Source organism: the organism of the source record quoted next, unplaced genomic scaffold (genome assembly GCF_019419815.1).
Source record: "Pyrus x bretschneideri cultivar Hongxiangsu unplaced genomic scaffold, Pyrus_bretschneideri_v1 Contig31, whole genome shotgun sequence".
NCBI classification, from domain to species: Eukaryota; Viridiplantae; Streptophyta; class Magnoliopsida; order Rosales; family Rosaceae; genus Pyrus; species Pyrus x bretschneideri.
In genome coordinates, this window is record NW_025999624.1 from 2119837 (window position 1) to 2180784 (window position 60948).

At 36.1% G+C, this 60948-nt stretch overlaps 3 protein-coding genes across 4 annotated transcripts; all 3 read right to left on the minus strand.

Moving 5' to 3' along the window:
• Window positions 1-2816: 2816 nt before the first annotated feature.
• Window positions 2817-8313, minus strand: LOC125480067 (alpha carbonic anhydrase 7-like). Its single transcript, XM_048590339.1, has 6 exons — window positions 7438-8313; window positions 7122-7339; window positions 6047-6268; window positions 3603-3767; window positions 3376-3429; window positions 2817-3254 (listed from the first exon to the last, which is right to left on the minus strand). The coding sequence occupies exons 1-6, from the start codon at window positions 7532-7534 to the stop codon at window positions 3162-3164; spliced, it is 849 nt and encodes a 282-aa protein (XP_048446296.1). The 5' UTR covers window positions 7535-8313; the 3' UTR covers window positions 2817-3161.
• Window positions 8314-34245: 25932 nt separating this feature from the next.
• On the minus strand, window positions 34246-37508 carry LOC103958213 (calcium-dependent protein kinase 17). The gene is made up of 8 exons (XM_009370459.3): window positions 36757-37508; window positions 36289-36432; window positions 36025-36177; window positions 35796-35908; window positions 35465-35632; window positions 35163-35290; window positions 34915-35014; window positions 34246-34799 (listed from the first exon to the last, which is right to left on the minus strand). The coding sequence occupies exons 1-8, from the start codon at window positions 37457-37459 to the stop codon at window positions 34704-34706; spliced, it is 1605 nt and encodes a 534-aa protein (XP_009368734.1). The 5' UTR covers window positions 37460-37508; the 3' UTR covers window positions 34246-34703.
• A 14052-nt stretch (window positions 37509-51560) lies between these two features.
• LOC103958194 (protein CLT1, chloroplastic) lies at window positions 51561-60619 on the minus strand. Of its 2 annotated transcripts, none has more exons than XM_048590232.1 (10): window positions 60042-60619; window positions 56755-56900; window positions 56188-56225; window positions 55444-55559; window positions 54299-54398; window positions 54174-54209; window positions 53785-53835; window positions 53528-53651; window positions 52712-52837; window positions 51561-52176 (listed from the first exon to the last, which is right to left on the minus strand). In XM_048590232.1, exons 1-10 carry the CDS (start codon window positions 60494-60496, stop codon window positions 52004-52006), a joined length of 1365 nt encoding a protein of 454 aa, XP_048446189.1. In that variant the 5' UTR covers window positions 60497-60619; the 3' UTR covers window positions 51561-52003. The 2 variants fall into 2 exon arrangements, with proteins under 2 accessions (XP_048446189.1, XP_048446190.1); XM_048590233.1 differs by having other exon boundaries at window positions 56755-56877; window positions 60042-60359.
• Window positions 60620-60948: the final 329 nt, after the last annotated feature.

Sequence of the window (60948 nt, forward strand, 5' to 3'; positions counted from 1 at the left end):
CCTTCCATTTTCTTCCACACGTTTCATTTTTTATTTATTTTTAGTTGTCCACTAGATTCTTCTATTGGTACTCAATTCTGCGATTAGATGCGGCTCTCATTCCATTTCATTTAAAGAGAAGGCATGCAAGTTCAAGAAAACCCAACTTTCCTTTTCCTTCTGCCATTGTTTTGATTACTTTGTTCTCCATTCTGTTTGCAGGGGTTTTGCTTACTTTCAAATTTCAATTAGTTTTAATTTGGTCTATTTGATGGACCGACTAACCGTGTTGTAACGAATTTGTAAGTTGATGTATGGCATAGCAATTTTCAAAAGACAAGGTATGAGTTTGTTCTGTGACCTAAATTGTGGTGGTTTTGTGCAACTTACCTTTTTTTTTAAGGAAAACTAATGAAAATGGCTTGGAAACTTTGAGTTTTAATGATAAGGACAAAATAAAAGTAAAGTGAATAATACAGGTTTGATTTTTTAGTGTAAAAATGTGGTTTTTCGTTAAAATGAACAGTACCGTGGGCTTTTCGTTAAAACTCTTTTTTTTTTTTTTTTTTAAGCTGAAGTTCATTATAATACTGTAGCATGCATGTGGTTCTATTAAATCTTATTTCTCCGTTTTTCCTTACGATTTTTCATTCAATAAAACCCAAAACACACTCACACAAAGGGGATAAAATCCTAGGCTTCTTAGGGGTTTCTAATGTCACTTTAAATTCCATTTAAATAAGACAAACAAGAACCCAAGAATACTAATCCTAGAATTGGCTGAACACCCCTTCAACCATGGCTCTAAATTTACTTCAAAATGCTCATTTGAAGTACATCTACAACTCTTGAGATTACAAATTTTGACAAAATCTCACGTGAGAAATTAATAAAGCTTGCATTTTTAATTTGTTTGTGTGTGATTATTCATTAGTTGGTTTGATTGAGTGGTTATATATAAATTTTTTAGCGATGACGTGCTAATGGCATTCCGGAGCTGATTATCTGACAAATTTTGTAGCAAAATAATTCCAATGGTGCTGCTTGGTGGATTTTGCATATTGTTACGGCTTCTTGCGACCTCATCATCTGTATTCTCTGTGCTTCTGTTTTGTGCTGACGGGTAGAGCTGCCATGCTAGGTGCGATAATGGTTACGTGAAGTTCCCAAGGCTCCATGTAAAGGTAGAGTTGGTGTCAAGTTTAATGCATGTTTTCTATTTCACATAAATGATAGAAGTCCTAATTACTCAATCCTCTCATCCATGTTTATTGTTTTACATTCAATTATTTGCTGATGCCTGTAGGTGTATATAGGTTATATTGATTGTTAAGATAGAAATTTTATCACTTTTTGTTGAATTTTTTAGGTCGATAGACTGAGGGTCCCCACTCCAACAACACACCTCCCCCGGACGTGGGATCCAATTAGTAGGTCACACGTGTGGGAGTCAAGTCGGGGCTCACCCAACACGCCGGGCCAACGGGGATCCACCCAATCACGTGGCAACATTGGTCTACGTGGAGCCAAATTGGGACTCACCCATCACACGAGATCAAAGGGGACCCACCCAATCACGTGGCAATACGAGCCCGTCCCTTAGCTCTAATACCATGTTAAATTTTTCTGGTCAACAAGCCAAGGGCCCCCACTCCAACAACACTTTTCAAAATCCAATATGTCCATCTCCAAGACTAGGATTTTTATTTACTTGAAATGAATAGATTCTAGGCGTTTTATTATAGTGCCAACGCTATCTCAGTATAACAGAAGTAGAACAAAAGTGTTTTTAGTCGATTACTTGCGCCCCAAGTTACTTGGGCTTCTTGTTATCAAAGGATTGTCGTGGATGGGTTAAGTCCACATTAAGTTCTTTTTCTTGCCTTGTAAACAAGGACTTTTAGTTCATAGTCTTGTATGTTCAAATGAAGGGAGTCCAGGCACCTTTAAGGCATTTACGTGGTTCTTGATTGATTTTATTGATAACATATCCATTAAACTAACCAGATCTAGATGCACATGGAGCTCTTAAGATAGGAAAATTGATGGAAATAACTTGAATACATATTGGAGAATGCATTAAGTGGTAGATCTACAAATTTAGAAAACAAACAAAGAGCGTCGGGCAAGATTTCACCTTGTCTGTCAAGGTTAAACCTCTTGGTCACTTCTCTTTGAATTAATAGGGGTTTATATGCTAAAAAGGGATGGTTGGTAAACAAGTTTACACAAGGGAATCGATACTACACTACTAAGGGAGATAGCAGAGCTTTAAACTGGGCAAAAGATAGCTTGTCACTAAAAATGACTGAATATGGGTTGATTTCAGCTTTTGAATGCAAATCTGGCTTGAGAGTAGAGTTTGTATGTTTGTTTGATTGGTTGAGTGTCCTTGTCTCTAGGGCCTCTTCCTCCTTTTATAGGCAAATTAGCCCGACTGCTGTGGCTTTGCTCTTACCCGAAAGCATCTGAAGGGTAGTGAGTCATCAACTTTTTACTTGGAATGCCACTAGAAAGTGTTCTTTGGCTGGTAGTAGGTTAGTCTTTGTCACTTGTTACTTCAGTGGTAAGCACGTGGCTTGTATCTTGGCTAAGAAGGCTTCACTTTACCTTTGGGCTTGGTGTTGAGCTTCGGGCAAGTCCCTTTTAGTTGGCATTCTTGGCTTTCCTTCATCTAGATTCAGTGTTCAAATATTAACCCAAACACTAAGCTTCCTTTTTAATTTGACCATCAATTCAGTGTGTGACCCTTTACCAATTTCATTTTATAATTTCCCAACAGATAAGAACAGATGTAAGTGTTTCCACATCTCTACTCTTTTTCGGACAGCCCTACCTAACACAAAAATATGATACCTTTGTATACATGACCATTAGGTAATAACCTTACATATATGACCATCTTTATTGTAAATCCGAACATATATGACTATAATCAATATAACATATTCCAATTGAAGACGCCGTCACCATTTTACCACCACCATATGGTCCTAAATTTCTAAGAAGACATGAATCAATATCACCATGATAAAAAAAAAAAAAAAAAAAATATATATATACAAATGGCGCGGATTCAGATCGATACAATACATAAACACTCTGTCCCGAACCCGACCTATTAAGGTCAAATTCCCGAAAATACCCAAATTCGCAGGGAAAATTATCATCCCAAGATATGATCAATACTTAATTGTGCTCCTTGCGCTTTTGTCATAGACCTTGATATCTCGAAGGTTGTGTGGTTGCACTGGCCTTGCGTTCGCCTCCGCATACTGCATCAATCAATTTAAAAACATGAAACAAGATTTTGGTTATTTTCAATGGTTTTTTTTTTTTTTTTTTTATTTTTTTATTTTTTTTGGGGTTTGGGGGTGGGTTTGAACAACTACTTACATCATGCACAGCCAATCGAAATAGATTTACTTGATCCCTTGAGACTGTATGTATCTGTGAAGAAATTAATCAAATATGGTAAAGGGTTACATACTTTCATTTTAGTGAGAAAATAAAGGTATTAGCGTATTAATTGATTATTAAGGAGTATTTTGATAACTATTTTGTTTGCAATTTTTTGTTTGAAAACTGAAAATGAAATTGTTATCAAACTGCTCCTAAATTACCTTTTTATTGATGGTCCAAATAACGCCTTCAGTGCAAGGAGGAACAGTGAGTGAACCCATGTATCTGTAATAGGATTTCCCACGAATTTTGATTTCTCTAGGATCAATAATGCCCATGCTTCTCTCTTCCATTTGATCAATCATCGATTCTACATCCTTCATCAACTGTAATTAATTCACAGCTTGCAACATGTTAGGGTCATATGGTATTTTCATAAGGCTTTTTAGCCAAAATGGTTTTTGATATTTGCATAACACCTCACGTTAATTTTTGAGATTTGAAATCGATTGCATTGGTCTTTGAGTTTGTTTACATTCAATCATTTTAATCTTTCTATGAAAAACTCCATAAATAAGAATAAAATGACAAAAATATCCTCAATTTTGATCAACATTTTGACCTATTGTTTATTAAATTGAGGGTGATCTCATCATTTTTATCCTTATTTAACATAATTTTTCACCTGGTGCACAATCTCAGGGACCACTTCAATGGATTTCAAATCTCATGGACCAAAATGAAAAGTTATACAAATCTCAAAGATTATTTTGACTAAAATGTCTTTCGATAATATTAGTTGTTGTGGAGCCAGGATTTGATTGAAAGATCATTATGGTGTGCTACCTTTTTTATTTTTTATTTTTTTATTTTTTTTTGTCGTCCTTATGGTGTCTTTGCGGTAGTTTCCTAAGTTACATAATTTAATAAAATTCATGAATTGAGTTATTTCTTTTGTTAGTTGGATGTGGGTACTTCATATATAGTCAAGAAATTATATTCCACTATTACGTTTGACATGTCTTATGTACGCTCTTATTGTTCAGAGATGCAACATTTTTACATACATTTTGGCGCACATTTTTGTGAGATCTACTCTGTAATATACAAGTATACATATTACATACATTTTGGTGCACATTTTTGTGAGATCTATTCCGTAATATACATGTATACATATTATATATATATGTTTAGGATTCGAGGACATACGTTTATAACGCACATTTCAACACACATTTTGTAGGGTTCACTCCATAATGTATTTCAACGATGCAAACTCTTCTATCTTTTATGTCTTCCCTTAAGTAACATCTCTACCAATAATCATCCAAATTTGAAGCCATATAACCGTTGGATTAAATTTAGTGTTTCTTTGTAGAATTGAATCTATTCATTTTTTTACCACAAATGAATGTCTTAACGGTTTGCGATTTGTCTAATTTTATATAACGGTGATCTATGAAAGATGAATTGAAATATAAACGGTTTGGATCCTTGAAAAAAATTACAGAATGGAAGCCACAAAAACGTGTGTCCTAAGATATATATATATATATATATATATATATATATTGGGTGGATCCAGAGATACACATTTTGAAGCCTATTTTCTAGGGCTCACTTTATAATGTATTTCAATTATCTGAAAACTGTCTATATTTTCGTATTTTATTCATAGATCATCCTTACAAAAAATTAGACAAATCTAAAACTATTAAGACATTCATTTGTAGTGACGAAAATAGATGAATACGGTGCTACAAAGAAACACTAAATTTAATCGATTTGTTATATGGTTTAGGATTTGGATGATTTTTGGTAGATATGATTTTTGAAGTAAGACATAAAAGATAGATGGTTGAATCGTTGAAATACATTACGGAGTGGGTTGCACAAAACATGTTTGTCGAAATGCATGTATAATTTCCAACAATGCATGTGTGTTTAAAGCGTATGTACTGGAACCTAAACCCATCTTTATATATATATATATTACGTGGGCGGATCTGTGATATTACTTTTTTTACATAATTTTTGACACATGTTTTGTGAGACTCACTCTATAATATATTTTAACGATTCGAACAATTTATCTTTTAGAACATCATTCATATATATATATTAATATATATTACGTGGACGGATCTGTGATATTACTTTTTTTACACAATTTTTGACACACGTTTTTGTGAGACCCACTCCATAATGTATTTTAACGATTCGAACAATTTATCTTTTAGAACATCATTCATAGATAATCTTTGTAAAAAATTAGACAAACTCGAAATCATTAAAACATTCATTTGTAGTGAAGAAAAAAGATACAGTTCTACAAGAAATCCTAAACCGTATTCAACAATCATATGGTTTTAGATTTGGGTGATTTTTGGGAGACATAATCTTTGAAGTAAGACATTAAGATAAACAATTAGATCGTTGAAATACATCGTAAAATGGACCTCACAAAAACATGCATAAAAAGGTGTGTCAAAAGCTTATATCCTCGGATCCTAAACCCATATATATATATATATATATTATATTAACCATGGTTAAGCCAAAGATCTAATTGTTAACCATGATTAAGCCAAAGAACACATTGATACTCACCTCTTTAACATGGTGAGCAAATTAGGACACTTGAGTTTAGTTGAGGACGTACCGTAGAAAGGAAAGAATCTGCACGACCGAACTTGTAGAGAACTGCAGTGACAGCGATCTTGTTTGCTACGTTGGGATCGGGGCTTAGATGAACCAAGTGGAGCTCCATGTCATATACTCTGCCGTTGATGGAATGCTCCGCTGGGGCATGCCAGTGACATTGTTTTAGCGGATACTCAGTACCATTTATCTTAATTGTTCCAGCGTCGTCCACCCATTCAACCTGCAAATACACAGATAATAATTAAGTTGATAATCTTTTCTTTGTAATTCTTCTAGTTTCAACTGTTCGTTTTCTAGAAGAGAGAAAATGAAAAGTTATTTTAATTTATAAGTTTTGTTCTTTTCATTGTCCTTCATTTCTCCACCACCCTCCCTCCACCACTTATATATGTATGTATGCACATAATTAGAGATGGCAATATATTCGTTAAACCTGATAACCGTTCGAATGGGAAGAATTTAGGAATGAAAATTCATTTATGTTTTGGATATGGTTTTAGGGTTGCCAATCCGTATCCGGCCCCGAATCTGCCCCAATATAATATATATGTATGTATATTCGTCAAGTATTGAAATTATTTGATAATTTGTTTTGTTTTTCTCCTGTAGTGGCTGTTGTATTTGCTTTTGTCATTGCTTTCATTTTTTTATGGGATCAATTTGTCTTAATTTTCGTGGTTATGAGAATGGCTATGACATTTGTGTTCCCAAACTAAACTGTTGTCATCCCTATACGTATGTAAGATGAATATAAATCTATGAACAATGAACTGAAGTTGATGAAGCTTATTAGCAATATACACAATATCAGAATAATAATGTTATTTAGACATATAAAAATGATACATTTGTTGACAATGAAAAGGTTTGTTTTGCTCAGTCACTAGTACTAGAGTTTTAGTGATATTTTTTCTGTACTTGTAAGAAGAAACTTGTTTTTTTATTCATGTGGATGGTGATTTTGATACCAAATTATTATAGGCAGTCCATTGAATAATCTATCTCAAATCTCATATTTTATTGTTAAATATTGTTGTGTATCAAAACTAAATAAATAAATAAAATAACATTACCGAAATATCATGGCCTCTGTTCTTGATAGTTGCATTACGAGGTCTGTAGTTGGTCTTGAGCTTCCCTAAGTTTGGGAATAATGTAACCCTGTGATTTGATAAATCTATTGGAGATTGCATGCTCCCGCTGTTACACGCCGCCCATTCCTCCTTAATCTCCCCCCAATGCTTTGGCCCCTTTCCACCCTCTTGAAGATAATCAAACTCTCTTTCATCCTCTGCAATACATATGCAGTAAATGCATATGATGATTTTTTTTTCTTTAAAAACAAAGGAAAAATAAATAAAAACATGTTGTGGGATTGTGCTTACTTACCGACTTCTTGAGCTGTGAGTGATCTGGAATACGCGAGTAGAACTAAAAAGAAAAGAAAACAAGAAATTGAGATGGGTTTGCTTCGACGGGGCTCCATGTTTATCGCAAGCAGATCGGAGATTATTAGCAGCTGTTGGCACTACCTAGCTCGCAAGTGTAAGAATATATGGCGAGAGTAGGTTTATATATAAACATGGATGAGTTCCGTACCGTACGTAGTTGATAGAAACAGAAATTTAAATTGTACACAATTTTATCAATAAAAAAAACCAAGGAGAAGGCATACGTATCAGAAATTAGTGGTTGATTGTTTCGGAAATTAGTGCCTTACTACGATCAAATTCTTTCTTATTTAAGGTAATTATCGCTTGTAATAAAAAAAAAAAAACGTATTAAGACAAACTGTTATTTACTTAAAGAGTAGATAACCTAACATGCAACTGGATAAAGTTCTACTAAATAATCTGATTCCGGAAAATTGTGAATTGAAAAGTTAACATTTAATTGTGAACCATAACTAATTATAAAAATACCAAAATGAAGTTACAGCCAACCAAGAAAATACACACAACCAAAGTTGGCATCGTTTTCTCTTATTGATGCTAACATTAACTCATAAGTTGACATTTGTTATAAACATATGTAAACTATAATCCTGTTGGATTTGATTATAAAGAAGAAGCTCTTAAGGTCCAATTATTCTGTTCAACTATTGTTTGTAGAAATAAGTAAATGGTTAGTTGAGGAGGTGGGACAAAAATCCTTTGTCGTTTATCAAAATGTCTTCGTCAAGGTACCGTGGCATCATAGTTGTTTGGACTTTTATCTACCGTACACATGGTTCACCACAAATAAAAAATAAAACTAAAAAAACATAGCGTGCATATGCAGAGCATCGTACTTGCAACACATAGATTATAACGTTGACTTCAAAAGCCATTCACACAGCCCGACACACGATTCGTAAAAGCTGACGAAATACTAGAGCAATATTAAAGAGATTAAATTTTTTAAATTAAATTTATAAATAAAATAATATGATTGTAGTTTAGATTTTCAATTAAATATTGATTAACGTGTTTATTTTTTTATTAGTAATACATTATTTGAATTGCAATTTAATTTAAAAAATTTGATCTTCATAATATTTCCTTCACCTGTTTTGCCATTACTCAGGAACTAGCAGCCTAATGGTAACTACTAATACTGTAAATGGTAATTGTCTTAGTGGCTTCCTAAAAGTGCAACAGATCAGCCACTTGCTGACTTGCTATGTAACTAAGAACAGAGGATCCTATAAATAGAGAGATTTTTCAATGTGATCAGAACACGAGATGATACACTACATGTTACTGTACAAATGGTAAGATATATATGTTAAAAAGTTAATAACTTAAATATTAAAATTTTCCACTACTTATATAAAAACAAGAGGTGGTACCCACTCGTATTTCGGTCACAATGAAAAATTTCTCCTGTAAATGAGGGATGGCGTTTCCATAATGAATGCTTAATGTTTTGGCCAAACATGTAGACATAGGTTAGATTTTTAGTGCGGGAATGAAATTGATGGTTCGGTATATATTGTGGCCTATATATAATTGAGGGGTGCGGCATAGAGAGAAAGAGAGTAGAGAATAGGCTTGAGGAATTGTGTATTAATTCCTCAGTCCTTGTACCTTTATTTATAGTAATAAGGAGGAGAGAGACTTGCTCTTCAGGTAATACAAAGTCTATTAGGAAAGATATTCTAAATCCCAAGGGATTCCTAATCTATCTCTACTTAGGATTTACACAATCACAATATTGATATGAACATATGTCACAACACTCTCCCTTCGTAGTGTGCAAATACTTAAGTAGATGGCGCATCAGGTCTTCAAGCAAATGTAGAAGCAGTTGATGAAGTTGTCTTATCTAGTCGGCACAATTAGCGAATGCGAGTCTCAAAACAAACGGAAGAATGCATGGGTGGTAAAACTCACAAAATCTCAGTATGGCAAAACCCAAGGTGGGACAAAAGGCCATAGTCAAGGGAGAAATCGTGAGAAGTTGCATTAAGTCAAAACTATATGTCTTTAGGATGCAAGTAGAATGTACATAAGGGTATGACCAACCCAGGATGGGTGCCTCGACAAAACCTAGTCAGGTAGCAAAAACCCAGTAGGAAAAATGCTCCTAATCATAGGGAAAAATAGTACATTAAGGTCAAGTAAGTATACTTCTGGATACTCCTCCTGAGTTTGACAAAACTTCCAAATGAAACTACAAGCATCTCAAGTGAGAAAGTTACGCATACCAATTCCTCGAATAAGCTTCTGGAAGGTAGACTTCGACAGTAACGTTATGTAGAGGTCGGCAAGGTTGTTTGGGATTGGACTGCTTGACTTTAATCTTTTGATGCTCATGCTGATGTATACACAATATGCTTGGTGTTGACTTGTTCGATGTATCATGATATGGTCGATACATACGGTGTTGTCTCCATGGATCTTATTGGGACTTAACGATGGATGAAAGTCGCAAGGATTTTGAATATGCTCCACAAGGGTTCTCGACCATATCTCTCACGTGATGAGATACAGCGAGTCTTGTAACGATTTAAAGGTTTCGCAACGAATGGTCTATCTAGTTAACCTCTAAGATATTGCGGTGTTCTTTAATGGTAAAGACATAACCATTCGGGAATGTACCTTGTGTAGTCAGATAGTTAGTCTGATTCAACGAATCCCATAAGGTAGGCATCATTCCAAAGATCAAGGGGATGTGATCTATTCTGAGATGCATAGGGATAGATAAGCCCAAATCTATAGTAACAAAAAAACGTCTTTAACACCAAATTTGGTGGTGGCGTGTAGGCGCAATGTTGCTTTATGCCAAAAGATTATCAGCACATAAGATGTTCAATCTATTTCATTTTTGAGTTAAGTACAACAAACGCCAATGGTACTTAGATATGGTTGCCTCATGTTCGAATATGGAACCTTGTGCTCCATACCTTTTGTAAAGGTCTCATTTGCATCTAGTATACAGATGATCAAGGTATACTCAGACGTAACACCTTGTGGGTGTAGTTTAATTGGTGGACTAGAATACCATTAGAACTAGCTTGAAACTTCAGGTCGAGGTAATGTCGAGTTCCCATGATCATTCTTCTTAAAGTCTAACTTTAGGTGTGAGTCAATTTTCTCAACTTTAGCAATTTCAAATTTTGTACACGCAGGGGCATATATCCCTAACTGATCAAATATTCACTTAGACGGGTATACTACATCCGCCCAGATAGTTTTGCATCCGCAAAGTGAAGGCCTCATCAAAACCGAGAAGGTGTTTTTGTGGTCTAGAACTATTGGAATCAGTACATGTAAGTCATTTGGAAACTCCATGTAAGTTTCGTATTAGGATCCCATCTACAACCATGTTTATAATGCTGCAATCAATCACCTGACATATGAGAGAAGCCTTGCACCATAAGGCATCATTCACACTATTTCATTCATCTCATTCTCATAGATTGATTCTTCTAGTTGATCAATCAATTCTACGTTGACATTAATCAATGAAATGCGGTTCGTTATCGTTGCTTTTCATTTATGTCGGTAGTTACCATATAAATGAAACATCATCTATGATAATCTCATTCCAATTCTATATCTCATCCAAACTAGTATACTAGACCAAGAACTTCAAGCCTCGGGAGTAATCTGGATTTAATCTCATGAGATGAAAAAGATTGAGACAGTGATCGAAGGGCGGATTTGCTCATGCATGTTCCTCCAATTTTTGGGTAAGTTAATCCTCAAATTTACTGATCTGCCACACTTCTAGCGTAGGACAGATTGATTGGCGAGCTGCCAATGTACATGGGTCGGCCACAGTAGTGGCGTTCCTGCTTTCGGGACAAAAGTCCATCGTACATTTGGTACATTTATCTTTGCAAGCATATTTGCAGCTGGTATATGTGATCTCGTCACTTTTTACTAGATCAGAGAAAGTGTCTAGTTATACTCTGACGATTTAGATTGGGATCGAGATAAGACATAGTGGGGACGTCCACAATAATTTGTGTCGTTCTTTTAGGAACGTTGACGTTCTTATCTTCCCCTAACGGCGGGAAAACTATCTCATAAAAGTGACAATCCGTAAAACAAGCGATAAAGAGATCGCTTGTCAAAAGGTTCTAAGTAACGAATGTTAGAAGGAGAATCATAATTGACATAGAAATCCATCCTTCCATGAGGACCCTTTTTTTTTTTTTTTTTGTATGTAAGGGTGACGCAAAATGGTACATAGACCGCACGACTAAAGACGCGCAAATGCAATATGTCAGGTTTGTATCTAGTAACCAACTGACACGTGCTTTATAAAGTTGGGTCGTGACGGGCCTCAGGCGGACCAACATGGTTGCTTGCAATATTGTATGGCCCCAAATAAAGATCGAGAATTTGGTATGTATGACTAATTGATCCCGCAATCATTTGAAGGTGTTTAATGACTACTTCTGCTAGGTCGTTTGGGGTATGAACATGGGGTACTGGATGTTTAACTTCAAAACCAAACCGACATGCAATATCCATCGAAAGTTTTCGATGTAAATTCTCCAACTTATCTAATTAAATAGGTTTGATCAAATAATCAGGGTGGTAACTCTTGAGTTGTTAATCTGAGCCACCAGTGTGGATAATGTAGCTTATGGACAACAGCCACACGTGTGACTGATAGGAGCATATTTATGCGACTTTGTTAGCTTGTTTCTTTTCATTTAGTAAGTTAGTTTCTATTTATTAGAGTGTTTTAAGCTATTTTCGTGTGTTTGTAGGTCCAAATGGCAAAAGTGGCAAGAAAAGGCAATTTGGAGCATTTTAGAGCAGTTTTGGACTTGGAATGGATAGCATATGCATGGAGTGAGGTGGATGGATGTTTTTGAAGATAAAAAGAGGCTAGGAATGTGCTTAAGAGTTGAAGAAATTAATTCAAGACACAGATGATAAGAAATCACCTAAAAAGAAGGAACATTATCCAAAACCTTATCCAGTTCTATTTTATCTCAACCTTATCCAATCTTATCTTATCTGACATTATCCAAACTTATCTTATCCTATCCTACCTTATTTCCAGCTACATAGGGGAATTATTTTCACATTAGAACACCTAATATTAGAATTCTAGAAGCCTAAAAAGGTGCCGCATAAGCCTTATCCGTTCTCCTGAAAACTTGCCATCCTTTTTCCCCTTAGGAATGTGCTGCACCACCCTCTCCTTATTCTCCTTGGTTTCTGTCATGTAATTAGCCTTGTCCTTGTGGGATTGGAGTGTGTAATCCTTCTCCAACACAACCTTGCCGTGCTCCTTTAGCCCTATAAATACCCACATCTGCCAGATAATTGAGAGAGAGAGCTTAAGAGAGAATTTCAGAGAAAAATACAAAGAGTGCCGTAACAAGGAAGGAAGGAATAAGTAGAAGAGCTTGGTGCCGTGACCTGCAATCCAAAGCCTTTGGGATTGCTAGAGCGTTTCTAGGTGTATTCTATCCTTAGTTTTAGTCCAATGTTTGTTTTAATTTGGTTTTCAATTATGATGAACATGTGGAACTAATTTCGTTTTAGTTAAAGGTGAATTCAAAGCCATGAATATATGTGTGATATGAATTGATTTCCTCCAATTATTGTTTCGTAAAACATGAATGTGATTTACTTATCTGTTTGATTGATAACTTATTCTTGTATGTTGATTAAGGAGGCCTACTTAGTTTGCATGCATGAATCTGATGGTAAAATATAAGGGAATTTCACCTAATCGTTATGAACTTATATTTATAAGTAGTGGAAGTCACTAGCCATGATTGTGTTAAGTAAATCCATGGTAGGAGTATCATGCAGTTCATAGTTACGAATGCCTTGTCAATGCTTATGATTTTCATAGAACTTAATGATCTTTGGTATGTATCTCTATCATGCAGTTCATATAGGGGACTTGATAAGAATAATTTAGTTGCGTCGCTGAGTCCAATTCAATTAATTTAGGAAAATCTGAGAGTTAATTTGTGCAGTTCACGATTAATTTAGGGCGTTGTCATTCATGGTTTATTGGAATAATAACTGGAAATCGATTTGTATGCATATGTGTCATGTGTGGAGAAGGACCCTCTAGCTAGACTTTCACCCTTTTAATTCACCCAATTTCGTACCAAACTTAGTTTGTTTTTGCAATTACTTAGTTTTAGTTTAAATTCGTCAAAACAACCCCCATTTAGTGTTTTGAGTCTATTTAGTTAGATTTTCGTCCAAATCACTCCTTAGTGCTTGTTTTGGGTTATTTAAGTCAGTTTTGTGTTATTTGAGTTAGTTTAGCTTGTTTTGAGTTGTTCAAGTTAAGTTTTTTGTTTTTGAGTCTAATTTAGTGATTTAGAGTTTAATTTGTGTAGATTAGCAGCCTTTCTAATCCCCGGCCTAGAACGATCCCTACTTTCACATATTACAACTATCAAAAAGAGGTTTTAATTTGTGTGTTAGTTTATATCACATCAAATTTTGGCGCCGTTGCCGGGGATTAGCAAAATTGCTAATCTTCCCTTTTGTTTCTGTTTTTGTTTTGTTTGTGTTTCTGATTTTGTTTTCTTTTGTTTTCTTTGTTTTAGGTACTAATTTATGACTCGACGTTCTCAACCTGTTCGTGCACATATATTAGAGTTTGACCACGATTTTGAACGAACTTTGAGAAGGAAGAGGAAGCAACCAGAACCTAATTCACCTAGTTCTAGCTCTGAATCTGAATTTGAAGAAGAAGAAGAGGAAGAACAAGACATGGTTGTGGACAATCGAACAATCAAGGAACTTTCAGCCTCGGGATTAGACAATGCCGTGCCCTTATGCATTCAATATCCTAGGGCGGCTCAAGGCAAGACCAATGAGTTCGAATTGAAGTCTAGCTTGCAGCATCACATTCCCAAATAACATGGGCTGTCCATGGAAGATCCAAACAAGCATTTTAAGGAATTTGAAGTAGTATGCTTGAGCATGACACAATCAACGTGGATGGGAATATTTTGAAGATGAAAGCCTTTCCATTCTCTCTTATGGACAAGGCTAAAGATTGGCTATATAAACTAGCACCTGGAACCATCATTTCTTGGGAAAGCATGAAGAGAGCATTCTTAGAGAAATTCTTCCCAACTTCAAGGGTCATTCTTTTGAGGAAAAGGATTAGTGGAATTCAACAAAGCCAAGGAGAATCCTTTCCAGCGTATTATGAGCGTTTCAAGACTCTAGTTGCTTCATGCCCTCAACATCAAATGAAGGAAGAACTTTTGATTCAATATTTCTACGAAAGACTTCTTCCAATTAAGAGACAAATGCTTGACGCTTCAGCGGAAGGTGCCTTGGTTGACAAAACACCAATTGCAGTGAAGATCTTAATAGTGAACCGAGTCTTGAATGCACAACAATACGAAGGAGTTGGACTAGAGAGACCCCCCATAGCAGCACCAAGTTAATAAGGTAAGTTTAATGGCCGAAATTCAATCTCAATTGGCTAATCTCACTGTTCTCGTGTCACAAGTTGTTGAAGGATCCAAAATGCAAGGAACAAGTACTTGTAGCGTGTGCTCTATGCAAAGACACCTTACTAATCAATGCCCTTAATTGATAGAGAATGGAGGATGGGAAAGTGCCAATGCCATGGGCTATCAAAGCCAAAATCAACCAAGGCATGATCCATATGCCAACACTTACAATTCAGGCTGGAGAGATCATCCAAACATGAAGTGGAGGGAGCCCCAACAAACTCAATAACAAGGAGGATTTTTACAGCCAACCCCTGGAATATTTCAAAGGCCATTCGTACCAATGCAATCTCAACCACATTCGGCCCAACCAAATTCAGGTATGTCTTTGGATAATCTGACCCACCAGTGTGGAGAATGCAGCTTGTGGTTATCAACGACACGTGTGTCCAACCTGTAGAAGCATCAACCAATACCATAAAGTATCTAAATGGTTCGCAGAGTGGTTGAATCAGTCCACAAATGTCCCATTATAATCCTTTGTAGAAAAGATGGAAGGTGCTAAGGTATAATACGCGTCCAGGTATGATGACTTTACTTCTGGTTAGAGGATGCCCAAAATGGTGCATCACGGATCATCCTAGATATCCCAAACGTACATCCATAATGAAAATTGCTTCGAAATCACGAGCTTCTAGCCGGCCACATAATGGGCCTAAATAGGTGTAATCCACTCGTTAAGTGTTCCATCTTTTCTAGAATATGCTTCTGGTTATATTTGTATGAAGTGTAATATGGTAATATGCCAAGGAATTTTACTCCATTTTCCACATTGGTTTCAATATGGAATAATGCTCTCGAATATCCTTAAAGCTCAAAAGGCGTTCTTTCGGAATGAGTGAGTATAAGGTTTCCCTTTATGGTAAAATTAGTAACATTGGACAATATAAGGCAGTGCCATGCCCCCACAATCAGGTTAGATAAGCCTGAAAGGTTGTCAGGGGATGATTAGGTATGAAGTTACCAAAGAACTAGTCAACTAACTTCCCCACAAAACATACCTAAGCATGAGTTAATTGTATTAGTCACAGATGGTAATTTTCGTTAATTAACTTTTATTCGAGAATAATCGTGACATCCAAACACCAATCTTAAATCCAAGAATAAAATAAATTATTCACAAAGTAAACCAAATATACAAAAGGGTTCGCCCAATACGGTCTTCCATGTCAAATTTCGCTCGCCAAATGTGTTAGGTGGAGCAAAATTGGTCCCACAGATTGACTACGGGAATGGTACTCCTCAACAACATTGGTAGAGGCACATACAAGTGTATAACCAATGATTTATTTCATCAAAACTGAATTAGATTATGCAGGGTTAAGGTTTGGAAATACTATCCCTTATTTTTTAAGTTTTAGGTGCCAATGATCATGTTTCAGGTGTGATACCACCTCTTGGCAAGCCAAGATTCTACCATAGGTTGTAAAACAAACTCGAAATTAGATTGTATGAGATATAAACAGACCCAGACTTGGGTTCGGTAGGCTCCAATAGAAACTGAAGGGGTCTGTTGTGTAGCCTTTGCTGAAGCAGAGCAATAACATTTGGTGCACCTCTGCCGAAACAGAGCATACCCTTTGGTGCACCTCTACCAAAGCAAAGTATGCATGGCGGTGTATCCCTGCCGAAGCAGGGCACCACCATTCGGTAGACTCCAGACGAAATTGGGTTTATACTATTCGGTAACTCCCAGCCGAATTGCTGGGGTACCATTATTTCACAAGTGTGGTAGTAATTAGATTCGAGAATTTAGTAAACTTCCACTCTTTATACTATTACATCAGGAGCAATTTAGATGCAAAAGGATAAGAAAGATTTTCTTCCAGTCAAAATTCGATCAGATATAAACTTCATAATTGCACTTATTCATGGACGTAAAAAGGATTCAATCATGTTTTTCTTTAGGCAAGAATTCATCTTTGTATAATTGGAAACAGTCCATAGTGAGCCAAAGAGCCATAGAGTCCTTAGCAGTGAGTTACGTCCACTTGATATGCTTCAGGCATAAGTCTTCGAATCAAGATCATGGTGAAGGCTTATTTAGCTTTTCCACATTGTAACTGGTTACAATGATTTCGCAACTAGTCATAGTCAAGCAGGGTGTCACGTCTTGTATCCACATAAAGTAGTTTCTTATTCGAAACTTCCAAATCAATGAAATGAAACTTGTTATGGTTCGACAATACGCTGAATGGCAGAAACAAGAATGTGATTGGTGTTTTAGGAAATAAAATTTCCATAAACATCAAAGTTAGAACATTAATGTTCTAAGCCATGCTTGGTTTAAGTGGATTTAAGCATGGAGACCATCGAGTCTCAACATGAGTGTTGCGCGTTAAGAAACTTTAGTTTTTATGGCATTTTTCTCAAACTTCGGGTTCAGAAGTATGAACTTCAGGTTCATAAAACTTGCAAACAAATGCAATATATACAAGACAAAAATATATAAAGCAAGAGAAAACAAATATATTATAATGCGTAGCTTAGGGACCCTTTGTGTGAAAGTTTAAGGAAACGGCCCTAAAAATGGTATGGAGCTTTAGGTCCAAGAATTATTATTTTAATTAGCTTGGCTACGGGCTAGCAAAAAAAAATTGGATTAATAAAATCCAGGCCCAAATATGGGCTAAGAAAGAAAAAGTGAAAACCAAATCCCGATTTATAGGGTTTAGGGTTTCATACGGGCTAAGTAAATAAGCCCAAAAAAAAAACACACACACACTTTTTTTTTCACATGAATTCGACTGCAGGTCTAACTAAAAAAAAAAAAAAAAGGCTGAAAACCCAAAAAGAATTGGAGAATGAGCCCAAGCTCAGAATGGGCTGCTAGGCTGGCTGCTGATGCAACAGGTCTAAAACCCAAATGGGTCGAGAGGTTCTAGGCCTAAATTGGTGCTATTTGTTGGGTGTGGGCCGAGAGTAGTGCAGGTCCAAGGCCTCTAGGGGATGTAATTTGAGCCCATCTGCGATGACACACCCCAACCCAAAATGTCCACCTGAACTCTGAATTGAGTTGTGCTGGTCGACACCTGGAGGGTGACGAAGCCATAAAGTGTAGCGATGTGGAAAATGTGAATAAATTCAAACCTAAAAGTGCCTAAATATAAGAGTGCACTGGTGAGCGAGAATGAACCCATTTCACACGTGATGTCAGAGCATAAGTAAAGTACAGTAAGGTAGGATGAGAATCGTACCATCGAAGGTAACCATCTATACCAAGATTTACCAAGAATCTTCGTCGACAAAAAGCTCAACCACTAAAACCTGGAGGGGCGAAAAATAAGAGTGAGTGGGCCTAAAAATAAAGATTTGTAAAAACCTTTTAGAAAACATAATAACCTCTCGCCGTAAAACAAGTATAGTTTCCAAAATATACATACTACATATAGTATGAAAATACTTACCAGAGTTAGCAGTATCTCAAGAATGCCATACGTCACAAACTTTCATAAATAAACGCATGACGTCCGTAAGTGCAGTTCATGCAGTGGTATTCTATCATGAACAGGACTGGGTGTAAGAATAATATATGCTCTAGTACTACAATCACGTGAAGAATGGCGCTATACGTAGCACATACGAGTCCTAATTGCCTATACCAATCTAGGATAGGACTGGCACCTACAATGGATCCAAAGTGAGCGTACGGTGCGATGTGCACATATACGTGAAAGCCTGGCCATGTAGTCATGCCACAGTGACTCGATAACTCTAGTCAACAACACATTATTCATGAACATAAATATAATTAAGGCATCCTCTTATAATAAGCTTACATAAGCATCCCGTAGGATTATTTTATACTTTCCCAACCATGAGGCATTTCTTATGAACTTTAATTTAATTATGGCAATCACATAAAGAATTCATTACTAGATGTATCTATGGAGACTAAATAAATATATGTATATATCAAAGAAAAGACCTACTCACATTTCATGTTGTCCAGTCGAACCCGCCTCGTAGTATGGAGAGTCCTTGCGATGCGTTTCACCCAGAAACGAAACCATTTATGTAAATACGCAACGTACAGAGAACTATTTTAAAATGATCGAATTTCAAAAAACGGAGGGCAAATTTGGATCCGGCACAGTCGAAAAACCTAATGAAGGACTTGAGGTTCCTCCACGCGTTGCCACAAGTGGCTGCAAAGGCAGCCACATGCCGTACTCGTCGACCACCCTCATAAGTCTACGCGTTCCCACGTGCCTGCGAGTACAAATGTACTAAGCATAGGTTTGGCCTGATTTCTGGGCCATCTTTTAGAGTTAATATCTAGATCAAATCACCACCAAAATCGATGATACAACAACCAATTTGAAGCTAGAAATGTAGGGAATCAGTTTATACCTATTGAGGGACCAATCGTGGTTGGTGTTGGCCAGGAATTTGGTTTGAAAGTGGTCGGATCACCATAGTTTCCATTTCCAAGAAATATAGAAAAATCTTCTCCCTCGTCTAATTCGCACTAACCTTTCCCCAAATCATATTCAAAGGTTAAAAAAATGGTACCAGATCACGTTTAAAAGGAAAATCAGAAAGACTTCAAGACTTACCATGGTGGTGCAATGCTTCTGTGCACATAGAGTGGAGAGAGTGTTCGTGTGGAAAGACGACAAGGTGAATGACAAGATGGTATGGTCTGGCTTGCTAGAATGGCCATCGTCGTGAGTGGTTAACGGTGGTGTTGGCCACTGCAACTTCTCAGTGTTTCATTGAGAGAGAAAAGAGTTGTTAAGAAGAAAGGTCAAGAAAGAAATGAGAGGGAATATGAGAGAACAGACGAGAGAGTGACAGAGTGATATGGTTACCCGAGGACATGCCGGAGTACGCAGCAAACGACGATGGGGCTCTTTGCCTTACGTTGCATAGAGAGAGTTTGAAGATGAGAGATGATGGGTGAGAGAATACGAAATAGAGGTTCGAGAGAAAGATGAGGGGTGAGAGAGAGAGAGAGAGAATCACGGCAGTCGACAGTGGTTCATGATTAATCCTGATGGTCGTGCTTGCCGTTCCGACCAGAGTAGTGCAGTGTGACTTCTGTGTTTGTACAAAGAGAGATGAAAATTAGTTGAGAGGAAGAGAGAGTATGAAGAGAGAGAGAGAGACGTGACCAATGAATGAATAGCCTAGAAAATGGGGGACACAGAAGAGAGGGAATAGTATAGGGTGTGGGCCCCACGGGCGAAAATGAATTATTAAAATATTTAAATTATCAAATCGGAAAATAATAATATAATAATTTAATAATTTAAAAAAAAGTATAAAATATAAAATAGTAATTTTTCACAAAACTATTTTTCAAATTCATAGTTCTGTAAAATCTTCATCATAACTCTAATTTTGACTCCGCTTACGCCTACGCATTCGTATTATTGCGTACTACACAAATACGCCAAAAGAACAAGTCATACGTCTCTCTAAAAAATGGTCAATGAAAGTTAAAATCCTTGCTTGTAGGGGCATTTTCATCAATTCACACTTTTAAAATTTCTAAAATCATAGAATTAGGAATAGGTTGTCACATGCGATAGGTGAAAGGTTTCATATGGAAACATTAGAGGCCGACGGCGTCATAGGGGCGAGCATGAATCACAAGTGTCGAGGTTTAGGCCGTCGTCTGGAATTTTGAAAAGTGAGACAGTGGAAAATGGCTAGGGAGGCTCCAGGAATCTCAATGGGTATCTAAAGAAATTCGATGAAGTGTTTCGACCGGAAAATTGATCTCCATCATTGAGATCGATGGTGGTGGACAAATTCTGGCATCACCACTCTCCTATAATCACTGAGATTTGGTGATGAGTGCGGCTACGGGCACAGTCCTCGATTCTGTTGAGGTGCAAAAGGCTAGAGGAAGAAGACGTCTAAAATGATGTCGTTCTGTGCTGGGGCCATAAGCTATATGGCTCAACTGGGCTTGGCTCAGCCGTGGGCTGCAAGCCATGGTTTAGACACAGGCCAACGCGAGCTTAGTGCTCAAGCACTAGGCTCTCATAGATCAGGCCCAAATCTGAAACATATATATATATATATCCGTGTTTTCAGGCCCTAGTCGAGTTCTAGGGTTTTATTCTTTCTTTTTGCTTTCTTTATTCACACATATTTAATTCACATAATAAGACTGTTATGAATATAATGCATAAACAATTTATGTAGAATCTAAAATTTGTAAATCATAAAGTTGGGTCATGCATTATGGTAAAGGTTCATGCAATCAAGGCTGAAAAATTATTGAGATAAACACCGTTGTTTTAGAAAAACCTGGATTGCGTGATGAATATTATGAACGGGTTTATAGAAATTCTTTCTTCAATTTCGGCTTTCATCTTCAAGCTGGATTGCGTGATGAATATTGTGAATAGGTTCATAGAAATTCTTTCTTCAATTTCGGCTTTCATCTTCAAACTTGTATCACGTTCAACATAAGAAAAGAAAATAAATTGAATCAATAAAAGTATACAAATTCAATAAAATCAAAATTTAATCAATTAAAAATAATTGAAACGTAATACTCCCCTGATTGAACATGAATAAAGTCTTTTTAGCACAGTGTGAAGAGCGTGCAGATAACATGTTGTGGCCTATATTTAAATGAGGGGTGTCGCCTAGAGAGAAAGATAGTGGAGAATAGGCTTGAGGAATTATGTATTAATTCCCCAGTCCTTGTGCCTTTATTTATAGTAATAAGGAGGAGAGAAACTTGCTCTCCAAGTAATACAAAGTCTACTAGGAAAGATCTTCTAAATTCCAAAGGATTATTAATCTATCTCTACGTAGGATTTACATAATCACAATATTGATAAGAACATATGTCACAACAATATATATATATATATATATATATTATTTTATACATTAAACTCAAATCTTAGACTTCATATTTATATGATTTGGGCATAACTTTTTCCGTTTGCTTAGATCATGTACATTGGCTCATTGAAGATTCATTGTTATCTTGTTATCTTGGAGGAGCTGATTTTCCTCGAGATCATATTTGCATTTCTACATTTCTAAAGTGACAAGGATAACCTATAGCCTTCATTACTTAGAAGCCAAATCTACAAGGGAGAGAATCTTTGTTAGGTACTTAGCTACCACATAGAGAATATGATATATTCTTAACTGATTAAGCTTGATTGTACTTATTTGACAGCTTTTTACTATATCTTGTTCTTAGGTGTGGTCTGCTGAATGACCCCCAATTTTCCAAGTGGAGGTTTCTAGTAATCAATCTTGTTACATATCTAGTTCTTGTTTTTTACTCACTTTGTGTTTACATACAATTTGGATATATTGCTTGAGTGAGAAGTTTCAAGTGTAAAGTGTATTATTCATTACTGCGAGGAATCAAATCTTGCTTATTGTAAACTGTTAGCCTTTAATGAATCTGAGCAAGATCTATCCTCCCATTCATTTGCATTATTTGTTTGCAGTGTGGTTTTTAGCTTTAAAGAGTAAGAGGCTTAAAACCTATTTTTATTTGCCTCGGAATTTTCGCATCAGTAACTACTCCTTGTGTTAGGATGCCAAGTGGCATCATCACAATGTGCCAAATGCACTGTCAAGATGACAGAATATTAGTAGATAAGGTTGGTTTGTTAGAAGTTGTTAGAAGGTAGCTTATGGAGTAAGCTAGGAAAGTTACTATATAAGGAATGAGTTGTAATAATTATACAGTTATATTGTAATGTTGATTGGTTAATGCACGATATTACCATACAATTGTGAAGATGTAGAAAAGGTTTCTAATATTGGTATCAGCCAATCCAGGATTCTTCTCGATCCTTCAATGTTGTATGACTCGCCAAGTTTCCCAGAAAGCTATGGAATTCAGAATTTCTAATCTGGAAACCATGATCGCCGATCTCAAAATTGAGTTCAAGAACAGTCAATAGATGATTCTGATGCAGCTACAATCATTGGCAGCCAAGGGTAACGATGGTTCTTGCTGCAAGTCTTATGAAGCTATGTCGATGAATTTGAACCTACAGGATGGAGTAAACCCTACTTTTGGCCCCAATTATGGTCGTCAGGATTATGGTCAGAATCCTACCTAGCAAGTGCAATCTCCGTTCTTGAAGATGGACTTCCTAAGATTCATGGAGGGTGATGACCCTTTGGGATGGGTTTATAAAACTGAGCACTACTTTAAATTCTTCAACATTGAAGACTCAAAGAAAGTAAATGGCGTCTTTCCACATGGAGGGTGAAGCTCTCCAATGGTTCCAGTGGGCAAAGTGTCTCACAAATTACTCAACTTGGGAAAATTTCATGAAGATCTTTTGTCAAAAATTCGGACCCTTTGAGTTTGAAGATTTTGCAGAGAATTTGGTTAAGTTAAAGCAGACAGGAACTCTTTGAGATTATATCTTGGATTTTTGTCGACTATCCAATCGCACAAAAGATATAAGTCTTACTCTTCTCAAATCTTATTTCATTGGTGGGTTAAAAGCAGAATTGAGGTATGATGTGAAGCTTCTTAAACCTAAAGATGTTCTTGAAGCTTTTGCATTTGCCCAACAAATTGATGCCAATCTCTTAGATTTAAAGGTAAAATCTTGGCACAAATCACCCATAATTCAACCCAGTTTTCAATCACTAGTCTTGGAAAATGCCACTAATCAAGCAATGGTTGATAATCGTCCTAAGTTTAACAATGTTCGAAGGTTAACGCCTGAAGAAGTAGACCACTATAGGACAAATAGGTTATGTTTTCACTACAAAGAGAAATATGTAAGGGGTCACTCTTGTGAGGATAAGCAATTACTGCTTATTGATGTTCAAGATGTTCAAAATCCTGAGATTGCAGAAGTAGAAAATGAAGCTTGGAAAATGAAGAACTAGAAATTACTACATGTGCTTTAATCAGCACTCTTGCACCTTCTACAATTAATACCGTGAAAGTTTCTGGATTTATCAAGAACTATCCTATTACAATTCTTATTGATTAGGCAACTCTCATAATTTTGTTGATATTGGTTTAGTTAAGAGATTGACTGGACACACTTTTAATATAAAGATTGTAGAGTGGCTATAAAAGATACCTTGGCTCAAACCATTGTTAAAACTCAGGATTTCAGTTGCACTACATATGTTTATGCAGATCCTTTAGAGCGTTGTGAAGTGGTATTAGGAGTTCAATGGCTTCGAACCCTTGGACCAATTCTATGGGACTTTGACAAGCTCTACATGCAATTTTCAAGGGGTTCTCAGACCTTATGTATTACTAGTCAAGGGTCATCTCTCACTAAAATTGAAGATATATTAGCTTTTCAAATGCAAAAGCTTCTACTGCAAGAAAGTATAGTAAGAGTAGTTCTTTACCTTATGGAAACTGATTTTTCCTAATTGCATTATGTGGAAAATTCTATGGTGGATCAACACTATGAGCATCTCACTGAGCTTCAACAACACGAATTACATTTCTTATTGGAGGAATTTGAGGTATTGTTTTCAACTCCTAGCACTTTACCTCCAAATAGAGTTCATGATCACATAAAACCCTTAATTAAAGGCAGCAAACCTCCAAATAGTAAACTTATAGATATGGCCATGTGCAGAAAATTAAGATTGAGAAATATGTTCAAGAATTATTGAAAGCGTGTTTCATAAGAGTTAGTAATAGCACTTACTCATCTCCAATCATTTTAGTTAGAAAAAAGAGGGTACTTGGAGGATATGCATGGATTATAAAGGTCTTAATTGGATCACTATCAAGGATAAATTCCCAATTCCTCTTATTGATGAGCTTTTGGATGAACTGTTTGGTGCTCATTATTTTTCTAAATTTGATTTGAGAGCTGGTTACCATCAAATAAGGATGCACCTTAATGATCTAGAGAAGACAACTTTTTAGAACACATGATGGCCACTATGAATTTTTGGTTATGCCATTTGGTTTAACCAATGCACCTGCTGCATTTCAATGTTTTATGAATGAAATCTTTATGCCCTATCTCATGAAGTGTATATGAGTATAGTTTTATGATATATTGGTGTATAGTTCAACTTGGGAATCTCATATACAGCACTTGAGAATAGTGTTTGAAATTTTGCAAAATCACAGTTTGTTTGTTAAGAATTCTAATTGTGCATTTGGAACAGATAAGGTGGAATACTTGGGTCATATTGTATCCAAGGAAGGTGTGGCTGTAGATTCTACAAAATTAAACTCATATACCCAATTCTGTTAAAATGTTGATAGGGTTTTTAGATTTAACTGGATAACACAAAAAGTTCATTCCCCATTTTGGAAAAATCATTGGTCCATTAACAACCTTAACCAAGAAAGACAATTTTAAATGGAATGATGAAGCTACAAGGGCATTTCATACTCTTAAAGAAGTCATGTTGTCAACTCAAGTCTTCACTTTATCAGATTTTTGCAAACCTTTCATTATTGAGGGTGATGCTTCTGGGCAAGGTATAGGTGCAATATTGCAGCAGGATGGAAAACCTATTGCTTTCACAAGCAAGGCTGAGTCCTAGGTTTCAAGCTCTTTCAGCTTATGAAAGATAGATGCTGGCTATCATTCATGCAATTCACAAGTGGCATTCTTATTTGGTGGGCATTCACTTCATAATTCAAACTAATCGTCATAGTTTGCATTAATTTTTTTTACAAGGAATGGCTTATACTCAATTCCAACTGAAATGGGTGACCAACCTCATGGGATTCGATTATGAAATTCAATATAGACAAGGGTGTGACAACCAATTGCTGATGTTTTATCCAGAAGTCCATTAGTTACTAATCTTTCCTTAAATCAGGACTTCAGTCTGGAATGTTCGGCTATATCATATCCTTTTTCAACTTAGATTGATGATCTCATAAGACATTGAGAAAGATACTTGGATCATTAAGAAAACTCAGAAGGGTATGGCTACTTCATCTGAGTTAGCACCAGACCACTAAGGAAGGCAGACCTCGTCATTCTTTGCATCACCAGACCACTAATGAAGTGCAAAACAAGCATTCCAAGATTAAGGTTGTGAGGATGTTGATCACCTAAATGTTAACGATGGTGTCCCAATAATTGTTGCCAATGGGCCAAGCTGTCACCAAAGGTGATCTCGATCCAGGTTCAATTCGGTAAATGGTGTCGAAGTGTGTAAAGATGGGTGTATTAAGATTTTTTTTTTTTTTTTTTTTAGAGAATAGAGAACGAATGAGGTAGAGAAATGTGGACTGGGATTAGAAGTGATTACAAGACTGGGTTTTTGGGTTAACAATTTTTTATTAACTATTAAATTATTAAGCCTATTTGTAATTTTTTTTTTTTTAATTTAATTAAACTTGTGTGACCCATTTATGTGTCACATCAGCACATAACAGAATTTTTTATAGAATTGTGATAGAATGACTACATTGATTTGAGACACTTACTTGCGGGACTACATTGATCAATTTTCAATTTTAGCGACCATTTTGATGTCGTGGGTCAATTTCAAGGACCATTTATGAGGAAAAGGACTTATGGATGTGCCACATCAGCACTGAACAGAATTTTTAATAGAATTGTAACGGAAGGACCACATTTATTTGCAACACCTATTTTCAGGAACTACATTGATTGATTTTCAACTTCAGGGACCATCTTGATGATGATTTCAAGGACCATTTGTGATAAAAAAAATCCAAAAAGATATTAAAGATATAGTAGCTTCTTGTATAGTATGTCAAGAACACAAGTATGGGACACTCTCTTCTTCTAGTTTTCTTCAGTCTCTACCTATTCCCTCTAAGGTGTGGATTGATATTTCAATGGATTTCATAGTAGGACTTCTTCCATGTAAAGGTAAAACTAACATTTGGGTGGTTTTAGATTGATTATCAAAGTATGCACATTTCTTAGCATTATCTAATCCATTTACAACTACTAGGATTGCTCAACTCTTTGTTGACAACATTTTTAAGTTACATGGCATGCCCAACTCTATTGTTAGTGATATAGGGATCCCATATTTTTTAGAAAATTTTGGAATGAGTTCTTTGCATTACAAGGATCAGCTTTATGGTATCGTTTTGGTTATCACCCACAAATAGATGGCCAAATTGAAGTCTGAACAGATGCTTGGAAACCTATCTTAGGTGTTTTTGTAGCTTGCAACCTAAGAAATGTGCTCTGGCTGCTATGGGCTGAGTGGAGCTACAAAACAAGTTACCATAATGCCACTAAACAGACACCGTATGAAATAGTTTATCGTCAACCTCATCCAATTGTTTCTTCTCATGAATCTGGTACTACAAAAGTGGAGTCTATGGAGCAATGTTTGCAGGAAAAAAAATAAGATGTTATCCTTATTAAAGTCCAATTTAGAAGCTTCTTAGTGTAGGATGAAAGTGCAATATGACAAGAAAATGAAGGAGATGACTTTTGCAGAAGGAGATTGGGCACTCAGGTTCAACCTACTATGCCTTTACCAATTATCACTGGTACTTTGCAAGAGGTTACAGCTGCTATCTTGGATCGTAGAAGGGTTAAAGGGGTCATGTTGCTCAATACAATTATTGGTCCAATGGCAGAATTATGCTAAGGAGGATGCTACTTGGGAGCTCTATCAAGAATTGAAGTCCATTTTTCCAAAAGTTGCCCATCTGTGATGGTTTTGTTTTCATGAATTCTTTTGTTTTCACATTAGTACACAATTTCATTTGTTTATTGTTTCATTATAATAAGTTTGATTTCAAGGGGAGTATTGTTAGGATGCCAAGTGGCATCATCACAATGTGCCAAATGTACTGTCAAGATGACAGAATATTAGTAGATAAAGTTGGTTTGTTAGAAGTTGTTAGCAGGTAGCATATGGAGTAAGCTAGGAAAGTTACTATATAAGGAATGAGTTGTAATAATTAGGCAATTATGTTGTAATGTTGATTGGTTAATGCAAGATATTACCATACAATTGTGAAGATGTAGAGAAGGTTTCTAATATATTGTTTGACTTAGTTGATTGGTATAGTTCACATTTGTCCATTGATTTGGGAGCACCACATGATTTTCAATTGGTATCAGAGCTCTAGCTCTAGATATACATAGAGTGATATCGGGTTTGGTCACCTATATATTGATATTATGGATAAAGATAGAACTTCTATCAATAGTCCACCCCACTTCAATTTACAGGATGAGGAAGCTTATGGAGTGATCTGAGTGGTCAATAAGGACTCAAAACCTCACACCAAAATAGTGGATGGAGTGATATGAGTGGTCAATACTAGAACTCAATGCTTATAATTCCAATAAGAAAGCTAGAAACACTTGTTATTGCCTTGTCTTCTGTGAAATTTTCTCATATTCAGCATCTAAAAAATATCACATAGTAGTACTATGCAAGTCTAGTAATATTCATCTTCACTTGTAAGTAAAATGTCCTAAGTTTGATTCACATGAATGGTAAGGAAGTATTATATTTGTGTTGAGTTCGATAACAAGTTATTGACTATGCATGTCTAGTAGTATTCATTCCTCTTAAAGTATAATATTGTTCTACCAAAATCAATAAACAAATAAATCTCCAAATGCCAAATAGACATGGGATAAATTGAAGATAGTCCATGAAGGTGATAAGTAGGTTAAAGCCTTGAAGTTGCTGATGGTATTAGCTCAGTTTGCAAGCCATACCTTGCAAGAGCAAGGAGAAACAAAATCTTACTAGAAAGCGAAGAAAGAAAAGCTCTCCAAAAAATAAAGAGGAAAAGGTTGGAAACTAAGTGCCCGTTTGGTATTCTATCTAAAAATTTGATTGTTCATAAACCATTTTTTAAGAATATCACTTAAGAACACGCTTTTTTGGTCCCAATTTTTTTTTTTTTTAAATAGTTGTTTAATTAAATACTTGACGATATTTTTCTTTTAGTTGAATTCATATCTTGAGCACGAAATTGGAGGGGAGAGAGAGAGAGAGAAAAAAAAAAAGCGGCAGAAATTGGAGAGGAGAGAGGGCGAGGAAGGAGAGAAGATCCGAAGAGTGGAAGAAATTGGAGATGTATTGGTGTTTTTAACAAATTGCCTATGTTTTTAAGTTAGTCTTGAGCCGAGTTTTTAAAAATAGTTCAACCAAACAAGAATTAAAGGCTTAAAACTCAAAGGTGTTTATGAGTTTAGAAAGTTGGATTCAAGTTGAATACCAAATAGGCCCCAAAGGTTCTTTAGTTTAATTTTTGCTAAGATCTAGGGGTTAACCATGGATCCAAAGAGGATGTGTTATGGGTATTCTAAGTTAAGGGGAGAGAGGTTGGCCCATTGTGAGGTTTAGTCCATTCTCCCACCTCCTTAATATAAATAATTTCATTAGTTAAAAATAAAAATAAAAAATAAATAAAGTTAAGGGGAAAGGGAGTGAATTAGGAAAAAAAAAAAAAAAAGTGACAACAAATTTCAAAATTTGCATTCTTACGAATACGGTATTATTATAGGTGAAGACGACCCAACTGGTGGAGATGAGCCAATGGTGGATTCCATTCTCGAATTAGTGTTTGTTCTATATGCATGGTCTAGTAGGTGACATCTCATTCGACGAGTGATGTGGCCTCGCTTGCCAATGATGGTTTTTGTGCTCTCGCTTGCCGACCATGACATTGCGTGTGACTTGGTATAGGTCTACTTCATGCCGCCTTTGTGGCAGATTTGTATTGAGGTGCTTGTGCTGGTACGAAGGTTCTTATGCATGTGGTAGCCATTAGGAGTTTACTACTAAGCTTATTTGTGCGGATTATCTTCATATCAATATATTGGCCATTAGAGCATGTATTCATACAGAAACCCTTATTATTGTATTCTTGTGTGTTAATGAAAATTACTATTTCTTTAAAAAAAATTGAAAAAACTTATAGGATTGACTTGCTTAAATCACACTCTATGCTTCAACATAAGATTTCCAAATCATTCCGCAGAGTATTCTCATTCTCTTACTGAAGGTTAGAGATTTCTTATCATACCCTCATAATATGCCTTTGTGAGTCAAAATCTCCATCATTAGAACACACCCATATCAGTTAGCCAATGGAATACGCACAAGACAATTGTTGTGTCTCAGGTCGAATGATTGCTTGCATTAGTGCAACTTTTATAGTTTCTTGCAACAAACTCATTCTCTATTGAGCACCTGGACACTTGTCTTTTTGTCTCCACACTAACGGCTTGAATTAACCATCCTCCCAATTGATCGAACATAGTGTGTACTAGACTTGTCAAAATATCAGTATTCACCTAATAATCCTACAATTAGGAACAATTTAGGATATGATAGTTGGATAGAAGAACATCTTTAGATTACTTTTTCAACTATATATTATCCATATACTCATAGACTTATAAATGAAACATTTTTTGCGTTGGTATTTAATCATTTGTTTCAACGATAGATGACACACCCCAACCTGGAATGTCCACCTAGACTCCGAATCGAGTTGTGCTGGCCGACACCAAGAAAGTGACGAAGTCATAAAGTGTAGTGTGATGTGGAAATGTGAGTAAATTTAAACCTAAAAGTGCATAAATATAAAAGTGCGTTTATGAGCGGGAATGAACCCATTTCACACATGATGTCAGAGCATAAGCAAAGTACAATAAAAGTAAAAGAGGAATTATACCATCGAGAGTATTCCTATAACCACGGTTTGCCAGAAATCCTCGTCAACACGAAAGCTTTGCCACTAAAACTTGGACTGGCGAAAAACAAGGGTGAGTGGGCCTAAGAATAAAGCTTTGTAAAACCTTTTCAAAACGTAATAACTCATCGCCGTAAAACAAGTACAGTTTCCAAATATGACATATTACATGTAGTATGAAAATACTTAGCGTAAATAGTAATATCTTGAAATGCAATAGTTCACAATATTTGCATATAAAACATATAACTTCCAGAAATCACCATATCTCGAATAAACGAACATATACTATCAGGTGATCATCGACATATGCTGACACATGAGTTCATGTAGAGGTATTCTAACATGAATAGGACTAGGTGTAATAATGATTTATGCTTTAGTACTACAATCACGTGAAGACTAGCGCTATGTGCATCACATACGAGTCCTAATTGCCTATAACAATCTAGGACAGGACTGGCACATACAATGGATCCAAAGTGAGCATACGGTGCGATGTGAACATACAAGTGAAGCCTGGCCCTGGCCTAGGCGAGTACAAACACTAATATAGCACACAATGAGCAAGTAACGTAATTATAATCATGTAACAGTAAATCAATAATTCAATAATTCTAATCAACAATATACTATTCATAGCCATAAATCTAAGTTAGGAATCCCTTTATAGTAAGCCTTACATGTGCATCCCGTAGGATTATTTCATAATTTTCCAACAATACGAAATTTCTTATAAACGTTAATTTAATTATGGCAATCACATAGATAATTCATTAATAAATATATATGTGGAAACTAGCAAATATATATACTATATAAAAGAAAAGACCCATTCACAGACACTTGCAAATGTCATAGCCGTTCGAATTAGGAAAGTTGGAGTCTCCGAAAGTAATTGCACCTAATTATAATATCGGGACTCATTAGTAAAACTCCACTAAAATGATTAAATTTGAGAAAAAGGAGTGCGAATTTAGAATCAGGGTGTCAAAATACGTTAGGGAGGGTCCCAGGTAATTTTCGTAAAAAGTTAACAAAAAGTAAACGATCAACCCTAAAAAGTCAACCAACCCGCCCTAGCGGTCAACTACATTAAAACTTTGGAATTTCACTAAATGGATGCCAAAAATGGACTCGGGGCGTCGAAATTAGCCTAAGAAGGTTTCCAAGAAAATTTCAAAAAAAACGTCAACAAAAGTCAACTAATGGTCAACAGTTAACTTTAACGGAATATTCCTTACTAAATCTTAAATGAATCCAGGTCAGATCCGGGTTAGGGTTAACGGGTTATGGATTTGGACTGGTTCATAGATCAGGTTTTGGGCTTTTTTTTTATTCGGGTCGAGTTGACCTAGTTGGGCTCGTGGGTCGCACCCGCCGGACCCAATGAAGAAAAAGGCTAGATTTTTTATCAAAAAATTTCTCCAACTCCGTTTACCTTCAAATCTTGACCATTTCTCATAGTTTACCTACCAAAATGAAGCTTAAGAGGAAATGAATGGAATTATACCATACTAGGCCCCACCATGGCCGAAAAATGGCTGGAAAAGCCTACAACACTCTTGGCTCCGTCAGAAAATTTGGGAAGTTCTTCCTCGATGTGGTTCTGCTTTCAAACATCACTCATCACACTTAAATTTGATACCAAACGATGTAAAAGGAAGAGATAGGGGTTTCCCGAGGCTTACCCCAAGTCGGAAAGCAGAGATCTCGCCAGAGAACATGGTGTTGACGACCTGGGTTCGCGTTTGCAACTCGAGGTTTAGGTATTCGGTTTCATAGCCAAGAGACGAGGTAAGGCTTCGAGTTTGTGGTGGTGATGCTCGCTAAAGAGGATTGTGGGTGGTGGTGAGGTTCGCCGAAACACCGACGGCATGTGATGGTGTTGGTGCACACGGAGGAGAGATGGGGGACGAGAGAGAGGAAGAGTGAGTATGAGAGAAGAAGTGCCGAAAGAGATGAGTGTGGAAGAAAAGACACTTGGCAAGAGAGGAGTGGAGAGTTTGGTGTTGGTATGGGCCCCACGAGCCATAAAATCATTAAAATAAGTAAAATATCCCACCATAAAATATTAAAATATTCAAGGGCCAAAATTCAAAAATACAAAATTACTAAAGTACCCTCATGTTTGTATTTTCGTAATATCTTCATCGTAACTCCGAATTCGATTCCGCTTCTGCCTACGCGTTCGTATCATCGAGTACTTCGAGAATACGGTAAAATAATAGCTCATATGTGTTAGAAAATGATAGTTAAATAAAGTCAATAATCTCACCAAGAAGGGTTTTTTTCGTCAGTTCACTCTTTTAAAATTAATAAAATCGTAAAATGAGAGACGGGTTGCTACAATAGATGCCACACCTAAATCCATTGGTTGAGTTGCAAAACAAATACATCCAAGTATATATATCCTTACTCACCATATGTATTAGAGTCAATTAAAATTTAGGGTTAATCTCAGTTTACTACCCTAAAGTTTAGGGGTTATCAACATTTGGTACATGAAATTTTTTTCATCCTAGAGTCATACCTCAAGTCTTAATCTTGTGAAAGTTTTATACATCCGTTAAGTTTTCCGTTAGAACTTCTGTTAACTAATGACGTGGCACCCACATGGACAATAACTGAGCGCCATGTGTAAATATGGGCCCACTTTAATATTAAAAAATAAAAAATGAAAAAATAAAATAAAAACCCACTTGTCTTTTACGCCCCCAACCCCCTCCCTTTCTTCTTCCCTTTGCAACCTGCACCCTTTCTTCTCTCATCTGCAACCACTACCCTCTTCACCTCCCTTCCTTTCTCCCTCCTCCATCCTCTTCACCTCCACCCATTGCAAAAAACCTAATCCCCAAAAGCGTCTAGGGGCGAAAGTCAGACAACCCCACCCCACCCATACCCCAGCACCTCTCAATTTTCCATCAATTTGACCCATTTGGGATTGGTAGCCAAATTGGACTAGGAGTTGGAATTAGAGGTTTCAAAGGAAATGGAGAAGACCCAGATGGCAATCTAATTCACCATTGGAGATCGAACCGGATCTGGGTATTTGCACGGCGCAGAGCTCAGATCCGTTCACAATCGAATTATTGCAGAAGAAGGCTTGAGGTTTGGGCTTGCAGGCAGTAGCGTTGGCCAATGTTGACACTTTCTAGCAAAGGCTAGTGACCTCGACGAGGATCAAAAGGGAAAGAATGGTGGTTGCGTTGTGCGGGGTGACACAACGGCATGTGAGGGACGGGTGTTGCAGAGGGAGAACCTGGTGTTGGGGTTGGAGAGAATGGTGTAAGTGGAGAAGACGATGGCAGGGGTGCTGTGGGCGAGGAGAATGGGGGTATGGAATTAGAGAAGAGAGAAGGGATAAGGGATGGTAGGGGTCCGTGGGGGGGGGTAAAGGACGAGTGAGTTTTTCTTCTTTTTTTTTGTGTTTTTTTTTTTTAATTTTTTAATATTTAAGTGGGCCCATATTGACACATGGCGCTCATTTATTATCCACATGGATGCCACGTCATTAGTTAACAGAAGTTCTAACGGAAAACTTAACGGATGTATGAAACTGTCCCAAAATTAAGACTTGAGGTATGACTATGGGATGAAAAAAACTTCATGTACCAAATGTTGAAAACCACAAAACTTTAGGGTAGTAAACTGAAATTAATCCTAAAATTTAAGAAGAAAAAAAATACAAACAAAGAAACTTGAAAAGATTGTGCAAGCATTGTCTAGTGTCTTGTCAATCAGCAAGTCAACAAGAAGTCTACTAATGGACAAGAATAGATTATACATTAGTTAAACACGTACAAATTGATTCCTAACCATTAGTTAGCGATGAAATACATTTGACGTACAATTTTCACAAACCAACACACATTGAGTTTTCTTGAGCCACCTCCTCTCCCATTCCCTCCCCTTTTCTTGTCTTTTTTATAGATACTGTACATGATGAACATCCATGAGCACCCAAATTAGTTTCTCTCCCGAAATTATTCTTCCTTAATCTCGTCGGATAATTTAAATTACGCATGGTGATGGCCACTTTCCTCAGTTAATATGTTATCTGCATGCTTGTGTACCACCGCAAATTGATCAAACAAATACATCCTCACGCCGCTTCTTCGGGTTGGCTTCTGGGTTTCCTTTTCTCATCATTGCTACAAATTCATCATAATTAATTCGACCGTCCTGCAGGACATTATCCAGGAAAAAAAAATGTTAATTAGCATCACAGTTAATTTCATATTACTATCTGTATTCAATTAATCAAAACTGATCATGCATGAATTGATTTGGAACCTACATTGTCAGCGTCAATTTCAGCAATGATTTCCCTGATATCCCTTCCATCATGCATGCCGTATTCGCGGAGGACTTGCTCTAGTTCTTCCGTCGTGATAAACCTGATAATCAGAATGCATTTTGGCAACATTGTTATAAATAAGATGTTGACGATGATGAGTTATAACCTTACTCACGGCTTATGTAACTGAAATTTAAGAGCATTATGTAAAACGAACACAAAAACCCATCTATTTGATCCTTGCATACCCGCTGCTGTCTTTATCAAAGTGTTGGAAGGCAGTGTAGAGATGTTCTTCTTTATCCATCCGGTTCAAGTGCATCGTTGCTGTGATGAACTCATCATAGTCTATGGTTCCGTTGCCATCAGCATCAGCCTAATGAAAAGACATTAATTAGAACCAAATGTGCTAGGAATTAATGTAGTTTATAAACCAAATTTACATGCATGTGTATGGCCACTGAACATGCACAGGTAAAGCATAAGTTAAAGCATTTTCGGCTGAGAAAAAAAGAGATTTAAGAGTATGGCAAAAGGAGCAAGCACTCACTGCTTCCATTAATTGTTGAGCTTCAACTTCAGACAGCTTTGTCCCTTGCTTAGCAAGTCCTTGCCTTAGCTCTTCAAGTGTTATTGTTCCACTGTTGTCTGTATCAATGCCCTTGAACATCTCTTTTAGCCCCATGATTTCTTCCTCTGATAAGCATCCCGCAATTACCTATATATAGTATTCATATGCATGTTCATTTCAACAAATTAAGTAACATGCTGAATAGACTTCTTCAATTCATCAGAGCTTAAAACATCAAACGCAGATATGTAGATGTATATGTTATATTTATGGTGAGTGACCAATAGAGAAATAAGGACGAAAGACATACCCGAAGCGCAACTTTCTTGAACTGGTTCATTGCTTTAAATTGTTTGAGCCGGCTGAGCACAGCATTGTCCAGAGGAACGTCAGGTGCTTCATCGTCCTTAATCCATGGATGATCTGTTGAAAACCATATACATTATATATGTAAATGCATGTTAGAAATCATGTTTGTGATGTATATTAATTAAAACTTGTATTATGTAAATGTATGATTTTATCATTAATGAACTTACTAAGAACTTGGAAGGCTGTCAATCTCTGTTTGGGGTCTGAATTCAACATCCTCCTCACAAGATCTTTCGCTTGAGTTGATATTGAAGGCCATGGGTCGCTTGAAAAGTCTAGGTGGCCTCGTAAGATTGCATTGAAGATTCCATGTTCCGATTCTATCAATCAATCAATTATTAATCTATAACTTATAATGAATTCTATCTTGCATACATAGTTAGTTTCCATCTCCCGATTAATTGATGGACTGATTGATTAAATTATGTTACCTGCCCAGAAGGGAGGAACTCCACTGAGAAGAATATACAACATGACTCCAACACTCCAAATATCGACTTCTGGCCCATATCTCCTCTTCAACACTTCTGGTGCAATGTAATATGCACTGCCCACAATATCCTTGAATACTTCTCCTGCACTTATCATCACATAGGGCATTAATTTTTATATTCGTCGATTGGAATCCGATGAACGAAGTACAAAATTTAAAACATTCCTTTTCCATATATCTCATAGTTAATCAAAATGATTTAGCGCTCGGTTCAAAAAGCCATTATTTGGCTGATTGAAAAGAACTAACTAGAATTCCGAGCTACCATTAACATTGGAGATGAAATTAGGTTAAATTTACAAACATGATTACTGAGGCTAAAACCAAAGCTTGAAAATATGTATGTGGTTTAATTGTTACATAAATGAAATGAAACGAAGAGACAAGATTATCCTTAATTACATACCTTGTTTGTAAAAGACGGATAGACCAAAATCTGTAGCCTTGAGCGGAGAGTTTTCATCTTTATTGAGCAAAAGGAAATTCTCAGGCTTTAGATCTCTGTGAATAACGCCCATGGTATGACACGTGTGCACGATCTGAACTATAGTCCTCAACAAGGCAGCGGCAGCGCGCTCCGTGTAATGTCCTTTTGAGATGATCCTGTCGAAAAGCTCACCTCCGGCGCACAACTCCATGACCAAATGAACGGACTGCTTGTCCTCATAAGCTCCCTTGAGTTCCACAATGTTTTGCTGCCCCGTCAAATGATGCATGATTTGTACCTCCCTCCTCACATCCTCAATATCCTCCTTGTTCACCAGCTTCCGCTTGGCAATTGTCTTGCAGGCGAACTGCTCTCCCGTGGCCTTGTGCGTGCACAAGTGGGTAACACCGAACTGGCCCCGCCCCAGCTCCTTGCCGATGCTGTACGTGGTACGGACGTCCTCCATGGGGCGGCCTAGGACGGGTCCAATAGGGCCCGGCTTGGCGACCTTTCCAGGGTGAGTTGGGGAGGCGGAAGGTTTATTGGGGTGAGTAGCGTGGCTGGAGGGGTTGGGGGCGGAATTGGCAGCGCTAGGGTTATTGTCCGTGGCATTGTTGTTGTCTCCCTTATTGTTGTCATTGGGGGCATCCTCGGTGTTGCGTTGAGAGCAACAGTTGCCCATGGCGGAAGAAAGAGAGAGAGAGGGGTAGGGATGTTGGGCGTGGCCAAGAGAAGCAATGTTGGATTAATTTTTGGGGCTGAAGAAAGGGTAGGGGTGGAGAAAGACAATTAGGAAAAGAAAGAGAAAGAGAGAGAAAGGTGGCAAAGGAAACAAGGGTTACAGGTTGGACTGACGAGGGTAATGCAGAGTACTGATGACGAGGGATTGTAGGAGTTTGGTAGTTTGGTAAGTTTGGAAGCTTGGAAAGGGGTTTGAAACGGTCTTAGGTGCGTCTCCTATGTGGGAGCCTCTCATTTTTGTATATTTGCCATATTTTCCCGGGAAACGGTAACAATCTGTTAGGCTTCCCTCTCTACGTGAACACAACTCTTCATCACAACCTACATTTTGTATACATATATTTCCGCATTCATAATGCAACATTGTTAATTAATAGTTAAATTATTGTTACAACTGTTCTAGAAATTTAATATTATTTTATATTATCAACTTTTAGGTAATTCTTAGTTTACTACTATGAAATTTCTTGATTTTCAACATTTCATACATCAAGTTTTTTCATCTTAATATGATACCTAAATGTGATAGACACTTTCATACATCTGTAAGCTTTCTGTTAAAACAGTCATTAACTTGTGACGTGGCACCGATGTGGTTAATGATGGGGCGCCACGTGTCAATTTGGAGCCCACATGGATATTAAAAATTAAAAAACAATAATTTAGATTTTTGAAATTTGAAATTTAAAATTTAAAAAAACCTAAATTCATGAAAATGGAGTCCTACCATCAACCCTATATCAGTGTCTGAAGTTCTACAGAGGTGGACTAAAAACAATACATGGTGATACTAAGTCGTTCACCGAAGGGGAGTCGCATTTCGCTGACACCAAATTTTACATGGATGAAGATATGGTGTCGGAGGCTCTCCCTGCGAAAATTCAATCAATAGGCAAAGCTAGGCCTGGGAAGGAAAAGCAACAAGTAGTGTCTCATATGAAGAAAAGAAGTGACAAGCAGTCAAAGTGCTCAACGTTTGAGGAGAGTGAAGCATTCTCAAAAGGATCGAACACACCAGTCCTTCAATACATCCCGGTGTCACGAAGAAAGAATTAGGAATCCCCATTTGAGGAAGAGACAAACAATGAGCATTCGAGAAAGCTGTAGAAAGAAAATGTAAAGCTCCTAAAAGCAGCCATGGTTGTGCATCTACCTAACCTAGAAAATTCAAGCGTTTAGAAGCCATTGTTATAGAGTTTTGTCAGACCGATTCAAAGTGTGACAAAGCATGACTTTCTTCCCACCAAGAGAACCAAGGTAAGGAACTCTTTACAAGGACCTCATACCCCCAAACACATGATCCCAAAGTTCCATCGAAACCCTACCACAACCCCACCGCTTGTACGCACGATGTCTCTCCAGCTCGCCGTCGCATGCCTTCGCACATCGAAGAAAGGGGCGTCGTCACTTGGAAAGCAATCCCTCAAACCATCAGAGGCAATGGGGTGGGAGAATCAGAAGATAGAAATTGTTGAAACACCAGAATATTGTAAGAATTAATCCTACTTTTTGAATATGCTTAGGGTTTTAGGTTTTGTGATTTTTCAATTCTGATTTTTTAGGGCTTTGTGACTTCTCCCTTTCGATTAGTTTTTCGTATGTTTCTAGAATTTTGTTTTGTAGTGGGTGTCTCCATGGTTTAGTGTTTTCAATGTGCATGTCTGGTTTTATGTCTCTATTTGATGGTCCCAATTGCATTGCTACAAAAATAAATAAATAAATAAATAAAAACCTTTAGTGATGGTCCCCATGGTTTGGTTGTCTATTTTTTGTCTTCATCAGGCTTACAAAACCCTTCTTGTCTTACATGTTTCTATTTTATGGCTTTTAAAACCCTTGGTATTGACTTTGTAGACATGCTAGATTTGTTTACCCTCAAGATTAACCATGGTGGGAAATGGTCCAAAAATGCATATGCAGGAAGACTTGAGGATTGGTTTGACTATTGATAGGAGCATATTTATGCAAGTTTGTTATCTTATTTCTTTGCATTTATTTAGTTAATTTCTATTTATTATAGTAATTTAAGTTATTTTCATATTATTGTAGATCCAATTGGTAAAGATGACAATAAATGGCAAAATGGAGCAATTTGGAGCAGTTTTGGGCTTGGATTGGATAGCATATGGGCTAAACGTTTTTGGTGTTTAAATGGTGCTAGACATGTGCTAAAATCTAGAGAAATTAAAGTTGAGGCTTATATGGCAAGGAATTACACAAGAAAGAGGAATCCTAATTGGAGAGGAACATTATCTTATCCTATCATATCTTATCTTATCTTATCCAACCTTATCTTATCTTATCTCCAGCTACAAAGAGGAATCCTTATCACATTCCAACAATTCCTATCTGATTTTTAGGAGTCCTAAAATAATTCAAACAACCAAACCTTTTCCTCCGTGGATTCAGCCATTCCCCTTATATATATGAAATTCTTGCAAGGATTTAGAGAAGTGTGTCATGCCTACCATTCATCCATTGAAGTTGCTGGAGTTTTTAGAGTTCTTTCTATCTTTGTTTTAATTTTCAATGTTTCTTTTAGATTGCTTTTCAGTTGTGATGAACATGTGTAACTAAGTTTCTTTTTAGCTACAGGTGAATTCAAAGCCATGATCATACGTTTTATATAAATTGATTACATCTAGTTATTGTTTCATAAAACATGAATGCGATTTACTTATTTGCTTTATAAAGAACTTATTCTTGTATGTTTATTAAGGGTGCACACTTAGTTTGCATGCAGGGATTTGATGCTAGAATATAAGAGAATTTCACCTAATTATTTTGAACTTATATTTGTAAGTAGTAAAAGTCACTAGTCATGATTGAGTTAAGTAAATTCTTGGCAGGAGTATCATGCTTTTCATAGTTACGAATGCTTTGTCAATACTTTTGATTTTCACAAAACTTAATGATCTTTGAGATGTACCTCTATCATGCTTTTCATAGTTAGGGAACTCGAGAAGAATAATTTGGTTGCGTCGCTAAGTCCAATTCAATGAACTTAGGGAAATCTGAGACTTAATTGGTGATGTTCACAGTTAATTTGGGGCATTGTCAATTATGGTTTATAGGAAGAATAACTGGAAACCGATTTCTATGCATATGTTTCATGTGTGGAGAAGAATCATTTAGCTATCCTTTCATCCATATTTCATTCACAACTTAATTTACTTGCTGCCCTTTACTTTTGTTTTAATTAAATTCGTCCAAAATCTCCCCCCTCATTGTTTTCATGTTAGTTTAACTTAGTTTTCAGTTTTATAAGTTTAGTTTAGCATCCCTTCCAATCCGCGGAATAGAACGATCCCTACTTACTCATACTACGATTGCATAATTTATAGGGTTTAATTTGTGTGTTAGTTTCTACCACATCAACTATGTAGACAAAGACTTTACGTCTTTCTTTTTAGATTGATTCGGTGGTTAAGGAGTTAGGGTACGGAAGGTTCATTTTTGTATCATTATAGGATTCTTGGGATGTCTCATAGGGATGGATTAAGGCTAATTGAATGTGACCAAGATGTGGATAACATGTGCAAGTATGTTCCAGGATCTAGGGAAATAGAATTGTACCTAGAAATCTAAACCCAAAGCAAACTGCCCTGAAACATAAGTTTTTGATGAATCTAGATGAGAGTGGCATAGTAAAAAAGGGGTAACTATAGAAGATATTGAGGATTGGAGGGTTGCACTATATATTACAAAGGGTAGTTGATCAAAATTGAAGAAACTAAAGAAAAAGTAGGTGCTGATCCCTTAGAAAATGACTATGCATTTTGAATGAAATAGCCTACTATACTGATTTAGAATATAATAGATACGAGAGTGATGGTAGTGTAGGTGTTGGAAGGAATGACAATAAGGGAGGACAAGGAGTAGAAAATGAAGGTGGAGAAATTGGTATTGATGAAGGTATTGATGAAGTGGCTAATGAAGGTAATATTTTAGCTGATGAATGGGTTGAAAATGTGTTATTGTTGAAAGTAATCTTGAAAACATTTAATTTTGCAATTTTATTGAAAGTATTCAATTGTTTTGTACTGAAAACACTTTTTTGAATAATTTGCATTGTAAATGGTAGGTAATGCAGAGGATGACACTACTAATAGTGAATTTGTGGACAGTGACTACATTTGGATGATGAGGATGGTGGTGCAACAGATGAAACTGTTCTTGATGATCTTATTAGAGAAGTTGAAAAGGGTGAATGGTTTGGTAATGATGGGAACTCAAACAACCAACATCTTGAAGATTTTTTAATGCAAGAGATGTAAAAGATGTTCCCCTTAATGATGGAAAAGATGACTCAGATGGTCTGCACTGTGTAGATGAATCAAATTCTAATGTTGATAAGAAGATCATCTACCATAAGTTCAATAAAGAAGTTGACAGGGATATGGGTGGGCACTTGAAACTGAAAATCAAAACCGAAACATGAACCAAATCGAACTTCACTGAACAGTTCAATTTTGCAGTTTTGAAACCAAACCGCAGTGTAGGACAACTGTTTGGTTTCTATTTTTTGCTTTTGAAAACCACACCGAAACCAAAAACACACCTCAAATTAGATATCATGTTTTAATTAGTTGTTTGTTAGAGTCCATAAATTTAATATGGACTCAACCACACTAGAATGTCATCTCTTTCCACTCGTGTTCGACAAAATCAAATTATCGCTCATCAATCTCTTTTTTTTTCTCTCTCTCTCTCTCTCTCTCAATACTTATTTGATGACTCATCTCATCTCTTCGACAAGTTCAACAATACTAGCCAACTTTTTAGAGGCTTAATTTGTTAATTTATTTTCTTCTACAACATCTAAGCATGATGACAATAGTAGTTTCACATTGTTCCTCTTCTAAAAAAATCACAGCTTAATATAACCTTAGCTTTTGATTCATTTTGATTCAGTATAATATGTTACTATAACTTTATCTTTTGATTCATTTTATTTCATTTTTGCAAAAGTAGAAGGGTGAAGATGAACAAGTAAATAACTCTTATTCAAGAAAACGTAGTTGGATTTGGGATCATTTTACAACCTATTACGTGATTGAAAAATGATGAAAATCAAGAAAAGGGGAAGAAATTTGAGGTGGGAGTAAACGGTTTGGAAAATGAGACCGTCTTATGCGTAGATAGGTGTAAATTTTAAATTGTACTTTACAAAAAAAAAAAAAAAAACTGAACCGAACTAAACGGTTTGGTTTCATTTTGGTTTGGCTTCATAATCGTACCGAACTGTGCCGTAAAAAGTTTCCATTTAGGTTTCACTCAAAATAGCACTGAACCAAACCGTGCTCAATTAAGATGAAGGTACTGCCTTATGATGATGATCATGTATATTCCAGAGGATTTACATTTGATTGGGGCTGGCAAAAATTGATTCAAGAATGGTTGTAGACAACTTGTAGGGTTGGATGGTGTCACTTGAAAGGAGCTTTCAAAGGCTTAGTTATTGTTTGCATTGGGAATGGATGCAAATAACCAAACTTGGGTTATTGCATGTGCTATAGTAGAGAATGAGAACAAGGACAGCCGGGTTTAGTTTCTAGAACTACTTGCCGCTTATCTCAAAATTGTGAACCATCATAATTGGACTTTTATTTCTGATATGGGTTAATACCAGCTTTCCTTGATAAATTCTTCTTTTGGTTGCAACGATTGCGACAAATTTTCTTCTTCAACAAACTCGAATTGACTAGAAGAATCAAAATCCTCTGTCCCCTTGAACAAAAGCTAATATAAGCACTTCTCTGTTCCAAATCTCCCAAAGAATTTCAAATTTAAGCACGTTGGGATTCTTCTTTTGTTTTTTGAATACCATTGTGAAAGCCTAGATCTGTTCCCTTGAACAAAAGTTGATATGAGCTCTTCTATGTTGAAAATCTATTTAGAACCCTTGAAAGCTCAAACTCTAGACCGAACTTTGAATCTGAAAGATTTAGGAGTAGCCTACTTTCCTTTCTTCTCTGATACAACCACTCATGACAAAAGGAACCTAAGCCCATTGAACACTAAAGTAATGGGTCCTTGAAACAAACTTTGAGATGTAGGCTTACAGTTTGGCAGGAATAGACCTGGTTGTTGATGACTAAAGGAGTGCACAAGCCCAACATAAAAAGGGCCGACTAATTTTTTGAGTTATCCAACCCTTTCACTCCCACCAGAAATGTCATTAATATCAACCTTATTAATGAGAATCCCAATTACCAACAAAGAATTAACGCCTTCTAGAGAATTAAAATACCCACTTAATTTCCTCCAATCACCAACGGCTCTTTCTCCCAAAACACTCATTCCTTTGTTCGACAATCGTTAATAACATGACATTCAAACTCCCGGTATGAACATGGTCGCCTGACTGTTGCATTCAATATAAAGTAGGCTTTGCTAGAGAAGAATGTCCGATCACCCTTTCCAAATACTGATCACTTTTCTCAAACCTTGGAGAAGCCTCAAAATTATGAAATCCTCCGCACTCAAATACTGAGACTTAGGTCTTTTTGCTTGCGAGAGTTGTCTGATTTTAACTCTAAAAGTGGTGTTTACATCAACAATGTTAATAAACTTTGGAATAAAGCCAGCAGCATTCGGTTGAATTTTTAACCTTGCTTCTGGAAAATACTCAAATTTTGTAAATCTATGATCAACTTCCACTAGACCACCGCAAGCAGCACCAATCTTTTGAAACCAATTGTTGGTCCAAAGATGCGGCGGCAATCCCTCAATAGCAATCCAGACACCATAACTGTTTTTTGAACATCTGATTTGAGGCTTTGCACCACCCAGACAACAACAAATCTAGAAAATCACTCACTGGCATTCATTTCAGTTTCACATAGTAACACATCATCATCCATAAATGATTCGAAAATCATTAAATCCATGTTTTAAAACAAAACCCAAGACAGGAATTATCCATAAAGCAACAATACAAAAAAGAACAGTGCTTTAGAGATTGATTAATTAATGATGGTTCCGCTAATACTAAGGTTTGGCTTTTATATTTAGGGGTTTTTTTAACATTAATCCTTGAAAAAAATTGAAATTTAACAAAAACCTAGTGTCAAATTACATTTGAATTTATTAATATACACATTTGAATTTATTTTTTTACCAAAAAGAAAGTTTTTTTAATTTATTGATTTTATTTAACATTTTTCAAACTTGAAAGGCTCAACTAATGCGCCCAAATGTTAGTACCAAAATGTATGTATTGAATGTCTATACCGAATGTATTATATTGACTTAATATACCTAAATGTTAGTACCGAAATATATGTACCGAAATGTATGCACCTAAATGTTTTATATTGAATTAATGTACCTAAATATGTGTACCGAAATGGATATCCTAAAATGTATTAAATGATTTAATGTACCTAAATGAAGAACACAATTATATTGTAAACAAAAATTAGTTTATCTAATTGTTTACAACAAAATATATTATGAAAAATCAAATGAAAATTAAAATTATATAATGAAGTATAATTAATACATTAAAATTAGGAAGAAAAAGAGAAATAATTAAAACATCAAAATATAATTAATAAATAAAAGATTAATGTATTAAGGGACTAAAATTAGATTAGATTTTGATTTTACTCATAGTTTGGTCGCCTCACCTACTCCTAGGAGGAAAGGGAGTACCCATCCCCAGGGCAAAAGCCGGTTCTCGCTGATAGAGAAGGAATGAGGAGTAAGAAGCTCTTAACACTTTTGTCCTTCCCTTTTCCAATTTGATAGATTAGGACTTGCGAGATTGATTCAAAGAGAGAGAGTGTGGTGGTGGTGTTCAAAACTTCACTACAATCTTCTAAATAAATTTGGAATGAATTTTAAAGGAATGTGTCGCTCATGTGTTTACTAACAACTAAGGATTTGAAAAGAAAAGAAAAAAAAGAGCAAGTGATTACAAATTGTGTTTGCTAATAGGATACGTTCCTTTTCATGGTAAATAAACATGTCCTTATCTCATACAGTTATGAGAATGGGTACAGGATAAACACACTCCTTCAGCTATTTCATCTCATACCTTCACTTTTCATGTATGTCATACCCAAAATCAACATGACCAATCTACTTTTAGATTCCTATACTTGTTGGTAAACATATTCTTTGCAAACACATTCCTTACAAATAAACTTGCCAACAGTTTCGACAAATAAAAATTAAAAAAATAAATAAAATAAAATAAAAACTTGCCAACAGCGTATAAAGTATTGTTTCTCTCTCTCATATCCTCATATATTACACTGTTGTATTCATTCTTCCTCAACTGAGAAATATATAGACAACTCTGCCCAGACGATAAACAGTAGCTCAAACACTACAAAAGATTAACAACTGTGTTGGAGAACAATTCAGAAATAAATAAAAATAATAGAAATAATAGAACTTGAAATACTTTATTGATGAAAAATGTTTGCTATACATAATGAAATAACAGGAATAAATACAGGAATTAAATTGGTACTAACTTGATTAACCACAGGTAGAGGCTAGCGCAAAAGCTATATCTTTCGAATAGTATTTCCGTCCCACTCTTGTGCTTGTGGTTCTACAACGTCTGTTCGACTAAGATACAACTACCTAATTCTATAACCCGCACTAGATTATAGAATTCTAGTGAATTGTTTTGTATTTTTACTCTCTGGAAATTTTGTACAGAAGAGAAAGAGGAAGAAAAGGATGATTCTATTTGGAAACTGTGATTGCAAATATATAGGTTGTTTCACACCCTTTCAAATACCTGTTGAGCATATTTGAAAACACACAACTCTTTCTAAGATTTGTGCCTCTCAATTAAACGATTATTAATTAATATGTTAATTAAAAAACTTAATCCGAAATTAAAAGTGATGAACTTGGATTAATTTTAACTTCCAAGGCCCAAGGCCCTTCTCTTGATTAATTAATATTAATTGTACTAGGCTATATTATATAAACCTAATCCACATAATCATAAGGTCCAAGCCTTCAATCCATTTCCAAATGGTCCAAGTTGTAATTACTAGAACAAAGAACCAGAACTACATAAATGGCAATGGGAACTAAAAGTTCCCCGATGTGGGACACTAAGAGTCTCAAAACTCCAACAATACCCCACATTTTGAGACGACTATGTGGTCCTAGAGAAACTAAGATACAAGAGTAAATAATAGATGTGACATACATTAAGAGAGGTGTCTTTTGGACTTGAACTTACCTTAGTATATACTTATCGAATTTACTAGATGACGTAGTGAATATAAAATCTTGAATTGTTCATCTCCGCAGTAAACCAAGACAATAAGAAAAATATATGCCACACCAACACATCACAAATTCATATGTTTGTGTTCTTTTTGGTCCTAAACAAATCCTAGATTCATGAGAGCTTTAGAAAATGCAGCCATATAATTCTCATAAATGCGACCCCACATTTACTCTCATATAGCTGATATTGATTAAGAATAGGCTGCTACTATTCCACTTGATTTACAAGAATCAATATCATTGAACTAATGTATCCTACACCCGTCAGCAATCACCACACTTCTTCCATCATAGGAATAGGTTTGTAAGTGTGTTTCTTCTTTGAATCTAGCCAAACCAGTTTGCCTATTGAACCTAGACCATGGGATCTCCAATCAACTAGGTTAGGTTTCCGTTTGGCAGCTTCATTTTACTCTATTGGCTTTAAACCCATTCTCCTCGATGTATGCTTAACTTGCTCTCTAGATAAACCTTTAGTAAGCAAATCTGCAATATTATCTTTTGACTTGACATGGTCAATAGAAATTACACCACTAGAGAGCCATTGTTTTATTGTATTATACCTTCATCTAATTTGTCTAGACTTCCTATTGTATACACTATTTTTAGCTCGATATTGTGCAGCTGAACTATCACAGTGTATACATATTGCCGTTACAGGTTTAGGCCATACGGGAACATCTTCCAAAAAATCTCTTAGCCACTCAACTTTTTCTCCAGCCTTATCGAGAGCTATAAATTATGATTCCATCGTTGACTGGGCTATGCACGTTTGTTTGGAAGATTTCCAAGATATTGCTGCTCCTCCCAAGGTAAATACATATCCACTTGTGGATTTCATATCAGTACTATCAGATATCCAATTCACATTAGTAAATCCTTCAAGAACAGAAGGATACCTCGTATAATGCAATCCATAATTCATTGTATGCTTTAAGTATCTCAATACTCGAATTAAAGCTTCCCAATGATCATGCCCAGGATTGCATGTATATCTACTCAATCTACTCACTGAGTATGCTATATCAGGCCTTGTATAGTTCATAATGTACATATGGCTTTCAATAACTTGTGAATATTCACGTTGAGATATAGCATCACCATTATTTTTCTTTAGTTTGCTATTGGCATCAAAAGGAGTAATTGCATCTTTACTTTCCAAATGACCATACTTTCTAAGTGTAGCTTCTATATAATGGGATTGTGTGAGAGTATCCTTCTTGGTTTCTTTTGAATTTTATACCAAGAATCACATCAACTAGACCAAGATCTTTCATATTGAAACTTGATTTCAATATCTTCTTGGTCCAATTTATTATCTCTTTATTAGTTCCCATTATAAGCATATCATCTACATATAAACACAATATAAAGCAAGCATTATTTTGAGTTTTTGTGTAGACAGACTTATCACACTCATTTATCTTAAAACCATGTGTGATCATACTATGGTCAAATTTTTCATGCCATTGCTTTGGAGCTTGTTTAAGCCCATACAGCGATTTCACAAGTTTACAAACTTTGTGTTCTTGACCTTTAACCACAAACCCCTTGGGTTGTTCCTTACATATTTCCTCATCTAAGTCTCCATTTAAGAACGTAGTCTTTACATCCATTTGATGTATTTCCATGTTATGGAGTGCAGCTATAGCAATCAACAATCTTATTGAAGTAATTTTCATTACAGGCCAAGTATGTATCAAAGAAATCCAAATCATGTTTTTGACGGTATCCTTTAGCTACCAAGCGAGCCTTATATTTGTCAATTGTACCATCTAGTTTTAATTTCTTCTTAAAAATCCATTTGTACCCAATTGGCTTATTGCCAGAGGGCAAATCTACTAATTCCCATGTATGATTTTGCATAATGGAATCTACTTCATTGTTAATTGCATCCTTCCAAAATGGAGCTTCAAGAGTGGACATGGCCGCCTTGAATGATTAAGGTTCTGTCATAGTTAATAAGGTCACCAAATCAAGTCCAAATTCCTTTCGAATTTTTGTCCTTTTACTCCTTCTAGGTTCAAGTTCTTCTTCTTGAACTGTAGACAAGGATGAACCATCATCATGTTCTCTAGGTTTGTTATTAACCTCGGATACGTCATCATGTAATCTCTTTTTCAACAAATTAGACTTGCCTATTTTGTATGGAAATATATCCTCAAAAATATTGCATTTATAGATTCTATAATAGTATTGACATGTATATCGCTTACTTCGGAATGAAAAACTAAGAATCTATAAGCTGAACTATTAGATGCAAAACTAATAAGAACACAATCTATAGTTTTAGGCCCTAATTTTGTTCTCTTTGGCAATGGGACTTGTACTTTTGTCAGGCAACCCCACACTTTAAGCAATTTAAACATTGGGAGTTCTTTCTTTCCATAATTCATATGGTGACTCCTTTCTCGTTTTAGGTGGAATCGATTCAAAATTTTATTTGCAATAAGTAAAGCTTCACCCCACAAATTGTGTGGAAGCCCAGAGCTATTTAACATAGAATTGATCATGTCTTTAAAAGTACTATTTTTCCGTTCGGCAACACCGTTTTGTTGCGGTGTATAGGGAGCTGTTGTTTGATGAATTATGCCATGTGTGGCACAAAATTTAGCAAAGGCATGAGACTCATATTCTCCTCCCCTATCGGACCTTAAGACTTTAATGTTCTTGTTAAGTTGATTCTCAACTTCTGCCTTATATGTCTTAAACATATCCAAGGTCTCATCTTTACTATGAAGTAAATAAACATAACAATACTTACTGAAATTATCTATAAAAGTTACATAATAGTTCTTTCCACCACAAGGTGGATATGATCTAAAATCACACAAGTCACTATGAAATAAATCTAATAAATCATTGGATTTTTCATGCACTGATTTAAAGCTTTGACTTGCAAATTTCAATTCTGTACAAGTCTCACATTTAACATTATCTAAATAGTCAAGTTTGGGCAGCAAACCTACATTATGCATTCTAAAAAGAGAACGAAAATTTACATGTCCTAACCTAGAGTGTCATTAATTAGACGAGTCAACAATATAAGCAGAAGCATTATTTATTTCATTCATAGCATTACCAAGTACATTCAGTTTGAATCATCCATCAGCAAGGTAACCCTTTTCCCACAAAAATTCCCCCTTTAGTTTATACAAACTTATTGGACTCAAAAACTAGTTTGAATCCCTTATTACTAAGGATAGGACCAGAAACAAGATTCTTCCTTATATTGGGGACATGCAGCACATCAAAAAGGGTTAATTCCTTTCCAAAAGTGAATTTCATAACACATTTCCCTATTCCAGCCACAACAGATGCAGATGCATTTCCCATGAACAGCTGCTCGTTCCTCTCTACTTTCTGGTATAAAGAGAACATATTTATATCACCACATACATGGCGAGTTGCACTGGTATCTATCCACCAATCAGCATGGTCATATACAAGGTTGATTTCAAAAATCATTGCAACCAATGCATCCACATCATTTTCAATTAGGTTTGCGCAGTTGTTGTTGCCTTGATTTCCAAGATGATCCCTTCGATGGCGACATTCTTGAGCCCTATGGCCTAGCTTTCCACAAACCCAACAACTTCCCTTAATTTTTTGAATGTCTTTGCCTTTCACACCAAGGACAAAGTTCTTTTCCTTCTTTTTAGTTTTCTAGAATTTCGGCCTTTGCTTTCATGAACTTCCTTCAACAACATTCGCCTTGGCTTCCATACTCAGAAACCAAGCCTTTCTCATTATTTCTATTATCTTCCTCAATTCTTAGCCTTACAATGAGATCTTCGAGGGTCATCTCCTTACGTTTGTGCTTGAGATAATTCTTGAACTCCTTCCAAGAAGGTAGCAATTTCTCTATGAAAGACGCCACTTGAAAAGACTCATTGATCACCATCCCTTCAACATGAATGTCATGGATGATTTTCTGGAGATCTTTGGTTTGAGAGACAACGGACTTGGAATCCACCATTTTGTAGTCCAAAAATTTGCTCACGACAAATTTCTTTAAACCAGCATCCTCGGTTCTATATTTTTTTTCTCAAGTGATTCACAAAGTTCCTTGGTTGTCTTGCATACCACATAGACATCATACAGTGAATCATCTAATGCATTGAGAAAATAATTTCTGCAGAGGAAATCATTATGATTCCAAGCATCTATAGCCCTCAAAGTTTATGTAGGAATATCATCTCCTTCTGCACTAGGCATAGTCTCACGCATGACATTAGCCAGATTCAAAGTTGTCAAATAAAATAGAATTTTCTACTGCCATCTTTTGAAGTCTCCACCCTTAAATTTCTCAGGCTTTTCAAAATAAGGTTTAGTTCCTGATTGTTCCATACTATTAGAAGATTGTTGGAGAACAATTCAGAAATAAATAAAAATAACAGAAATAACAGAACTTGAAATACTTTATTGACAAAAAATACTTGCTATACAAAATGAAATAACAGGAATAAATACAAAAATTAAATTGGTACTAACTTGATTAACCACATATAGAGGCTAGCGCAAAAACTATGTTCGTCGAATAGTATTTCCATCCCACTCTTGTGCATATGGTTCTACAACGTCTGATTGACAATGATACAACTACCTAATTCTATAACCCGCACTAGATTATAGAATTCTACCGAATTGTTTTGTGTGTTTATTCTCGAATTGTTTTGTATTAATTAATTAACATTAATTGTATTAGGCTATATTAGCCAAACCTAATCCACACAACCATAAGGCACAAGCCTCCAAATGGTCCAAGTTGTAAGTACTGGGACAAAGGACTAGAACTATATAAATGGCAATGGGAACTAAAAGTTCCCCGATGTGGGACCCTAAGAGTCTCAAAACTCCAACAATCACAAAGGAAGATTACATGTAATAGACATACAACAAACAAAAACAACTACCAAACTCCCTACGAAATCAAACTCCGCTCTCTTTCCAGCAAATGCTCTCACAAAATTTTTTTTCTCTGGGTCATGAATGCGCACACCGGGAACTTTTCTTCATAGGAAAAACAAAAAATTCACAATCAAGCTTTCTTGTTTTCTCTCTTCAAATATGATGGATCCTCATCGCTACAGCTTGTGAATGAAGTTTCATCAATGGACATTGGCCAATTTCCACACAAGGAGTAAATCCTTCTGTATTTTCCTCCTATCTTTCTTAACCATGACGAGACCAATCCCTTGCTTTTTGGCTATGACCATCAGACAGTAGGAGGTGATGGGGAGGCATTAGTTGGATAGACTGAAGGTGTCCAGGCATAGATGAGCAAGCCAATTACAAGAACAATGGTCCCAGAGACAAAGCCTGTGGGCAACGAGGCTGCAACACCTAGGTATGGTAGTGGCAGCGTGAAGACATACACAGATATCGGCACTGCAATGCATGCCCCAAACGATGCCAACATATGAATTTGGTCAATCCACAAAGCACAAATAACAAGAGGAAAATATATCAAATTTAGTCTCCTATTTGTTATGTTGTAGTTACGGGCTTTTGTTGCTATTTTTCTGATGCGTTGCCTGCTTTTATGGATTTACGCATAATGGGAAAACTGAACTGTAAATAGAAAGGCTAATAAACCTTCCAATTATCCAATAATGTCTGCCTTTAAAAAGCTAATATATGTTTAAGGCAGGTTGGTTTTAGTTTTTCAGGTGATGTTCTAAAATTTAAATCCAAACCAACGCCAAACCAAATGCACAATGCATGGTGAGCACCGACCATTTAGTGACCCATCATTCAGCTTCGTGGAATAGCAACCACATCAACGAAGCCAAAATTTCAGGTTTCCCATTTTGCATGAACCAACTGTGGTAGTTTAGTAGTATATACCTTTCAAATGGATTTTTTTTTTCCCTCTTTTAATATCAGTCTTCATATTGAAGTTACTGCAATAAAATTGACATACCTGAAAATGTCGATGCGAGGGAAGATACCACAGCAGAAGATATCTTGAGAAGATGCAGCAATGATATGTTAAAGCCCATGTTGACAATAACAAATAGTAACGGAAGTAATGGAGCACCATCACATCCTGTAGCCAGCCAATATCAATGTAATCAAATAAGTTACTCCAGTGGTTTAGATTACTCAACATAAGTAAAGAAGGACGAAATGATATTTTAATATTGAGTGGCCCTAACGAACCTATATTGGTGTTTTATATTCTCAAATGCAGACAACAAATTCTTTGCATAAAATGGAAATATTACGCTTCTCTTTTCTTATTTTGAGTAAGTAGCAGTGTCGTATGGAAGACAAAGAGACTGACAGATATATTGTTCTATGCAAAATATGACATATGTACGTACTATGCCAGACAATTATTCTTCTATTTTTTTGTGTTTAAGCAAATCTACCTTGGATACAAGAGCCTAATGATCTGAATTTCAAACGATATGAATGACCAAATCTGAGAGAGAGCCATCTCGTAAATAAATCAACTAGATGGGAAACAACATACATTAAGCTTCCCACTAGTTCCCACACCACCACCCCCCCAAAAACAACCTGGAGTCATATCATTGGTTTTTCTCTGAAGCCATTTGATTCCTTTTGCCTTCATAGCCATTTATCGTAAATACATTTCATTTAAAAATTGAACATCGACAAATTAAATCTGAATAAGAAAGCCAACTGTAGGCTGAGCTGATATGATATTTAGTATGAGAAATTAAATGAATTTAAGTAAGTTTCAAAGAGAATGCAACAGATAATGTCTTACCTGTTGATAAGGTACCCATGTTTAGAAAGCAAGCTGCACCGTCTTTAAGATAGCTTGGCAGTTGACCAAATGGAATCCCCCATAATTTCGACAAAAACGGTAAGAGGAGGCATATGAATAGTGCCTGCAATTCACATGTACAATAGACAATTGGCTTTCATTACAATTTTTTTAAGAAGACAACACAACAAGGTGAACTCAACTTCGGGACACCAAAAACCTAAATTTGAAGTCACTGTTTGACAGTATATACTTACTTGGAAAGCAGATCCAAAGGAATTCACAACAAATAGGTCCACTGATCTTCCCTGTAACAGATTGAATGTAATAATAATTCTCAGATCAAAAGAAACCAAAAGAATTAATCTCATTAGAAAATAAATAAATGAATTTGTTTGATCTCTATACCCGATTATGTTAGAACGTTTAGAATAACATCACATTCCAATAAGTTATGCCATATTAATTTTCGGTCTTGGTTTCAGTGGTAATTCTTATTTTTTGTGATAACACATTTTCGCAACTCAAATGCAATGTAGCCATATGGGTTATATCCTATATCTTGTTGCTTCCAAATCCTTTAGAAAGCAGAAGATACAATGAATCTAGCAACATAGAAATGAGAACTGTACATGGCCATTAGTACCTTTAACCGCTGACGAGCATCCAGAAAGATTACTTCCTACAAAACGATAAAAAGTTTCCTGTTACAGGGAATGTAATAAAATGTCAAAACGTCAAAAAATTAAACAACCATAAAAATATTACAACCTTCAGCACTGTATCAGCTGCTTGGAACAAAAATGAAACTATCATGAGAAGACTCCAAAATACACCAGCTTCTTTTAACGAATTTCCAGCACTAGATCCACTTCAGACAAAGACAGATGTAAGTAATTGACATGCTAACACTGTACATAAGACAATCAACACGAACCCTACTTGAGAGGTATCCAAATTCTACTTGAGACCAATTTATAGAGATAATTGACAACTGCGGAATGGACTCAGAAAAAACTAAAAAGTAAAATAACAAAGATCAGTTTATGAAGTAAATCACGTAAGATTGGTTTTGTCTGGAATTTTACAGTTTGACCATTTGACTTAGTGAAACAATCAACTACTTAACAAGGCCATAAGAACACAGGAGGGAAGAAGTACGTAACTGTGGTTGGGGTAATTAGGATTTTTTTCCATTCCAAAACTTATCAAGGATTTTTTTTACCCAAGTTTTATCAATTATCAACGAAATCAAGAAAATACCAGCAGTTTCTCTATAATTAGAGAAAGGTATTACACATCTAAGCTTTTTGTGTCAACTTTAAACCTATAGGAAAGGATCTAGTAATCAGTGTGATGGTCAACGCCCATCAATGCTGCATACGTGATCAATGCAATTAACACCTTATAGTCATATGCGACATCCACGACACTCCACAAGTTAAAATCCACCTCTAGTGCATGTGTGTGGCTGTCCGTTTCAAGTTAGTTTGCCTGTATTTTTTGTTTTCTTTTCGCAGGGGAGTTCCTTGAACCCAAAGAGCATCTGAGCAACAGAACCTGTAGGGATGGAGGCAAAATTTTCAAGTTGGCTGGGCTAGACTAATCTTTAGAAGAATTGGTTGCCTGAAAATACAGGGTCTGGCCTTTATTCATGCCGATTGAATCTTAGTGCTTGTTCAGAATCTACATTACTCTGTGAGACAGCTATGACCAAAATATTGCAAGTTAGTTTTTTCTTTAAAACCAGTATCCTCGAGGAAGCTGCACTTGAAGAATACTTTTTCAATGTTTTTGCCCTCAGTCAATTTACATCACTCAAACTTCACAATCCACAGAGGAACAGATTGGTCGTGTTGAAGCTTCATCGTAAGGTGATAAGTTTAATCAAAATGATGTTAAAGTATATGTCTTACCTTGCTACAGTTATGATTACACCAATGGCTACAAGAACGCACCCTAAAAGTTGATTGACCCTGTATCTCCTTCCAAGGAAAATAATTGACAGGAGAATTTGCCAAACAAGAAACGTCTGCAAAATAATTACGAGAATAAATCAAACATCCAACTTTCAGTATTCCATTACTTGCGTCAAAAGGTGCCAAGCCATGTCATTTAGTGGAAAAACATATGGAGATTTGGTACAAAGGCTAATTTTATCATGTCGTTTTCCTCTTTTCAGCCAATCCAATTGTTATGTTTCTCAACTGCAGTCAGCTTGAGTCCACCAGCAGCAATTTTTTAATAACATGAAGTGAAATTTTAAATCCCAGAACACTGACTGATTATCCCTGGCATAAAACTTGACCAGCAGAGTTCAGTAGTTACATAGTTCCTACATTGGTTCTATTTGTTAATCGGCTTGCCTATAAAAACATAATATTTTTAATTGTGCTGCATGCTTCAACTCCACTCAGTACTCTACCAAAATTTTAATGTTTTTACATGTATAATTGCATTTATTTCTCTATTTTCAATTTCGCCTCTAAAGCCATCATCTAATTGGACTGTCCCTTCATTTCAAACCATAACGTGCTAGCTTAGGAAATTCACAGATACACTTATTTCAGAAAACATGGCATAATTAGAGCACCAGAACAGAATTACATATATCAGAACAAATAGCCGTATCCGGGAAGTGAGCACTGAAACCGGCTTACCTGAGACAAAACTGGAATTGATGCTCCACAAAGAATTGCTGATTCAAGAAAGAGGAAAAAAATAAATAAATGATATTTGCGTATCAATCTTAATGTTCAGCAGCAAATAATGCTTAGTATTATATGAATACTCAAACCCTACAATATACAACAAATTCACGAACAGTACTACAAAGCTTGCATAAGAAGGGCCAACATTCAGCAGTGGGTTGGTTTGCCATCATACAGATACAACCAATAAATTCAAAATAAGTGCATGAGAACTAGTGAAGACCCGGACTTGACAAACATAAATGTTAATAACGAATAAATTACATCAAAAGGAGATTTCAGGACTGAATCAATTGATACATGATGAAGATGAAAAACTGAACATAATTATAATTATATCTTAGTAAAGTGAAACAAAACTATAATAATGATGTTGAAAAAGCATCACATAACTTCCCCAAGGAAAGGACGAGAACGATGATGTTGAAAAAGTGAAACATATCAAAGAACAGCAAAAAAAATTCCGAAGATTTGCCTTGAAAGAAAGTAAGATTGAAATGTATTACAAAATGTTACCTCCAGCTGCCATCCCAGTAGCAGCACCAAGAGCTTCCAAGAGGCCAACAGCAAGAAATGGAGCTTTTGGCATGGATAGCATCTCATCAGTAACAATACCAGCGCGATACCGGAGATACAAGACTGAGAAATATACAATTACATATCTGAGAAGCAAAATTAAAAGGCAGCAATTGATGTTAGTCCATGGTATTGAAGCGTTTGAGGTATTGCTTGTACACCTCCCTTTAGTCAATGCCATCAATAAACCATAACTCGAAGTAGGAAAAGGAAGCAATAAATAAGTGAAAGGTATGCTTTATCTATACAAAATGGTAGTGACGTTAGTAGAAAAACATCAATGGTAAAGTTTACTTTTCGAATAACATCTATATGACTTTTCATAGTGAAAGTGAACAAAAAGCCTATCAAAGTAAAGTCATAAAAATATTTGAGGCAGTGGTGTGGGGAAGATTCACATTAGGTGATTAGTTCATATCACATTCACAGAACAATGGAAAAAACATTGAGGATACCTTGCTGTCATTTCAGAACCTATTAGCTATTGGCAGTTAAGGGTTGATGGTTCTCATCAGGTGATAGCCTGATAGGAGATACCCATCTACGTCTAGTAACGATTTCAATGATAATAAATTTTGGTATTCAGGCTATTACACCTATTAAGCCTGATCATGAACTCATAAACAAGTTGCAAAATATTCAACCATACAATTGGGCATGGTTTGGGGAGAACGAATCAGAGTCTAACTAGTTCCTTTTTTTATCAAATGGATTTAAAGTTAGGCCAAAAAAACCCCTTCTCATCATAACATAAACTCAGATAAGATAGTACACACGCGCAAAACAATCTCAATTTTGTTTTGACATTTTAGCATTGTTTATAACTTGTGTGTCCTCATAGCTAAAGTAGGTCTATGTTACCCAAATCAATCATCAATGTAGTCCAATGGTTGAAAGATCCTAAACCGTACCAAAAAGAAATGCTGAACCTAAAACCTGTAACCCTAAACCTTAAAACGTTATAATTGCCAGACATAAGAACTAAAAATTTAGATGATTCTATATGTAAAGAATTATTAGATGAGAAAAATTCAAAGAGAAAAAGACATAATTTCGAAGGAGTTGCTCATATTTTATAAAACTTCTTTTCTTTTTAGTCCAAGACATATTCTGCACTAATCTAAACTTGCTAGGACGTACTGGGTCAAAGAAGAAGGCCCAAACCACTTGCTAAAATAAAATAAAACATTAAAAATATGTTTGAATTGTAAAATTTGAGCAACTCATTTTATTCCACAATATAATGAATTGCTCAAGTTTTACAATTACGCACTATTTTTAATGTTTCTTATCTAAATGTTTATAATATTGTAAATGCAAGGAATACCAACAATATTATAAATGTTTGTTTCTTATCTAATTGTTTATAATATTGAGTTTTATAAAGTACAAGCACAATGCAAGGAATACCAACAATATTTGTAGATGGAGACATTGTACAATAATTCAATTTAAAAATTATTTTCATGCTTTTTTTTTTCTTGGAAGTTAAAAATGATTTTAGAAAAATAAAGCATGAAAGTTGTTAGATATCCGTAGCTTTTATTTGTGGACCACAAACCCAAAAGCAAAAAGAAATGAAAAGGACAGGAGGGAGCTCTTTGAGCACCCACTTGACACACACTCATTCAAAAGGCACAGATGGATGGAATCAAATATAACAAGAAGAAAGAAGGGCAGGATACGATAATCATTACCACCTCTCCCTCCTCCCTCCCCCCTCCCTTTTGACTTATGGGAATCAAAAAATCTGCTAGGTAAATGGTTTAGATTCAAATTAGGCCCACCCACTATCTCTGCAGTTTCGCAGCATCTCCTTCTTTATCCAACCTTTTATTTTCCATTAGAAAACTAAAATAAAAGTCACATACATCATATTATTATTCCTACACACCTTTATTTTCAGTCATCGAATTAAATAAATAAAACCGAAATAACATTCTGGATTAAACAAGTCTGCAAGAGATGAAAAGAATATGCATCATTTCCCTCAAAAGAAAGGTAATTCCAAACAAGTCGATCTGGAATGTCCATTGCTAGCACAATATATTTATATACAGTTGCTCTAATTTATGATATGGAACTCAATTGTCACACTGCTCTGGCCAACTGCTTAACTCACATATGCATATACAATCGCTATATACACATCCATGTATCTATTTCTATACATAATGCATACATAGGCACTCCTAGCACGTAAAAGACAGAATAAAAGGAAGGAAGGAAGAATTTGTAGTGTGTAAAACATGAAAAGTAGAAGTGGACGAATCCAACTTGGATTCGACAAGGTAGTCATATTCGTTACTCCAACTTTTAACATATGTTTTTTGGGTTTATTTGACATGATCCTCCCACCAAATACATTTAACAAATCACAACCCTACAAAATTCGATTCAACAAATCTCAAACCTACAAAGTTGAATTTTACTTTGTCTGAATCAAGGCTCCCAAACGATGAACGGCCCACTATTTGGACACCCTACCATTTGCCACTCATTTCGTGGATCTCACTTGTAAACAACTTACACACTATTACCGTCGGGTTTGTGTCAAAGACATGTGTGAGCTTTTGTCCACATTACATTGTATCACTGATGGACCTGTGACATGAAAGTCATAACACGAATATACCGTCGGCACAGATATACACTCGGAGTCCCGTGTCATGTAAGTTATTACGAGACGCTCCGGTAAAATGAGATCAGGTAAGATGAGGTCACGTAAGATTTTGACCTAAAAAACAAATGTGAGGAAACGATGTCGTTGGACGACAACTATTGTCGCCGTTAGTGTTTGTAGTATTATTGTTTCTTCTACAGTTTAAACGGTCAACTAAACGCCCTGAAAACCAGTAAATCAAATGATTGTGGCCGAGTCTTGTAAATTCAAAACTAATTTCCAAAAGCACCCAAAACTGGAAAATAAAATAATTAAAAAAGAGTAGTGCTATTCTTAGCACAATTTTATTCTACATTTCTTTATCATCTTAAGTGGACAGGCTACATTATTTAATTTCAATCATTTTATTAATTAAAACACTTAACTCATCATTTAATTAACAATCTTTTTATTAATTATTAATTAACATTTTGAAATTAAATGTTAATTAATTTAGATAATGTTGCTGTCCAACGAGGTGGTATACAATTACAAAAAAATATGGTAAGAATAACATTATTAATTAAAAAATAATCATGAGAGAGAGAGAGGCGGTGTCAGTTACCCGAAAGTGGCGAGCTGAGCGAGAAAGAATGGGTAGTGTTTAAGGGGGACCAGGGCCAGCTTATAAAGCACCCGATTTCCGACCCCCAGAACCACCGTAACCGCCGCTGCAACCGCCATGTCCACCCTCCGATCCTTACTACTCCTTTCCTGCTCCACCGACGCCCGATACTCCCCCACCGCATACGAGCACGGCCCCGCCTTCGAGCTCTCCGCTCCTTCCCCGCCCTCCGATCGCTCCCACGCCCCTCTGGACCCCACCGCTTCCAACGTCCATGTCACCCGCCGCAAATGCTCAGACGGCGTCGTCCGCAGCGAGAATCCTTGCCGGAGAATACTCCCGTAATATCTGTGCCGGAGATGTGAGATCTCGGGCTGCAAGCGTGGTGGTTCCCGGATGCAAATTGGTGGGTCGGGAGCTCCGGCGCCCGCCCATACGCGGTGGATACTCGACATCGTAATAGGAAGTTGTGGAATTGTAAATCCGATGTTTTGTAATAATTTCCGTATACATAGAGAGAAAGAGAGAGACGTGATTGTTTTGTCGTCTGACTCCGAGAGACGCGTGGGGGGGGCATTGTTGTTTGAAAAGGAATTAGATCTCTCAGGATCTCTCCTCAGTGGGAATCCGGGGATCAAGTGATATTAACCGTTGATCAAAAATCGTGCGGTTAAAATTTTTTTTTCAACAGTAAGGCAGCCTTGTTTTTACATAAAAATATAATAAAAAAATTGTGGTCACACGATTTTTAATAAATGGTTAGTATCACTCGATTACCAGGATCCCAGTAAAGAGATCCAAAGATAAAAACCTTTGGCTGAAGACTAGTGGTAGGTGGTCTCGCAGATCTTTCGGAGAAGGGTAGCCTAGTATGTAAGCACATCAATGAAGGAACCCTCAAACGACC

Bases quoted from the DNA above. Each gene is read 5' to 3' on its own strand.
- LOC125480067 (XM_048590339.1), bottom strand. From the start codon at position 7,534: ATGGAGCCCCGTCGAAGCAAACCCATCTCAATTTCTTGTTTTCTTTTC. The intron at 6,269-7,121 runs GTAATGTTATTT...GTGTATTTGCAG, and splicing joins ACAGAGGCCATGATATTTCG to GTTGAATGGGTGGACGACGC. The intron at 3,768-6,046 runs GTACGTCCTCAA...AATTAATTACAG, and splicing joins CAGATTCTTTCCTTTCTACG to TTGATGAAGGATGTAGAATC.
- LOC103958213 (XM_009370459.3), bottom strand. From the start codon at position 37,459: ATGGGCAACTGTTGCTCTCAACGCAACACCGAGGATGCCCCCAATGAC. The intron at 35,909-36,024 runs GTAAGTTCATTA...GGTTTTCAACAG, and splicing joins GACAGCCTTCCAAGTTCTTA to ATCATCCATGGATTAAGGAC. The intron at 35,633-35,795 runs GTATGTCTTTCG...TACTATATATAG, and splicing joins TCAAGAAAGTTGCGCTTCGG to GTAATTGCGGGATGCTTATC.
- LOC103958194 (XM_048590232.1), bottom strand. From the start codon at position 60,496: ATGTCGAGTATCCACCGCGTATGGGCGGGCGCCGGAGCTCCCGACCCA. The intron at 54,399-55,443 runs GTAAGACATATA...CTTTGTCTGAAG, and splicing joins GTAATCATAACTGTAGCAAG to TGGATCTAGTGCTGGAAATT. The intron at 53,652-53,784 runs GTAAGTATATAC...TGTGAATTGCAG, and splicing joins CCTTTGGATCTGCTTTCCAA to GCACTATTCATATGCCTCCT.